The sequence below is a fragment of the Suncus etruscus genome, chromosome 5 (genome assembly GCF_024139225.1).
Source record: "Suncus etruscus isolate mSunEtr1 chromosome 5, mSunEtr1.pri.cur, whole genome shotgun sequence".
NCBI lineage: Eukaryota > Metazoa > Chordata > Mammalia > Eulipotyphla > Soricidae > Suncus > Suncus etruscus.
In genome coordinates, this window is record NC_064852.1 from 9150298 (window position 1) to 9222386 (window position 72089).

The 72089-nt window shown below is 37.6% G+C and overlaps 1 protein-coding gene across 1 annotated transcript; it reads left to right on the top strand.

Annotated features, from left to right (window-relative positions):
- Positions 1-14944: 14944 nt before the first annotated feature.
- TNFSF8 (TNF superfamily member 8) lies at positions 14945-44275 on the top strand. The gene is made up of 4 exons (XM_049774216.1): positions 14945-15139; positions 26454-26496; positions 42333-42404; positions 43823-44275. The coding sequence occupies exons 1-4, from the start codon at positions 14945-14947 to the stop codon at positions 44215-44217; spliced, it is 705 nt and encodes a 234-aa protein (XP_049630173.1). The 3' UTR covers positions 44218-44275.
- The last annotated feature ends 27814 nt before the right edge of the window (positions 44276-72089 follow it).

Below are 72089 nucleotides of genomic sequence, written 5' to 3' on the forward strand. Positions count from 1 at the left end.
CTTTTGCAACTAACAGCCTCTCATCTTGCCTATTTTGTCATTATCTGTATTTGTCTATCTTCTATTTATGAATGAGAGGGTTTTTTTTTGGGTGGGTGGGTTTTTGTTTTTGTTTTTTGTTTGTTTTTTTGTTTTGTTTTGTTTTTTGGGTCACACCAGTGCTCAGGGGTTACTCCTGGCTCTATGTTTAGAAATCGCTCCTAGCAGGCTCGGGGGACCATATGGGATGCCAGGATTTGAACCATCATCCTTCTGCATGCAAAACAAACGTCCTATCTCCATGCTATCTCTCAAGCCCCAAATGAGGGGGTCTAAATGGTGGAAGCAACACATGGATTTACATTCAAGTGCATGCTTCATTGATACATGATACATTGATACATGAACCAGTTAGGTTGAATAAGCCTATTAGTTCTTGGAATGCCTATTAAAAGTATCTAAAAATCTATACTTTAGCACCTCACTCAAATATAATATCCTCTAAGAAACCTAATCCATTCATTTCCACTGCAGTCTGTCATCGATCTTCCTTTCTTCTTACATAATTTGTATTAATTGTCTATGTACTTATAGAGTACATATAGAGTCTTTGTACCTCCATATCCAAAATCTTCCTCTAGGTTATATTACAAATTGGATATGCCATATTTGTATCATTATTGTTCTCCCTCTTCTCATACCCTATACAAGTTCTCAGCATGGAGTAACCTTAAGCAAATTAACTCATCATGACACTCTTTTGTCTAAACTCCTCAAATGGTTTTTTCTGTGCCCATATTTAATACAGTTTTAATTTTAATACCATTTCCTACCAGCATCTAGTGCTAGGTCTGATTGTTTTTCAACTGGTACCACTAGTCTTTCATATAAATACATAGACATAGATATAGGTCCCATGAACACATAAAATTATTTCTAATTTGGGGTCTTTATATTTGTTCTTATTTCTTTCTAAAGAGTATTTATTTCACTTATGTGTTGGCCCACAATTTCTGATATTTCAAATTTTAGCTCAAAGCCATATCCTTAATAAGGCCCTCTTGAATACTTATCAATTGGATATTGACAAGAACAAGGTGTTGAAAACCAAAGGGAATGGTAAAGGGATTATTAGGAAAGGTATATACACTCTTTAGAAACAACAATAAGAGAAACTCTATGTACCCCAAAGGCTAACTACAGCAGAAAGCTCTTGACCTGTTCAAACTTGAAAAATAAGAATGCTAAGAACATGTACAAGAACTTGGAGAAAACCATTATGAAGAAAAAAAAGTGTCTTATAGCACTTATGGCCTTGAGTAGACAGCTGAAACCAAGCAAGGAGATCAGGTAGGAAAAGAAACAAGAAGTAAATATCCTAGCTATATTCCCCTTCCATCACCCCAAATCCCAATCCACAACTGAAAACAATGCAGCCTTCAAAGACACATAAGATGGTAGCCTCCCAGGTATAGCAGGAAGTATGGTCAAGATGAATTAAAGCTGTTTAACATGCCATTCATTCTCAGGTAGACCTACTAGCTATAGATAGAAGATAGATACATACATACATACATACATACATACATACATACATACATACATACATACAATATCTAATACAATTTCCTTCTTTAGTATCTTTTGGAATTCCAGAAGTTATCTTAAAGTTGTTCAAGCCATGGCTTTGAAGACAATGATTGGAGAGGCTTACTGCAGCATTTCTAGAATCTACCATATAGTCTGTACTAAATCAGTAACTACGGATTAGGTTAGTGAATCAGGTTAGTGAATAACTCAGATATAAGTAGTATATCATTAAATACAAATACATCACTGTTTCAAAGGGGGTGCCCTCCTCTGCAGACTTCATAAATGCCAGGAAATTTCACATCAAAGTCAATTCAATAAAAACAAAATGCTGCCTGGTATAGAAAATCAAACTTAAACTTCAAAGGGTTTCATCATTTTCTAAGAAGAGGAAAAAAGGGCCTTTTCTTTTAACCTTTTGTGAAAGTATTCTGAGCCAAACTAGATAAACTAATTTTGTATTGTATAGTATTTTTATCTTTCTTAATCACTATTAATTTCAATAAGGTCAAGTGCAAATAATCCTCCTTGAACTCGGTTCTCTACAAAACTTTTACTGTTTCCATATATAAATTTTCATCTTCAAAATAAGAAAAATGTTTGAAAACTCTAAATTCCACCCTCCTAATCATGGGGTTTATGAATCTTCAAAAGGTCTAGATTTACCTGAACTCTTGAGTTAGCATTATGGGGAATCCAGACACAAAAATCACATTTTCCAAGATCTTATATAGCATGATGAGTGTATCTTCTAGGCAGATAATTGATGGATTTGTAAGGATTCCATATTCTATACTCTGTCCCCTGTCCTCTAACAACACTTCTAAACACATTCACATTGAAAACAAAGAGGAAATATCTTTTTCTTTACAATTTTTTGCTAAAAATGATACCCAAAAATCTCATTTTTGAGTTATACAAATGCATATGTCTCATATTATCTCTAATCACAGGTATTTTATATTTTCTGCGTTCTTTACTGTTACTGTATGATGCATCTCCTTTTATTCCAAAATAATTCTGTGAAACAGAAGTAGCTTTTGTCATCATTGTATCTATTTATAGTTTGTAGGACAAGGTTACATACTTAGTGTTCAAAGTAAATGAAAAGATAAGCACAATCTTATTCCTATCTACAACTCTAACAAATACACATCACCCCTTCTCACTATTCTCTTTTCTCTTCTTTATTTAAGAAACTTTAAAGGTAGATATGTGATGAAGTGGATGCATCTATATGCCCTATGTTCTGCTGATGGTTATACCTGTAAATGGTTGTCCAATGTCCTGTGGGCAACCATGAGAACTCACACTAAAGATTCCCAACTGGTGCTATGCACTTGGTCTGCTATGGTTCCTCTTCTGTGTTTTTCCTGAGCAAGCAAACTGCTGTGGTGGAGACTTGATCATCTACTTAGCCTTTAAAGGAGGCAGCACTAGCTGGTTAAAATTGCTTGACTATATCCAGAATGGACATTTTAACAAGTTTCACAGGCAAATCTTAGGCATCAGAAAGTTGAAATATCAGCAAAAGTGGGCCCAGGATCAGAGCTGTTGGTCACACAGAATGGGCAGAGCAGAGGCCATAAGACAGTTATTTGTTGGGGCCGGAGAGATAGCATGGAGGTAAGGCGTTTGCCTTTCATGCAGAAGGTCATTGGTTCGAATCCCGGCGTCCCATATGGTCCCCCGTGCCTGCCAGGAGCAATTTCTGAGCATGGAGCCAGGAGTAACCCCTGAGCACTGCCGGGTGTGACCCAAAAACCACAAAAAAAAAAAAAAAAAAAAGACAGTTACTTGTAAGCAGCCTCGCTTCTAAATAACTCAGATCAATGGTGGTTTTTGTTATTTCTTTTTGCTGGTTCTACTTTTCACTGTGGATTAAGGTTCATTAGTGTAGCCTATGGCTAATAAATTAATTCCCGATTCCATTGCATCATGAACAATAACTTCCACGATATCCTTCAGATATTAAATTTTTAGCTTTATTTTATCTCTACCCCAAACAAATTTCTATCAGATCAAATCAAGAGAAAGATAAAAGTCAAAGGCATATAAATATTCTCTTATTCCCATCAAATTCAGGAGAATTGTACCAATCTTCTTCAGCATTGGTACTCCACAGGACATTTAAGGATGAAATAAAGGTAAGATATCATCTGGGAGCTTTTCCTTTGCCATGTAGCAACATGTTATACTTTGCCTAGGATTAAATCCTCTGAAAGCAAGGAAATCATTTTATTGAGTTTTACCATTTCAGATTAGACCCTTGAACAGATACCCGATTCCATCTCAGTTCCAAAGTTGGTTTCTTGACCTCCCAATGTCAGTTATGCTAATATGTTTTGTATTGTAAAATAGAGTGGATACTCCTGAAAGCAACTTTTCAAGTGAATAAAGAAAAGGCAAAGGGGGCTGGCTCAAAATTCTGTGGGTTGGAGAAAAATTTAATTGTACTTCTGGTATATTCCACCTTCTCTAAAAGAGGTAGTGAAAGGTAGTACGTGGAATTCAAACAAGGAAACAGATTGTTCCAAGAGCTATAGTTTCCAAGATACTTGCACACTAAAGAAAACAAGAGGATTTTTAATTAAGCTCTCAGGAAACATAGTAATATAGTGTAACATCAGCTCAACAATATTTTTATTCTTAAAAAGAAAAAACTGAAACATAATTGGTGTGATTCCAAGATATTACTTAGTCCCCCTCCCCTAGAAATGATGAGTTGCTTCCAAAGACTTCTTTACAAAAAGCAACACATAGTTTTCGTGAATAACTTGGCATGAGTAACAATAATTAGACACAAAATACCACAAATGAATGAAATCAATGTGCTTGATAAAAACTAAAAAGTCAGCAGGGAAGACTAGTAGAAGTGAGGATGAAATGAGAACAAATAGAAAAGAAAGCAGGAAAGACTCTAGGACAATATAGAGATAAAAGAGGTCTTTGTTGATTGACAGAGAAGATGGAGGAGAAGTTGTCTATATGTAGGCTAAATACCATATTTTTCACTCTATAAGATGAACCTGATCATAAAACGCACATAGGATTTAGATGAGGAAAACAAAAAAATGTATTCTGAAGCAATTGGTGTATTGAAATATTTAATAAACTCTTTTTTTTTTTTGGTTTTTGGGTCACACCCAGTGGCACTCAGGGGTTACTCTTGGCTCTACATTCAGAAATCACTCTTGGCAGGCTCAGGGGATCATATGGGATGCCAGGATTCCAACCACTGTTCTTCTGCATGCAAGGCAAACACCTTACCTCCATGCTATCTCTTCAGCCCCCAAAAAATCAACAGGAGATGCTGTCAGGAGACAGAAGCTGGGAACAACCTGCTTGTGAGGCCAAAGTATATTTACAATATGCCAGTTCACAGCTGGTTAAACACATTTACCTAACTTTTTCTTTACATCAGAAAATTAAAAATATTTTTAAATATTTTTGTTAATATAAAAACGTAAAAATCACAGCAGCATTCAAACAGTCTTAAACAAAAGCTCTATATGTGATGATGAAAGTTCTTTAGCCTGATTGCTTGTCCTATATGGTATGTCTGCCCAATAAAGGGGCTGTAACACTATGGAAGCCCAGTGGTTTGTATTTGCTCTCCTCCCCTGCACTCAATCTTTAGCTCCAGGTGGCATTTGTTCCATAAAAAGTACAGACGTTTTCCCCATCTTTTATTGGGGGGGGGGTTTGCATCTTTTAGAGCAAAAAGTACGGTAGTTCTTGAACTAAATTCCTGCAGAATATTGAAGTCAAGAAAGGTAAGCTCATTCTTTTAACAACCAAGAGCCCAACTCACTGTGTACCAGGAAGTATTCTACAATGCTTTAAATACAATTTCAACTCCATAGCTGCTCTAAAAATAAAAATTATTATTGTCACTTACTACTTAAAATACTGAGACTTGGAACAATTTCCTTCATATGTTCTTAGCTTTTACCTGACTGCATTTGCCCAACAGACACATATTTTGTGGAATGGGAAAGAGGTAAATACTTAGTCAGGTCTCTCTCCAAACAACTATCTTCACTTGGAAACTTCCCGAGTGAATTTATTAAAGTATTAATTTTGGGTATTAATACTCCTCTTTAATATTCATATGGATCCATCCCCTTTCTCTACACATTGAAAGTTTGAGATTAAGAAGGCCAAGCACGATTGGGACTTTTTTTGGTCCTCTTTCCAGTAAGAATAACACTGACAAATATGAACATATGCATTCTTCTTTGGTTCCTCTGTTTTCTACTCTGTTTGCCTCACCCCAGCTCAAACAGGTGGCATGCTGGAATAGTTTATTCCAGGGATAAATTAATTCATACCAAGCTGCAAATTTCGTAGAAACTGAAGAAAAAAAAAAAGGTCACCTATTTTAAAGAGAAAGATAACTTCCTGATTTTTCTAACGTCAAAAAAAAAAACATTGTTGGGCTTTTTTTGGTTGTCAGCATCACCCCCCAGGAAAGTCTACAAATCTAGCTCAACCAGAGAGCAAAAGATGGACTCTAAGAGAAAAGAGTTTGAGTAACTCAGAAATGAGCTGACCAATTCTTCCCTCGAAACAAAACAAACCTTGACCTTACACTAGTTTCAACTTTCTCTTGTCCTCTCTCCTCTTATTCCCCTCTCCACATTTCTACTTACTCAGTCTCTTCTTTTCTCCAATCAACATAGTTTATCTAATATTTTGTGTACCAATTCTGTCTTGGCCACTGTCACCTCACCCCCCATCTTCCTGTGTAACCTTACCTGATGGTAAAATCTGCCCATTTCTGGGAGGGGTCTTTGGTAGGTAACAAAAGGATGATCTGAGGGGTGTAAGAGGGATTGAGAGAGATTCAACGAGAAAGGAGAAGGAGAGAAGCAGGATGGAGGGAGAAGAAACATGGTAAGATGGCAGGGCAGCTGGAATAGGCTGATTAAAAGCTTAGCCTAGGTGGCTAGGGCCTTGATAAAGTTTCACGACTCCTGAAATCTGTCTGTGGATCACTTCCTTGCGGCTACCTTGAAGCCTGCAGATGCGCTGGCTGGAGGGAGTGGCAGGCGCATGACCTGGGCTGGAGGAGAAAGGCCCCTCCATCCATCTCACCATCATCCAGCCCCATCCAGGATTGTTTTTCTACAGCCATAATTCCATAAAAGTCTGATTTCCTTAGATATCTATGAGTCACAATTTTTTTACTTCTATTTCGAAGACTGTGCTGTGGGAAGGAGATGTTTTTGCTTGAAGGCTAAGGCTGGAGGAGAGAATTTGGAAGTTGGAGAACAGAAAAAGAGAAAAGATGGGGGTGGGAGGAGGGATTGTAGAATCAGGTCTGAAACCTCTTTGGAGGAACGAGTTCATATTTAGACCTTATTTATAAAAATGTAAAAAATAAAATATCTTTAATTCTTAAAATATATGTTTTCCAGTCTTCAGTATTTTTATATAAATCTTTAAGCCAGTCTTCAGTATTTTAATGACTATATTATGTAAATAAATAAATCTAAACTTAATTACAGTTAGCAAGAGAGGACACTTGCAGTTTGTTTACTCCGAGAGCATGATGTTTTCTCAGAGTACTTACTGAGCACTAAGGAAACATAACCTTTCAGAGCTACCTAGAACAGAGATAATATTATCTGGCTGACCCATTCCAGAATGCCAGTTCCATCACTGAATAAGACCTTAGAAAAACCATTTGGGGGGCCTGCGAGGTGGTGCTAGAGGTAAGGTGTCTGCCTTGCAAGCGCTAACCAAGGAAGGACCGCGGTTTGATCCCCCAGCGTCCCATATGGTCCCCCCAAGCCAGAGGCAATTTCTGAGCACTTAGCCAGGAGTAACCCCTGAGCATCAAACGGGTGTGGCCCAAAAATAACCAAAAAAAAAGAAAAACCATTTGGCTGCCCCAAGCTTCAGTTTTCTTGCCTATCAAATAGAAGTGCTAGCACTCCTGAGATTTCTCTAAAATGTAAATGATGACATCATGAGCTTGGCACACAAAATAAGCTCATAATAATACTCAGTATAATTATGATTATATCTATTCATATTCACTGGAGGGAGACGTATGCTTGAAACCCTACAGAGAAAAGAGGACATATTTTTTACTACAAATGGAGATTTGGTGTTCAGAACAATATTTGATCAGTAACTTAAATATATTAGATTTGCAGAGTAAGCAAAGAAGGGACATTAATATTTAGTAAGGATGCGATCTACACAGAGACAGTCATGTGGGTAAAGGATTACCAGTCCAGGGACTGAGAATAAAAGTGTACCTAAGGTAGAGGGGGGCTTTAAAGGGAACTGAGGAGAAGCCCTTACAAAGAAATGAGATCAGGATTTCATAGGCAACAGCACATGTTGAACAAATTTAAAACAGGAAAAGGAAAGCAAAATGACCTGGTAGATTCAGGTAATTTTCACTCATTCCCCTCATGTAAAGGTCAAAGAGTTCATTTTGAGAAAGCCCCCCAGAAAATAGTAGATCCCTTTGAATTTTTCTATCATGTATGTGTAATGCTATGTTATTGATGTAAATTATATTTTATTGCAATTTCTCAATAAGTCACATTAGTGCTCACCCAATATGAGGTTCTGTAATCCTGTCCCCAATTCCCTGTTTTTCTAACCTCTTCTTTTGAGATGTTAATCCCACCTGGATGATCAGATCCACCCTCACCTGGGATGGGTTGGGCTGTTTTGAATAAAGAAAAAAAAGAAGCTGGCTGTTGGGGAAGCAAAAAAAAAAAAAAAAAAAGGAGCAACAAAACAGAGAGAGAAGGGGGTAGCAGAAAGTTTAACAGAGAAGGACATGTGAGGAAATTCACTGACAGAAATGGCTGATAGAACCATGGAATAAAAGCAAGCTGACTCTGATAAAACTTTCACTGGCTTCTTGTGAATTATTTCTCTGCCACTATTTATCCTTCTTCATCAGACATGTTCACCTGAGGGATCAGGAACATGGTTTCTGGGGTGGCCTCACTCAACACGTGAACTTTATGCTTTATATTTTTATTCTACTAGCTTCAGAAAGGCAAAGAGATGTGTGTGACATATGAAAATATCTGGACCATGCTTTGCACAGGGTCAGCTTTAATCAGCTGATCCAGTATGCTTATTATCCTACTACTTCTTATATCTGTTTTATTGACATAGAAAGACCTTTCCTTAGTAATTCCAAAGGGCTGGCTGGTTCTTTCATTGCACCAAAGAACTTTCTTTTATTCAACAGCACTAGCAATTTTTAAGTGCCTATCTTTTTAAAATACTGTATTTAAATGGGAAAAGTATATTTCACTTATTTAGTGAAAACATTCTAATCATTACTTAACCTAATCATTCCTGAATTCCTTTAAATTCAATGACAATCTCGTACATTCAGAACCTGCAACAAGTAAAAAAATACCCATATAGTCAGCCTGGATCCATTTCTCCTTTTGAGCCTATGTACTTACTACATATAGTGAGTTATGCAATCCAATGTATTTTCTTATTTGCCCTGGTTACCAGGAAGCAAGAAGACATACATGTGTCTAGCTGATGAAATAATCATCAGTCATGATTTTTTAGTTCATCGTCTTTATTTTCTGCCATGATAGCTTGACTTTTTTTTTCATCTTTTGTCTCATTTTAATGACTTCAGTACTTATAGATCATGTACATGCATCTTATATTAGCTAACATCCCTTTTAAAGTAGGAAGAAGTAATATTGGTGCACATTTGTCTGTTCAAAGTCATATGTTTATGTAACATATGCATATATCATATATGCATAATGTATAATATATGCATGTATATACATATTATTTATAAGTATACATGATAATACTTAAAGTGTCTCTCTTTCCCAGCTGTCTTTGGCAGGTGCCCTCCCCTTGGCTCCTGTGTTCCTCATCAGTTCTTTATTGGTCCTGCAACAATTATGACATAACTTGCCGTCTATTCAGATCTTTAAGGATATGGGATTGAAGAAATACTACAAGAGGTAAGACACTTGCCTTGCATATGGTCAATCCCCGTTTACTCCTTAGCACTGCCAATGGTTACTTCTGAGCATAGAGTCAGGAATAATGCCTGAGCACTGTTGAATGTGGACCAAAGTGCTCCTCCAAAATTTCTCCACATAAATATATGAGATATTCCTAAGTAAAGATTCCAAAGAGGAAACACAAGTCTCTTCTTTTATCATCCTGCCTTGAATTCATTTTAAGAGTCTAAACCAGAGATCATTCACTCATTCAATTCATGTATAAAATTTTTTTCTCTAAAAGGCTAAATAGAAATGTGTTTTAGACTGTGACTTGTGAAGCCTCTGTTTCAACTCTTCAACTTGGATCACCATCCCAAATAAAACTAAAGACAAAACGTAAATAAGTAGGCCTGATTGTGTTTCATAAAAATGGTATTTGTAAACAGTGAAGTAAATATTTACTTTTCAGTCAAGTCTCACTCTGACTGGTCCCAATGTGTCCAATCTGTCCACTCAAGCCCTAGCAATACCAAAGATGTAGCTTTAGGGACAATCCTCTACCTTCTCAGTGGGTAGTTGGGTGACATGTTTTATTTTGAGACTGCCTTGAGAGAGTTTTATTTGTTCTTACATTTTATATGAAAACAAATATATATTGCTTATGTAAAGTTTGTTGCAGAGATGACTGAATATAATATAAAACAATATATATAAAGAATCTTCACCAACAGAAGTAATTGTATCTCTATGGTCTAGCCCTGTTGTGGCCAGAGAAAGGATCCCCAAAAAAGGTGGTTGCATCTCAACCTGGACATGAACTTTCTATGCCTTTGTGTTTTCATCTGCATGCTATGAGTAAGAATGCACTTGCCTCAACGTCAGTGCCTATCAGATTCCTTATAAAAATTCTTTTACCCTAAAGCAGTAATTTCCAAATGATTTACTACACATTTCTGGACTTCCACTTGAGTTTCTGGTATGGTAGGTCTATGGAGGAGGCCAAGAACATGAAGCTCCAATAAGCCTTGCTGCTGCAGCTGAATCAGAGACTACATTGAGTAAAGGTGGTATCTGTAATAATGACCTCATAAATTCTTATATAGGAAAACTATAATGGGATTGTCCTCTAACTGGTTCTTCTTCATTCTTTCAAAATGTGAGGTTATTAAAGAAATGAGTAGTTGAATAGTTCTGGCCCACTGTGAGTCAGGTGCTATAGCCATACTTCAATAACTACGTATAGACTTCAAATGTTTCCCATTAAGAGTCACAGTAGGGTATCAAGGTCAAATATGTATGTGCATATACATCCCTCCTTATTATGTATATACATATATATGGGGGTCAATATATATGGGGGTCTCTCTCTCTAGAGAGAGAGAAAGAGCATAAACAAAGATTAGAATATTGGGGACTGATCGACAGTCCTCATTTAGATGTGAAAGGTATATTCCATGGACTTATACACCTGAAAGTTCTATGTAAAGAAAGAAATCAAGGGCAGAGAAGAATAGATGGGAAGCAATGGGGATCAGCGGTCAAGGGAATCCAAGTTACGTTGGTGATGTAAAGGAGTGGGATAGCTAAATATCCAAACCACAGAGTGAAAACAAACAAGTCAAATTCCAAAATCCAAGTTTAAAAATATTTTTGTCAAGGTGGTAGCTTTGAAATAGGGATTGGATGGAAGAGAATGTAGGGATGCTGGTGAAGAGAAAAAGACACTGGTAGTGGGATCAGTACCAAAATATAGAAAGTCTAAAACCTAATTATGAAGAACTATTTTAATCGTGATGCTCTAATAAAATAAAAATTTAAACAAATAAATTTTTAAAAGTAAAATAATTAGATGCAACTACACAGTATTAAAATAGTCAGTGGTTTTCACCTGGAGACCAATATAAGTAAAGAAATATTTCTCAAAATGTAAAGCAAAAATAAAAAAAATACTGCTTATAATGAGAATATTATATATCAACATGACCTAGGTATATGTTGAGTTAATAACTTATTATAATTTATTTACAGACCCACAGTATGCACCAGTCCATATACCACCATATTTGAAATATGAATATTTGAAAATCATCAAGACCAGGTTCTAGAGAAAATAGGTTGTGCACTTGGGAGATCTTTTGACTTTCCTGAAGGAGATAAGGAAAGTTAGGAAGACTTGGAATTCCAAGTGATTTCATTTCTTTCTTTTTTTTTAAAGGAGGTTAAGGCAAAACCTAGTAAAGGAGATTCCCTTCTGTGTCCAAGGGTTGTTCCTGATTATATTCAGGGACCATAAATTGTGAGGAATTAGCCCCAATTCACCCATGTGCAAGGCTAGCACCTTAACTCCCAAATAATCTCCAGTCCCCAGTCCTGTTCCTTTGTTTCCATTTTCTCATTTGAAGGATCAGAGTTTTTGTCTAAATCACCAACATCCAAATGGAATCCAGTATTGGAGAAATCTTAGATCATTCATAAGCAAAGGAGCAGTTGGTGCCTGACCTGCTCACCATACCTCTGACACTCAGAGAGACCTATCTACCTACACTCCTACCCTGGATGGTTTTGCTTCCAGAAAGGCTATGAAAGCCACTCAATCAGAAATGCTGTGAAAGCTCTTTCCATTTCTTGGTGGCTATGTGAAAGAGAAAGCAGCCAGTAATTCCCAAAGGCTGGCTCCTCAAGATTGGAGGAACCAGCCTCTGTAAGGCTTGACATTGGGGAGAAATGTAGAGCCATGGAGGTGGGAATTAGGGACCCATTAAAAGTTTGGTAGACAGGTATCTCCCCAATGACAAGACAGGCATTGGGCCAACTAGAAAAAAAACCAAACAAACTTGAAAATCTCAATTGCTCAAAGGTTTAATTAAAAACAAATGGTGATTTTCCCTCTTGTCAGCCTTCCCTCTCAGGACATTGTACTATATGCAAAACAGGTATATGCAAGACAAACATTTTTTTCCATTTGCCCTTCTCAGTCCCACAGGCCTTCAGGAAGACCTGCACTTCAAGCAAAGCCTTTTTATTTTTGAACACCCACAGCTTCCATTCAACAATCACATGTTTTCCACTTTCATCAAAGAGACCAGAGAGAGAGGCTCAGTTCTCAGCAGTCAGTTCTCAGCAGCTCTGGGCAGATGGCAGAGCCCCCTGCTACCCACTCATTGCCCAGGCCCACCACAAATAGGTTTTATCCCCACATCAGCCAGGTACACATCCCTCAAAAATATTGACATTCTTCTTTTCTACCTCTATTACTAGAACAAATGAATGAGCAATTCCACTTCTTCCAATACCAAGCCTAATTTTATTCTTCCCTTTTTTTGGACCACACCCAATGGTACTCAGGATTTACTCATAGCTATGAACTGAGGAATCAAACTTGTGGGCTCAGGGGCTCATATGGGATTCCAGGGATGAAACTCAGATCAGGTGGTTGGAAGGCAAATATCCCCTCTCTTCTATACTATCTCCTTGGACTCCCAAGCCTAATATGGGAACAGGGGTCTTCAGTTTCTTGGTTGGTTAGAAAGGTGTACTGCCTTCCACTCTCTAAAATCAGGAAGACAATTCTTGGTGGGCCCTCCATCTGCATATTCTATAGATTCATTGGGAAGAAATATCCAGATCTAGTATTCTAGTTTCTGACCCAAGTTGGACAATGCTCAGCATCTTTGAAACTCTGGATAGGGGTGGTAGTAATAATCTATTATTAAAAACAAGTTTGATTTGAATCATTAAACACTTCCTAAAGCACATCTCAGAGTTCTGTTCCCTCTCCAACATAGATTGCAGCTATCTACTTGAAATGTAAACCTATGAACAGAAAGTAAGGGTTTCTACACAGAGTTAGTTACTTCCAAATAAAGTTTTTAGAATGCTTCATCTGGAGGCACCAAACACGTAATGATTCACATAGTCTAAATGATGTTTCGGAAATGAGATCATTAGTAAACATAGCTATGTTTCCCCAGAGAGTATATTTTTTTGTCTCAATCTAAATACTAGATTCTGTCCACGAGAGTGTTTAGAACAAATATTCCCTGAGACCATGATCAAGTCTAGTTCTATTCATGAAGAACTCTTACATCAACAGGTCATTGGATGCTCTTGGTGGCAATGGATTCAAATGGGGAGAGAGCAAAAGAGGTATTTGTACAAGGATCCAAGGTCTACAAGCAAGAGGGCTTAAATATAACTCTAGCTTCCATTCTGTAGTACAAAGATAGTTGAATGATTGAGCTTGCTCTCAGTAAGCTATAGGTAGGCACCCCAAATCATGTAACTGATTCATGTTTCCAACTTCAATAGAGATCATTTCCAAGCCTCCTGAGTCTCTGCTTTCCCATCCTTGGAACAGACATGGGCCCAGAACCGACTCAGAAGGTGGAGAGCAAGGCAAAGTATAGAGCTCTGATCACAGCATCTGATACTGCAGAAGTCAACAGTAAAAGACACACACACAATCACCTACATGCCACACCACACAGAGCACGCACCACTAATGCATACTACACTCCCACCATCCACACTCGGCCTGTGCACATAAAACACGCCCTCTACACACACATTCTGCACCATAACACTCCCCACCCCCACCCTCACCACTAATTCCTTCCTCTTTTTTTGAGTTCATAGCAGACCCAAGTTTGTCAGCGAAGTTGAACAGATCCCAATAAATCCTGCAAGACATTTATGGTGGGTGTTCGAAATATCATCATTTCCAGATCCCTACTTTCAAGCAATATCTCTGAATCTCCCCCCAACTACCACCACCATCAATTCATACTGCTATGAGCTTCTCTTGTGCCTCCCTTTGGATAAATCTCTACATTAGGTGAGGGTTTTTTCTCTTCAGAAAGGAGCCAAACTTTCAAATTTTAACAGGAGGCAAGGTTGTTCAAATGGTGATAAATGGATTCCTTGTGGGTCAAGGAGCCCAGCTTCCCAGAGGCCTGTCCAAAAGACATTCCCAGGAGGTCCAATGCCTCTGATCTTGCTAAACAGAAGGTGCAACTTCTGGAGCAGGAAGGAGTTTCACTGCTGAGTCTATATGAAACAGACGTCTTTGTGGGCAAACGCACACACACATGAGCACCACACACACACACTCACGGGAAACTGTCATTTTCCTACTCGCCCTCTGACATCAGCCACCTTCTGTGTAGCTACAGCTTCTCTGCACTCAAACGAATCCCTGGCAATGAAAATGAGCCTCTCCCCCACCCTCGCTGTCGCCTTTTGCCTCACGCCCCCGGAGAAGAGTATCTCTGCAAGGCAGCCCATGAAGGTTTTTTTCCAAGTCACATGATCCAGGATGCAGGGGGAGAATCCTTGGAACAGACATGGGCCCAGAACCGACTCAGATGAGAAGAGATAAGGTGTGATGTGGAGGGGACTATATAAGAATGGACCCAGGTCTGCAGCAGGCACTCCATCGAGTAGCCCCTTCTCAGGACACAACCATGCATGTACCAGCAGCCTCCGACACCGGCCACTTGGGATCCACTAGTCGCAGTTGTGTCTTTTTCACCACAGCCACACTGGCTCTGTGTCTCATCTTCGCCATGGCCACCATTATGGTGTTGGTAGTTCAGAGGACGGTAAGTGGATTCCTCTCTTCCTTCCCTTTCCTTTCTGCCCTGTGTATGTTTCTTCCCTAGAAAAAATCTTGGGATTAAATTAATACAACTAATACATTGGTTGAGAGAGAGAGAAACAGGGGAGAGAGACAGAGACAGAGACAGAGAAGAGAGAGAGAGAAAGAAGGTAATGAAAATGGAAGGATATATATCACATAGGGGAAAGTAGAGGGTAAGTAAGATAAGGGAAGTTCAAGCTCAAATCAATCTGAATTTTAAAAATAGGTTTGAGCCGTTGTCTCAAAACTTTCCAGACTGAGATGAACCAACAAGCAGGGTCCAGATCCTGGAGAAATTAAGATTTAAATCTAGCTGAGTACAACACACTAATTCAGGAAGAAAGCAATAAGGAAATCTGATAACAAGTTTTTACGACTTATTATATATCCAAAAGCCTTTAGGCTGACTTCTGAATTTCCATATTTTCAGTCCCTAAGTTCTTGAAATTCCTAAGACTTCATCTTTTGCCAAGATCATTCAGAAGCCAAGGTCTTACGAGGCAAAAGATAGGACCTAAACATGTATGCATATTTCAGCATTCAAGTTCACAGGGCAAATTGAAAGCTTCCTCCTCAGACACTGCTTTTAACCTGGATGTCACAAGAAACATAGGCAACAGAGGCAGCAAGGAGATACGTTTTTAACACCTTTTCCCTGCAAACAAACTCGGAAATTGAAAACTATACAGAATTGTGGGTACACAGTGTATAATCAATCTGTCTCCTGAGATTTATTTTGTTTGAAGCAAATAGAGCCATTTGTTATGAAAACAGAAGAGATAAAGGAGGAAGCTTCATCCTGTGTAAGGAAATTCGTGTTTACAGAAAATCTACTAGTGTGAATTTTACAGAAAATGTTGCACTCAAAATATGTATTCCTTATGTCCCTTTTTCTGGCGTTTGGGTCACACCCAACATCACTCAGGGGTAAGTCCTGGCTTTACGCTCAGAAATCGCTCCTGGCAGGCTTGGGGAACCATATGAGATGCCAGAATTCAAACCAAAGTCCTTCTACATACAAGGCAAACACTTTACCTCCATGCTACCTCTCCGGCTCATGTCCCTTTTAAGAGAGCAGACTTTTTGTTTATTTTTATCATGTAAGACTGTCTCCCCCACACATACATACACTCTGCTAAAGTGAAACATTTATTTCCGTTACTTTAGAGCTTCCTTTTCTCAAATTCTGCCCATTTTGTTCCAGTCCTTTGGTTGCCTAAGGTACAATACTCTCTCAAATTGCTAAAATAGAACCAGGCTTTAAATTGCTTTGGCTTTGGGGCCTATTTCTCAAGTGTCATCAAGTTTTGAAATCTAAATAAAGCTTTGAGTTTCAGGTCTTCAGAAAAGTGAAAGAAAGTAAAACCAATAATTTTATTTGGGTAGTAGATTATCTGAAACTTATACTGTACTGGTTTGTTCTACATCTATGAGATTAGCATTCTAAAAAAATTTAGGGTGCCTTTTATTTATGTGTAGACCCTATAATTGTTTATAATTTGAAGGAACTAGAAATATATTCTTATATATAGCAATATTTAAATAAAACTAGTCTTTAGAAAGTTTTTTAGCTAAAAAATTATAACTAGGCAAGAGAGAAATGGAAATGTATAAAAGATACATAAGGAAAGAAAGAGAAAGAAGAAAAAGAAAGAAGAAAGAAAGAAAGAAAGAAAGAAAGAAAGAAAGAAAGAAAGAAAGAAAGAAAGATAGAATGAAAGAAAGAAAGAAAGAGAAAGAAAGAAAGAAAGAAAGAAAGAAAGAAAGAAAGAAAGAAAGAAAAAAGGAAGGAAGGAAGGAAGGAAGGAAGGAAGGAAGGAAGGAAGGAAGGAAGAAAGGAGGGAGGGAGGGAGGGAGGGAGGGAGGGAAGGAAGGAAGGAAGGAAGGAAGGAAGGAAGGAAGGAAGGAAGGAAGGAAGGAAGGAAGGAAGGAAGGAAGGAAGGAGGGAAGGAAGGAAATCATAGGGGTAAGTGATGGTAATATAATTCTAGAGAGCACTCTAGAATATAATGTGTTCAAACTTCACTTTTAGTTATATTATTTCTTTGAAAGAATAGGATTGAATCTTTTATCCTTGCTTTTGTATATAAGGAAAAATGAGGAACAGACAGGGAATAAGGCTTATGCTAGTATTCAGAGAAAGTGGTAGACTGAACATGTTCCTGGGAAGCATCATAAGAATACTATCTTCTTTTAGTATGAACAGCATCAAAGCATTCAAAAATGTTTCCCAGGCTTCACTGGGGAGTTACATCTTTTGGGGCATCTATTTTTTGGGTTCAACTCTTCATGTTTGGATGTGAAGATTTACTATACAATCTGATAGTATGGTTTGGTGTGCCATGATTGCTTAGCCTAAATGACATCATTAACTTGCTTAAAAAATTGTCACATTAAGAGTTTATTGTGTCATGCATATCATGTCTAATTCTGGTTCAGATATTAACTGTTCTAAGAGCTCAAAAGAAAGAGAGCCATTTGACTCAGTTATCAGGGAAGGCTTCTTGCAGGAAGAGCTGCAAGTTTAGGATATTTAGACCTTAGACAAGTGAGAGGTCTCTAACAGGACATCTGGTAAAGAAATTAATGGGAGAGACTTAAGGAACTTAATACTCATAACCAACTATTACAAATGAAATGAGTTGCACTCTGTGTAAGACGAATAAAGGCAGGAATAAAGATTTATTAAAATGGGTTCATTGGCCTCAGAAGATTCAGTTTTAAGCAAGGGTAGCATGTGTAGACAACATTTAGAATAATGTGTCAGGGCCAGAGTGATAGCACCATGGGTAAGGCTTTTGCTGTGCACATGGTAGGCTCGGGATCTACCGGGTTTGATTCCTTGCCATCCCATATGGTCTCCTAACCTGCCAGGAAAAACTTCTGAGCACAGAGCCAGGAGTAACCCCTGAGTACCACAGGGTGTGACCCCCAAAAGTAAAAATAATAAGTCATAAATATAACAAATAATAGAATGTTGTCACGTGACATCACAAAACAATGAGACAGACTTATTTCTATCACAATCTGTTAAAAAAAAAAACCACCAAAAATTAGATTTTCAGGTTGACTGGCTAAATGTTTACAATTTCTGATGGACAGAGAAGAAAGATCAGAGATCATTCTGTCTAAGATATAGCAAGAGCTCAGAATAGAAAAGAGAAACTAAGGGCTCGTAGGAAATTAAAAAAAAGAAAAAGAAAATGATTGCTTTAAATTTGGTCTAAAGAAAAAATAAATCTATGCTCAAACACTTTGAGAGAGATGGAAAAAGCATATATAAATTTAATCTCAAATATTTGTTCAGTACCTACTATAGGTAGGACATTGTTCTGATCACTGCCAATTTGTTGTTGTTTTTTTTTTTCTAATGCCAAAAAATATCTGGTTTTCTCTTGCTTATTGAATGTGCTATGAAGCAATGTCTTTAAAGACTCAGTGGTGGTTTTATTTTATTTTATTTATTTACATTTGTACCTTGATACTTAATGAGAAATAAGGACTTATTTATTACTTGTTATCACAATACTGGGCACTGACTCCACGGAAAGACTCACAGACACAATAGACATCTTCTACTAGAGCCACATTCTCTATCAGTTCATCTATTTATTACAGAATATTACATTCCCATTACCTAAGAAAAGCAAAAATTAAATAAGAGAAAAACAAAGAAAAGTAAAAATTTTTTATATTGTCCCCAGTCAATCCCTCTTCCCTAAGATAGCCACTATGACCATATTGCTTCCATGTATTTTAAAGAATTTGTATATCATCTGTACAAATAGGCCACATGTATTATCCTAGCAAATTTGTAAATGTATTTCTTGACATGCAAACATTAACTTGCATTAAATTGACAGTAAATTTGGGGGGGATCTTTCATGTCAATATGTTGACATATACTTCATTCTTTTTAAAAGTCACATAGTATTCTATCATCCAAATGCTTCAAAATTTAATTAACTGCATTCAGTGAAAGAAACATTTTTTTCTCTAGAGTTTGTGCCCTCGGTGTACGCTTGTGAATATATATATTGGAATATATATATATATATATATATTGTGAATATATATGTTGGACAAATTCCCACTAATTTAAATTGAACAAGTATATTTTCACACCAGTCAATATTGTTAATTAATCTTCTGAGAGTCAATTTGTGCCAACACTCTTGAAGAAGTAAAGGCCTACCAATAAATACTTATGTCAATATAGAACAAATAATTGACTTTATTGAGTAGGTACAACAGAGTATACTTCCATGTTAGGATTAAATCTCCCTTCATTTATATAACAAAGAAAAAAAATATTGTCTCCTACAGGGACAATAATTATTGGTAAGAAGATATATAGAAGCACTTGCATTTTAAAAGATTCTGTGGTCTTCAATTTTAGAGATATTTCTGCTAATAATCCCAGAAGTTGGATTTATCTTGTACTTGATGAGATTCACTTACCGTATTTTTTTGAACCATAAGACTTTCCATTTCCTCCGAAAAGTGCATCCTATGGCGTGAATGCCACCTGGAGCTGAAGCCTGAGTGCAGGGGAGGAGAGCATCTAAATACTATGTGTGTGTTATGGCTAGGTGCATCTTATAGAATGAAACATACAGTACATTCCCAAAAATCAGAACGAAGGCTTAAGATCACTAATTCTTCAAAGACAACCTTTCTGGAAAAAAGAAAAAGTATCTGCATTTGTATATTATAGAGGCAAAAAAATGTTCCTTTTTAAAAAATTTAATTTATTCTTATAGAAGGACTTTACAAGTGCAAGAATCCATTTTGGCACAGCGACTACTTTTGGTAGGTTTTGTTTGTTTTTAAGCTCAAATAAAAATAGGAATGTTGGGCAGGAGCAGTAGCGCAGCAGGTAGGGTGTTTGCCTTGCATGCAGCCTGGGTTCTACCCCAAACATCCCATATGATTCTCTGAGTCTGTCAGGAGTAATTACCAAATGCAGAGCCAGGGGTAACCCCTGAGAGACACTAGGTGTGGCAAAAAAAAATAGGGGTGAGTTTTAAAAAGAAAGTCAAAGTCAAAAAATTAAAATAAGGATAATTTGAAAGGAAACCAAAGAAAAAATTAAAAAAGAAAATTAAGGGTGAGTTGAAATATCTTATGGTTCTTTCACTATTCAATTATGTGCTACGGTGCATCCAAAATATTAATAAAAATATATTAAAAGTCTTTACAGTGGCAAACTTTGAGCTGGACTTAAAAAAAATAGTACTCTGGATAGGGTAAGATCTCTGTATTTTTGAAGTTTTCTAAATTGAGAAATAAGATCAAAATATCCAAGAACTTGATTTGGGAAAGAATGAAACAGAATGACAGTAGGTCAAGGAACAGAAGACAATATCTTCTTAGAAGAAACAAAGGAATTTGAAGAGCTAGAATGTAGAGTTATCCCTTCCAAGAATTAGGAGTATCCTATCTTAAGCCCAGAGTGTCATTTTAAAAATGTTCAAATCTATGAAAAAATAAGGTAGTAAACACTTATACCATTTGTCCTAAATTACTGTATTAATTTTTGCCATATTTGTACAACACTTTGTACAACAAATATATGTACAAAGTTACAGATAGCATGACCTTTTATCATAAGATAAGCTTATGATAATAAGCTCTTATGTTAATTCAATAATATTACTTAACAATAATATATAGATTGTATTTTAATTTCTCCACCTGTTCAAAAAATATCTCTGACAGTTGAACTATTCTTTGAAACACAGAATTTAAGGTCAAAAACCACATCTATGTGCTTAAACTAAATGTTACTATTTAAAAAGGACATTCTTGGAAATTTCTTTTTCTTTTCTTTTCTTTTCTTTTCTTTTCTTTTCTTTTATGTTTTTTTTTTGTTTTTTGGTCACACCTGGCAGTGCTCAGGGGTTACTCCTGGCTCTCAGAAGTCACTCCTGGTAGGTTCACAGGACCATATGGAATGCCAGGATTTGAACCACAGACCTTCTGCATCCAAGGCAAACACCTTACCTCCATGCTATCTCTCAGGCCCCTTGGAAAGTTCTTATATGTAAAAATGTTTAGCCTTCAAACCAAACTTGCTTCATCAAAATGTGTATTTTCTCTTGCTTACCAGGTGATCCAGGTGTGTTTGTAGAAGGGCTTCCTTTAGGCTATATTCAGATAAAACATTTTTTGAGAAATATAGCAAATATTTGCACCATGACTGAAAGGAGGTGTCAGAATATATCAGTCTTGGTATTGATTGTTACTGACTTGTTTAAAATGGTGGCAATTGTATATCTATTTTGGAAAAGAGTACTTTTTAAAACTTATTATTTATTATTGGAAAACACATAGATTCATATTTTAAAGGTATAAGTGATCTCCCCTCAGCAGTTTTGATTTTCTTTGATGAGTCTTGTGTGCATGTGTCATCTTATACAGTAAAAGCTAGAGAATAAATGCTGCTTAATTCTATCATTTCTTAATTTTTTTATTAAATGGAATTCTGTAGAGAATGGTTCTCTATTGGAAACTTGATGTCAGGGAGATGAGGCAAGCAAGACATTTAAGGTTAGGCCAAGAATCACTAGAACATAGTCAAAGCACGGAAAGTCCAAGACATAAGGAGAATAGTAGTGAAGTCATAGGAGAGGTCAATTAATGCTGAAGACACAATAGAAGAATAAAGGGAGATTATGCCAACAAGTATTGGTAGTAAAACAAAATACAAGCCTGTCTTCAAAATTTCCTTAACCCAGTCTGAGCCACGTTCTGCATTTAACATCTCATCTCTTGGGGAAGAAAGACCTCAGACTATCTGACTGTCTTTAGAATAATGGTTTTGAACCCTAGTCATTCAAAATGTAACCTGGTCCATCAAGGGTACCATATACAATTTCAATGGAGATGTGAAACCTTGGCCAGAGATAAAATACAGTTGGTAAGGTGCTTGCCTTTTATGCTGCAGACCTGGGTTCAATCATAAGCACTATATAGAGTCTCACAAACCACTCCAGGAGTGATGCCTGAGCACAGATCCAGAAGTATGTCCTGAACACAGTCAGATATGAGCCCAAGATCAGAACAAAAAGTAAACATAAAACTCAAGCGTTTCATATTTACCAGACCTACAAAATCAGAATCAGCATTTTAACAGTATGCCTCAAACTTCTCTGGTTTGATTTCCACTTTTACTAAATAAATCAAAGCAAAGGCATTGATTGATTGACAATATAATCACTCTCTGGGGCTTTCCAATGATTGTCATTTCCTTTCCCATCAAGTTATAGGAAAAAATTTCACTCCAGGTTCATCTTGCTCTTTATAGAGTGGTAGTATATAATGGCATTAAGAGTGTTGTATTCATGGGGCCAGAGAGATAGCATGGAGGTAAGGCATCCCTTGCATGCAGAAGGTTGGTGGTTTGAATCCCGGCATCCCATATGTCTCCTGAGCCTGCCAGAAGCGATTTCTGAGCATAAAGCCAGGAGTAACCCCTGAGTGCTGTAGGGTGTGACCCAAAAACCAAAAAAAAAAAAAAAGAGTGTTGTATTCCAAGTGAACACACCTGAGTTTGAATCCTTTTCCCGCACTCCGTAATACCTTCTATAATCATCAAATGACTCTTCAAAGTTCTTTATCTCAGGTACCAAACTGATCAAAAAATCCTATTCAGAGAAGTAAGCTCCTTCATTAGATGCTGGATCATGTTACCTTAAAAATAAGAGACATTTTCTTCAGAGCTCCACAGCCCACATTACAGGACAATGTGAAGAGCACAAGGAGGAGGCTATGAATCCCCACTGGCAGATAATGGTTATTAGGTGCCCTTCATCACTCATTCAGAGGGCATCTTTTGTCAGTGGTAAATTTGGGAGATATATATCCCTGTATCTAATTGTTCTATTAAAATAAATGACCCTTCCAAGATATTGGTACAAATTCATCACATAATTAGGATCAAGAAAGAGAAACCAAACTAATGACTATGGTACAGCATTGTTAATAATTTATGTGCAATGTCTTTTTATATTCAGCACAATCCAGAGAAGGAAAGGATTACTATCCTTATACTAGTCAAAGGAAAAGAGAAACTGGAGTCCAGAGTAAATGATTTGACTTAAGTTTTCCTAATTTATTGAGGATGAGCCTTTTAACATGACAGTTCCTTCAAACTTTCCCCACCCCCACATACACATAAAAATGCTTTAGGTACACCCATCAAACACCTAGAATCTGAAACAAAAGAAATGCACTTATGGACTTATATTTGGCTGAAATCTATGGAGATTTTATTGAGCTATGCTGTGGAATTGAGAAAGTCTTAAGTCTCTGTTTACCTTATGTACTATCTCCTCAGAGTCAAATGACTGAACAAAACAGTTCACAATTTTCTAGAAAGGACAGAGATCTTAGAAGAGACATAGGGGAGAATTTCAGGATCAGAACACATTTTGAGAAAGAAGAGTAAATGAACGGCTGTTAACCTGGTTCTTAGAGCATCTAGTTCCCAACACATTTTGCAAGTCAACACCTCTTTATATGTTGTTTCTCTGCCTCCAACTGCAATACCAGCTAGAGGAAAGAGGGAAGAAGAATGGGCTGTGGGATCAGAAAGAGAGTACAGGGGATAAATTGTCTTGAATGTGGCATACCTTGGTTTGATCTCCTTGGTTTGATCTCTGGTACTACATATGAATCTGCAAACCCTGCCAGAAAAAATTTCTGAGAAAAGAATCAGGAGTAACACCCAAATATCACTGAGTGTATCACCCAAAGCAAAGTATAGAGAGAAGAATGAGTTGTCTATTATTGACTGCAAAAGACAGCATCTCTCCAGGAGCAGTGGAGAGTCATTAAAGAATCTCAGTACAGAATCTACCTCTGAATTAGAAATGTCTTTATTTCCTTTTCTGTAAAATTATATTTTACATGAAAGACATGTGGGTCCACCTCTGGTTCTGACATTAGGGTCTTTTCTACTGTTGTGGGGTAACAAGGGGAAGCTATAGAGACCTCATCCCAGGAACTAGTAGAAGTAGATAGAGTCACACTTTCGTTTTGGGTGCCCAAAGTCTTTTCATATTAAGAAACTATTTGTAAGCATCCTCCAGCCTGAAGTTAGGATGCCAGGAAATCTACAACTTACAGTCAGAAGTCTTCCTGACTCCATCCCACATAGATTTAGATCTTTCTCCCAGATATTATCTTTTGCAATTTTTTTTACTCCTCAAAGTATATTTTGGGGACTCAGAGCATCAGTGAAAGCTGATACTCTAGCATTGGCATCCTCCAATACAAAGGAATGAATCAGTCTGTAACATAACAAATTCTCCAGGTGGTTGCGAGACAGGTTAATAGGCCCGAACACTGTTTTAGAATGTTCTCTTTTTAAGCTCTTGCCACAACTTGCCATTCTAATTAGATATTGATTTGTATTTCTGTAATACAAATGCTTTCATGACTAAGTCATCAGCTTCATGCGGTATCATCCAATGACTAATGCAGAGCCTGGCGCACACCAAGTGTTCCTTCAATATGTGCAAAGTGTAAGATTCTCTGGTATTTCCCCTCCTGCTCTGGCCACTAGAGTGACTCCATCAGTTATTTTGTTCTAGCCGCCCCTCATCGGCCCTGGATACTTTCCTGGGAAGCATGTAAGTTTAACCATCCTAGCACCACCTTCAATCGTAGGTGTTTCACTTTGTGCAAATGCACGTCACAGGAATACGTGACAGTAAATCAGGTGTTTATTAAATTTTGAAATGCCGTTTGTTGTCATTCACGGGTGGGGAATTTTATGAAGTCAAGTTTCCTATGAATGCCTGCGTAATAGAGATACCACAGCATTGTTAGTTAGGCTAAGAACTTTCAACTCAAGAAATAATGTCTTCAATTATTAGATCAGAAAGCTAAGGCTCTTTTGGGTCAACTTCTCCTTTTGTCTGAAAAGTCAAAGCTCAAACATCTTAATCCCTCGTTTACAGATCAATGTTCTAGCCTTTCGAGACTTTCTCACTTCCTTACCATCACTTGGGTTGGAGAAGAATAATGCTGTATCATAAAAATAACTGACTTGTTGATGGGATGCAAAGGAAGAGTCCTTGAGAAAGGATGAAATGTAAAGGAACTTTGGACAATTGTTGGTGTCCCTTTAGAACTCCAGGAAAAGGAGAAATAGGCAACAGCTCAGTTTTTGCTCTTAAGAGGCTTTAAAGATGTTTTCATCCAACTGTTCACAGCATCATTTTGAAAAGTATTCATCTTTCAGTACAACTTACTGCAAGATATCCCAGGCTGGTCAAGAGATAAATAGATGTTTTGTTCCTTACTGGAAGGATATATGAAGAATCCCCATAAGTCAAGGGAAAAAGGGAGATTTGGGTGGGGAAGCTAGTCTCTGAGAAAGTTATTAGGTGTTAAAAACCATGTCCAAACTTTTTTGCTGCTTATATTCTCAGAATATATATTAAGATTTTCTTTGTATCCCCTCCAATTCCCCTATCTGGGAGGATCCTCTCTCAAAAGACAATCTGCTTCTATCACTTCTTACTTTCTTGTGTAAAAAGATATGTGGATGCTTACACTTATTTTATTATGCCATGTATTGTTCACATTGATTACAGAATAAATAATATAAAATATTAGGTGAATACAAATATAGAATAACTCTTTGAAGTATATATTTATGAATCTGTATATATTAATACAAATATAAGCTGGAAATAAATATTATCTTGCCAGAAACACAATTTGATTCTATATTGTATTTTATAATGCCTGGAAATCAATTAGTCCATAATTCCCAAGCAGAAAAGAAATATAAATGTACCTAACCAAGGTATGTTTAGGACATATCATCCCTGGTTGAAAAATCAAATGTGAAAAGGAACCATGTACTTATATGCCTACCACACATGATGTTTCCCATGTTGAGAAGACCAATAAAAATCACACATGTGGAGATGAAAGAAAACTGCTGCAATGGGAGCTCAGAGCTCCAAATTTCTGTCCCTAAGCTTCCTTTAACTAGTTTCCTCTCAACACCCTTTGCCTTCCAATAAAGTTTCTTGCCTTTAGAAAAAGTGGGTAATAATCTTCAGTTTTGTTTCTGGTCAGCAGTTTGTCAAGCAAATGGATGAGAAATTCTGTTGCAAACAAAGTCAGTGAAATTTATTTATTAAAATTTAAGTAGTAGATGGAATGCAAATTCTAAGTTAATTTGCTCATTGTTTTGGATGCTCTTTCATTGAATACCCTCCTTATGCACTTGTTTGTTTTTTATTCTTTTTCAGGACTTTGTTCACAACTCACCAGACAAATTCTCCTTGCAAGGAGGTAAGACCTGAGAATTATGATCAAAAGTGCAACAAAATGGCCCTATCACATCACAGTCAATTACCAATTAAAAACACCATGGCATAGCTTAATAGAAAAATGGATAGAAGCAGAGAAAGGGACTGTTTGAGGCTAACTTAATGTATCTTGTTTGATTCTTCTGAGAAGTCTTTATAGGCCTCTAGACATCTGCAAGCACTGGGCATACCACTAATGTACTAATTAGTGGAGAGGTCTCCCAAATATAGACTGTGTTGGGTTCAGAGCTTAAAATATGAAGACAATCTTGAATATGAATTTTTTCTACATCCAACCTGGAACCCTCAGATCCTGCTTTATGAAATGAGAATAATGACCTCACTTTATGAAAGTATTAGAAAAGTCATATCTTTTTACATATTTCATATGTGCTCTTGGCACAGCAACTAGTACAGAAGAATAAATTTTAAAAATTGGTAGTAGCCAAATTACATAGTAAAATTGGGTAATTGTGAAAACAGATCTCCTCACCTATCATCATTCCAAACATTGAAATTACTAATTAATTCATGGATCACTACTATGATAGAAATCTCTAAGTGATATCAAGAATGATGATATGCAGAGTTAGGTTAATATTGAAGATGAAAATTTTAGGCTATTTAATGAATATCTCGTTGTAATAGGAGATTAAGTCGAGACTCATTAAAGAGTCTAGACCAAGGTCTGGAACCTATCCTAGAACTCAGATGGTCTTATGTTGACGTCCGATGCCCTCACTTCTAATCCAGTATTCTTCTGCACAAGAATGTTAACTTAATCCATCTCAGGAGAACCTTTTAGATTATAGCTAGCTATTAAGCAGAACTGGATAACCAGAGAACTCAAAGTAAAACAGCAAATAAAAGGTAGCAGATAATAAGCACTTGCACAAACACAATAGGAAATCCTTGGGTACTGAAGGCACAAATTGATCTAGACACAGATCCTCATATGAAAGCATGACACTTGACTTTCTTCTAGAAAATTCTATTGCCCTTTTCCTGCTGTCTGTGCCTCAAGTAATTCGAACACAAGAGCCAAAGGCCCACATATGAGTTCAAAAGATAGTGTAGTTCCTATGGAGAAGACCCAGATTTGATGTCCATTATTATTACAGGGACCCTGAGCACCACTAGGAATGATCCCAAGCCATGCATTTGGATTGGCCCTTATGCACTGTTGGATGTGGCCCCAAAATAAAACCCAAAAACTATCCAAACAGACAAGCATTCTGAATCTTTCAAGCAAGAATTATAATCATTTCTTTGTCAACATATGATCTCAATTTCTATAGTATTATATACTATCCTATGATATTCTTATAATATAACTGTAGTTCATTCAGTAAAAATGGAGCAAGGTTAGGGCTGGAGCGGTGGCTCAAGCAGTAGGGTGTTTGCCTTGCAAGCGCTAACCTAAGACAAACTGCAGTTCAATTCCCTCGGCGTCCCATATGGGCCCCCAAGCAGAGAGTAATTTCTGAGGGCATAGCCAGGAGTAAACCTTGAGTGCCACCGGGTGTGGCCCCCCCAAAAAAACAAAAAACAACAACAGCAAAAAGTAGAACAAGGTATAGTGCCGAGTCAGCTATTTTTTCTGCTAAGAGTCAGACAATAATGACTTTTAAGGCAAATAGTTCTCTATTGCAATAAATATTGCCTAAGAGACCAGAAGTTGACATAGATTGAGAAAATAAGAAGACATGACTATGAGTTCTGAAAACTATACTCACCAAAGAAGGGTGGAGCAGGGAATGTGTCTGACCCACAGACCAATGCAAGCTTTGTATCAAACAAGGGACCGATAATCTCATGGAGCCATGCAGAAAGACAAATGCACTGAGTACATGTTATCTGCCCTCCTTACTCCTACCATTCAACCACACCTCCACTTAGAGTTCTAAGGCCAGCTGACACTTCATTTTTTTTTATTTTTTATTTTTTTTGGTTTTTGGGCCACACCCTGTGACGCTCAGGGGTTACTCCTGGCTATGCGCTCAGAAGTTGCTCCTGGCTTCTTGGGGGACCATATGGGACGCCGGGGGATCGAACCGCGGTCCGTCCTAGGCTAGCGCAGGCAAGGCAGGCACCTTACCTCCAGCGCCACCGCCCGGCCCGACACTTCATTTTTTGAGATGGTAGCAATCTTTACCAGGCACATGTTTTCAGTGACAAGTTACCCTTGACTAGGCAATGTGACTGTAGCCTTTTAGAAGGTTAGTTTCTCACCAAAGGAACTCTAAAGTAGATTTTTGTCCTAAAATTGTTTTCACTAGTGCAGTGACGAACAGGGAAAAGGCTTTATTACATTTTTCTGAGGTTAAGATGTTTTATGAGTGGAGTACAGGCAATCTTCCAAACAGGAGTTCTAAAACTTTTTACTGCTGGGGACTATCCAAGTCACTCCTGTGGTATTCAGGGGTTTTCAGTAGTGAGCCAGTTATGCTCAGGCAGCATACAAGGCCAATAATCCAGCTAGGGTCAACTACATGCAAGCCCCAAGATTCTCTCTCCAACATCCTCTGATATCCTTTATTTTATCATAAAAAATAGATATTAGTGAACTTAGTTTAGTTTTTGGTCATTTTATTTTATTTAAAGATCAAAATAGACAAAGTACAAACTATCCAATTCATAAACATCACTGAATTGTCCTTTGGAGGCTAATTTCATTTAGCCAGTAAATTTAACATTTACTGGAAGGAATAAGCAACTTGATCACATATAAAATTTCTGTTAATTGGGGTCATCATGATGGCTATCAGAACACAGACTGACTCCAAAACAACTTTCAACTACAATTTCATGTTTTGGCAACGAGAGGAAAAGATAATAATAACCATCCTCATTCAGTCTAGGAAACTTTATTAAAGATCATGGGGTGTACTTCAGCCTCTGTCCTTTGAGAAAGTCATGGGAAGCTGAGGGGTCCTGATTTGAAATGAGAGACTGAAACTTAAGTAATTTAGGCAATTTTCATGAAGTCACCCATGGAGCTTCTGAAGGCAGAGCAGGCTTCTAAAAGAGGATTCTTTTTTTATGCCATGTGTCACCTCCCTCAGGGCATCCTAGCTGAGTCATGCTAGAGAGTGTACATTAATTAATGATTTGAATGAAGGAAAGGTTGGAATGAGGAGGAGGTCTGTTGTCATAAGTCTTCAACTGTGCATTACCACTATATCATACTGGTAATTTCATGTGTGGCTTACCATCAAGTCAATGACGTACTATGAAGGTAAGTGAGGGAGACATTTTCTTGCCTTACTTATTTAATATTTTTTGAAATTAAGGCATAGTTGTGTTAGTTTTCTAGAGGGGTCACACCCAGCAGCGCTCAGGGGTTTCTCTTGGCTCTATGCTCAGAAATCGCTCCGGGCAGGCTCAGGGGACCATATGGGATGCCAGGATTAGAACCACCATCCTTCTGCATTCAAGGCAAAGGCCCTACCTCCATGCTGTCTTTCCGGACCCCAAGTTGTGTTAAATTTTATGCTTTAGGGGTAAATGATTAGTGCACCTCCTCAAATATTTTAAATGCGAATCTGCACTTTCTTTAACTCAAAAAATTGTTAAGGCAATAGAAAGGCAAAATGGAGAAGTTTTCAAGATTCCTGGTCTCCAGAAATTATTCTTGCATATGCAAATGCTGTTTGTTTGTTTGTTTTGAGAAAGCTTTTCTTCTTTAGACCTCATCTATAACTCAGGGGCAAAAGACTAAAATAAAAAGCCAGAGAGATAGGACAGCATGTAAAGCACTTTACTTGCATGATGTCAGCCCTGGCTCAATCCCTAACGATGAATATAATCCTTTGTGCACCACCAGGGGTCATTCCTAAACACAGATCCAAAGAAGTTTCTGAGAAACATTGGGTATAACATAAATACCCAGTGGTGTAGTCACAAAATGATACCACCCAAAACGAACACCACAAAATGATGCTACACAAACCTGTAAGGTCCTGTCAGCTTTGCTATTTTCCAATACTACCATGATTTCACTTAGTGGATAAGTACAGAAAAGTTCGCTACAATCTTGAGTAAATCTAAAGCCACAGCAAATTCTTCTTAAAATGGCACAAGGAGCAAATGGTCCTTGAAAAATATAATGAGACCTTCCAGGCGGGGTTGGGGGTGGTTAACTGTCTTCCAGAAACTTCTAGAAGAAAGCCAGAGGCAGACTATAGTTTGTCACTGAGGTAGAAGAGGACTGAAGCAAGATCTTCTCTGGAAGGCTCTTGCTATCGGTGGATAAAATTGACTGACCACAGCCAATAGCTAGTAATAGCAGTCCCAGGTCAGGGAAGCTGGCATTTTTGGATACAGGATAATTACTTGCCACAGGATGGCACAGAGCTGCAGGAAACCCACATATATGAAATTTATAACATAAAAAATATCTGATTCATGACACCGCTGCCATTCTGAGGCAGGGGATAGCTGACTGGCTTCTTACACCTTGAGCAAGGAGACCCAGGGTTGTGTGTTCACCAGTATTGTGAACCAGAAAACCTGAAAACATCTTTACATGCATATTCCTGCATGAGGATGAGAAGAATTTCCACACAGAAACCCACATAGAGAAATGGGATAACTAACAAGAAACTTAGCAGCAAACTGGCTGAGCCTACAATCCTCAACAACAGGACCCATTCTGTTATATCTCATCCAATTGGGATGACTTCATTCCATCCCCCATGTCACATCATGGAGAAATCTAGGAGGTTTTAAGGAAGGAGAGAGGCACATTTTGGTCCCTCTTTGCTCCAATCTTCTGCTTTGTGCTGAATCTCACATGTGCATTTCATATGTGGCTCACTGCATAAACCTTATAATATAGCTTATTACCCAGAGTTCTAACAACAGTATCCAATGTGGGACTCAGGTTTACAATGAGTCCAGGTTATGCAGATACTGGTACAACAAATTATTCCACTGGGGTCATCACAGTGGGCTCTCCCACTCACTCCCTTTTCATCTAGGAGAGATAGCTCATGGAGCAGTCCTCTGTTCTGGGGCTCAGCTCTCAGTCATGGGTAATGGATAAAGGGATCTCCTTTTTATCTGATTTTATGTCCTTCTCCCCACCATCACCTCATATTTCACAAACTGAACACGCTCAAATTCTACTAACTTTCATTTGAGGAACACGATTGACTGTCTTGGTCCCATCCATGGGTCTTACTAATAACCCATAAATCATAGGACAGTTCTTCCCTAGAGGGTTACTGGAGATAATTTTTACTTTTTTAAATAATATATTTATTTAAACACCATGATTACAAACATGATTGTAGTTGGGTTTCAGTCATACAACGAACAGCTCTTTCACCAGTGCAATCTTCCCACCACCAATGCCCCCATCTCCCTCCTTCCCAACCCACTGCCTGTATTCGAGACAGGCTTTCTACTCTCTCACTCACTACCATTGTTGTGATAGTTGTTAGTGTAGTAATTTCTCTAACTGCACTCACCACCCTTTGTGGTGAGCTTCATATCGTGAGCCTGTCCTTCCGGTCCTCATCTCTATTATCTCTGGGCATTATTACAACAATGTCTTTTATTTTTCTTAAAACCCATAGATGAATGAAACTATTCTGTGTGTATCTTTCTGTGGAAAGAATTTTTAAATAAACTTTCTTTGATTACCTTTGAGAGTCCAGTAGATAAAATTTAATGAACTTGATGAGACATCATACTACAGATCCAAACTGAGAGCTTCCTGACTTGTTTCTACTGCCTCATTTTATAGGAATGGAAACTGGAGTACAGAGTTATAGACTCACCTGAGGCCACACAGTTAACAAGGTGTGGAGCAAGACCTCATATCCAGGCACGCCTTCCCTGGAGCCTTTTTCTAGGAAGGCTTAGGTTTAGTGAAACTAGAAGGTGTCTTTCCTGCCCTTCCCCACCTGTTCTTCAGACAACAAATCCTTCCAGCAACTAGATTTCTTCCTTACACCTGCTCTCACAGATTGTTTTCTTGTCTTTTGGCATGGAGTTCTGGGACATTGAATATCACCAGGACACCCATGTGGGTTTGCAGACTAGGTGAATGGTAGGATTATAACCAGTTTTGGGAAGGGGCAGTAGAGGCCATGAGTTGAGTCCTAGCTTTGTAGCTGGAGGGCCACAGGGTCTGAGATAGTTCCTTCCTCCCTACAATTTTTTTTTTTTTTTTATTTATTTATTATTTTTTTTTTTAATTTAAACACCTTGATTACATACATGATTGTGTTTTGGGTTTTCAGTCATGTAAAGAACACCCCCCATCACCAGTGCAACATTCCCATCACCAATGTCCCAAGTCTCCCTCCTCCCCACCCGACCCACCTCCCTGTAATCTAAACAGGCGCTGCCATTTTCCCTCATACATTCTCATTATTAGGACAGTTCAAAATGTAGTTATTTCTCTAACTAAAACCCATCACTCTTTGTGGTGAGCTTCTGAGGTGAGCTGGAACTTCCAGCTCTTTTCTCTTTTGTGCCTGAAATTTATTATTGCAAGAATGTCTTTCATTTTTTCTTAACAACCCATAGATGAGTGAGACCATTCTGCGTTTCTCTCTCTCTCTCTCTCAGACTTATTACACTCAGCATAATAGATTCTGTGTACATCCATGTACTAGGAAAATTTCATGACTTCATCTCTCCTGACAGCTGCATAATATTCCCATTGTGTATATGTACCACCAGTTTTCTTTAGCCATTCATTCTGTTTGAAGGGCATCTGGGTTGTTTCCAGAGTCTTGCTATGGTAAATAGTGCTGCAATGAATATAGGTGTAAGGAAGGGATTTTTGTATTGTATTTTTGTGTTCTTAGGGTATATTCCTAGGAGTGGTATAGCTGGATCGTATGGGAGCTCGATTTCCAGTTTTTGGAGGAATCTCCATATTGCTTTCCATAAAGGTTGAACTAGACGGCATTCCCACCAGCAGTGGATAAGGGTTCCTTTCTCTCCACATCCCCGCCAGCACTGTTTGTTCTCATTCTTTGTGATGTGTGCCATTCTCTGTGGTGTGAGGTGGTATCTCATTGTTGTTTTGATTTGCATCTCCCTGATGATTAGTGATGTGGAGCATTTCTTCATGTGTCTTTTGGCCATTTGTATTTCTTCTTTGTCAAAGTGTCTGTTCATTTCTTCTCCCCATTTTTTGATGGGATTAGAAGAGGTCTTTGTTTCCTAAAATTGACACATGTTGCCTGATGTTCCCAGAAGTTCTAGGAGGCCCCTAAATGTCTCTTGGGGGCATCATACACTCTCTCCACCCTCACTTCAATTCAGTCTCTGGCTGATGTCAAGGTACCAAAGGCAGAGAATGATGCAGCCTCTTCGAACATCTTGCCAAACATTGTGCAAATTTTTTTGCAAGACTAAGGGATCAAATAAGGTTAGTTCTCTACTTCTACCTGAAGAAGTCAACCCTAAATGATAATCACTCAAAAGATAACCTAAAAGTGAGGCTGAAGCAATAGCACAGCAGTAGGACATTTGCCTTGCATGTGGTCGACCTAGGAGGGACCCGGTTTGATTCTCGGCATCCTATATGGTACCCCAGCCTGCCAGGAGTGATTTCTGAGTACAGAGCCAGGAGTAATTCCTGAGCACCAAGGGGTGTGACCCAAAAATAATCAATCAATCAATAAATAAAGTTTACCAAAAAATAAAAAAGTTGACCTAAAAGAGCTACCCAGAGGAAGCTCATGGAACTAAATCCTGCTATTTAGCCCTACTTAAAGCCAAGCTATCCTCGACATCCATGACTGTGAATATGATGGTATCATCCCCAAAAACCTCATAGACAACAGGAGAGCCAGTTCAAGAGGTATACCCTGCTGTCCTAGAAAGAAAATAACAGATAACCTGTTTGTGTCAGGTGACTGATAAGAATTTAGATGCTCCCCTCTCTAATGTTTTTATATTTTAAGAAAAATCATGGTAGGGGGGTACTTTGAGTAAATGGGCTAAATTGTGCTTTGGTTAATCTCAAAGACTTATTTACCTTCCCACTTATTTTAAACATCTTACTCAAACTCCACTTTTATACTTTTATTACTTAAAGCAAAGCTAGGTGGAATTATGATTCTCTCTAATAAATAAAATAGAAAAGGATTGTTCAAAATAAAGTGAATTAAGGTCCTGGGGAGATAATCTAAAATTCTAAAGAGACCTTGACCTGATCCTTAACCTTTGCCCCAAAAGAAGAGAAGAGGGGATGATGTGAAGAAGAGGGTCTAAGTTGAGAGCAAAGAAGGAACAGATATAGGAAAGGAGAGGATATGGAGTAGGAAAAGGAGAGAAGAAAAAGGAGAAGAAATATATAAAAGGAGATAAAATAAGATGAATTGAAAAGTAAAGAAAGCAATAATGCCAGGGCTTTGGATGTGGTCCAAGGAGCAATGCAGCTGTGTTGCATGTATGAAGCTTTGAGTTCTATCTTAGTTATCACGTATCTCACCTCTCCCAGCATCATCAGGTGTGGCCTGTGCAACAACAATTATTTTTAAAACATGAGTTCAGTGAGAAACAAAAAGAATTTTATGCTTGAATTTAGCGTACACAAACTACAATTATGTCTCTGAATCTCTAGATTTTCCATTTCTCACATTCATTTTTGTAAAATTAGTGAAAGAAGGAAAAAAGGGAAAGAGGAAAGAGAAGGGAGCAAAATAAAGAAGAAATGGGAGAAATAAAGGGACAGCTGGTAAAGCCTCAAATTGGCTTTATTCTGTCTTTTCTCTGTGTTATCTGGACACCACGTGTGTTAAAATTGATTTTCCCCACCAGCAAAGTGAGCCCTGATTGGGACTCAGTGCTCACCAGTGCTTACTCTACTTAGGATGATGGATACTAGATTCCCAAGTCTCTTTAATATTGGCGACTAGAATCTGTTTCGGGAGAATTAAAAAAAGGCCGTGTAACTCAGTCAAAGTCATACAATTTGGCTAGTAGCAAAGGTAGAATTTGAATCACCCTTTGACCCCAACTTTTAGAACTTATTAGAAGCCTAACTTTCAAAAACTGCTTCCATATTTCCGGATCTAAACTAACTTGAAGGTATCCTTTTAAAGCCATTCAACATATTAGCAAATTGAACCATACAACTTTAGAATGGCTTTAAAGGTATGCCTCTTCAACATGCCCGATATTTAATATGAATGAATTCCAAAGAAATAGCCAAAGAGGCAGAGAGACTTAATTTATATGAGCACTAGGCTAGGGTTGAGAAAACCTGCAAATCCCAAGGAGCGTCCAAGAAATCCCAATGAATTTTAGCTTGAACTCCATTTGTTTTTACTAACTGCTGTTCAACATGGAGCTCATAAAAGTACATTTTCAAAATATTGTTTATAAATCCAGATTTATCTATTCCTCCCTACCGCCTCATCCTTCTTTATTAAACCACCCCTCCTAGAGTTCATTTCTCCATCACTAGTTGAAAAAGCAGCATCAAGGAAAAGACCAGGTAGAACTGGGTTTAAATGACCTTCAGTTTAAAAGATTTACTTGATCCAAATTATACTGACAGTGGAGTGGCTCTCCCCTAAAATGTTCTTTTCGGGACTCTTTCCTCTAAAGCCCCTCAGAGTTTGGAACTTGGAAGCCAGCACTCAGAATATGCAGTGCATCGGGATCTTTCCTCTCCTTTATACGATTACAATAACTTCAAAAGAATAAAACAGGATTCTTTTACTTTCCCAGAAGTGTTAAGTGACCTAAAACCTTTGTGTAAACAAGGGAGAAACTTGAATCCATTCAACAATACCTTAAGCTTACTTTTAATAGAACATTTATTTTACTAAACAAATTCCTTGAGGTGGTACTTAGGCTGCTCAGAATATAACAACCAGTAAAAAAGACGAGAGAAGAAGAAAGAGACTCTAACTTCCTGGTTGTCTCCTCCAAGTCATGTGCTATACGGATATTCTTTATGATATTGGGGTTTTCCTTTACTAGGAAAATGCATCTTCACCACATCCAATCAGTGGGCATGATGCGGCCATATTGTTGATGTGGTAGCTAATGGTGGGTATTGATAGGTGACAGGTGAAAAGTGGAAAGTCTTAAGTGAAACCCAGGTGCCATTTATGAGATATACTGTTTCTATTCTATCCTGATGTCCATGTTGATCTAAGCAGGCAGATACTCATTACTCAGGTCACATACCAGCAGACTGGAACAAATGGCATGATTAAATTTGCCACCATGAAGCCATGTTGGGAACTCTTGTTCTTTCTGTAAACCCAATTGACCATGACTTATGACTGAGCATCTCTCCACACACTGTTGGAAATTGCATCTTGGCATTTTTCCACAATAGGGAGTCCAGAAAACACGTTGCAGGCTTTCCAGCACTACCCAATGTTTTATTTGTTTTCAAACCAAATACTATGATGCTACAAACCTAACTCTTTCTGAATTTAAACCACCCCACTCTGTAGAATAGCTGAAAGACAGATGATGATTAAGTGGACCCTGGTCTAGCTAAGAGACCCTGTGTGTGCTCCTAAACTAGTTTCACGGCTAAGGTAACTTCACTGAAGAGTCCTGGGACACACACATTCAGCATCTCTGGGTCAGGTCTTACCACCCATATATCACATCATTAAAGTAGGGTCTCAGTTGAATTGGCATCTGATGGCCTGTTTAGATATAAACTTTTGGAACTTTAAGGTGTCCTGTGCTCAGGGTTCATGCTATCCTTATTCTGATTTCTAAAACACTAAAAATCCTCTCAGATAATTTAAGCTATCTCTGGCTCGCTCTCTCTCAAGCAACAAATCCTTCATCCTTCTAGAAGAGGTCTTTGTTTGTAAGAACAGGTCTTGCCCATATTAAGGTCTTGGTGCTCAGAAGAAACACAAAATACTTGTCTGAAAGATGCATTGGCCCTCAAAAGAGGAGGGTTCTTTAGGCCCCTTTCTATATATGTTACATAACACATATATGTTAAGGAGTAGAGTGGAAATGGGGTTGACCTAAGACAAATTTTATCATGGGTAAAATAATGGGCATCTTGTGTGTTGTATAGTTAACTAGTATGTGTCAGGTGATCTCTTGATTCACTTTTATTTCCACAAAGCAAGTAAAATCTTATAGATCCATGTTGTTCAGAATTTAGATCATCACTGGAATTATAAAAGTCCTCTCCTACCACATACAGGGGCTAGAAAACTTACTGAGTGAATACTTGTTACTGCGGTATGGTCACATATTCATAATGACAGTCTCTGAAGCTGAGTCTCACTGAGGTTTTTTCTCCCCATCTACAGCAGACCTGGTAATTGTAAAATGCTCTACACAGACTGCTAGAACAAGCTGGAAGATTCCTTCTAGATCACTTTTTATACTGTTCTTCATTTAGACATAATCAAGAGTCCAGAGAGGATTCTAACTCTCTTTAGACCACTTAAATGTTCAGTCCTTCACACAAAACCCTTCCAGACCTCACATTTAGCTGGACAATAAATGCAGCAGGACAATGTTTAGCTTTCTACATGTCCAGCTTTCAAATTTTGAGCAACACAGGGTTCCAACTGCATATAGGAGTGCAAGTCACTTTGAAACTGCCTTTGTAACTGCAAAAAATTCTTTCCTGAATTTTTTGGGTGACACACAAGACTATATATATAAAATATATAAGATAATGTTGCACATCACATTAATGTTCATCTACTCTTGAAGTATATCAACACATCTCCAAACAGCAGTAGGGCCCCATTTTTGAGCTTTCAGATCTGTAATTGACAATGCAATTTATCTGTCACTGGCAAAGTTTTCCCATCTCTCAACTAAAATGTGGAGACAGGAGAGTGTTGTGCAAGTGTGCCTCATCTTCCAAGCAGAGACTTTGTACCTGACTTAGTATTTGGACCCAGAAGGCTGCCCTGTCTTCTGCTAACCTCCTTTTATAGTGCTAAAAACAAATGATTGTCAAATCCCACCCTGAACCCTAGCTCAACCGTCCCATGATATGCCATCAACAGTTCTCCAGTACCCTTGGTTTCACCCCCAGATTGAGCAATATTATTCTTAAAGGGGGTTGCCCATGTATTACTTTTCACTTGAAACTATATAAAAGATTCTTTTAAAAAAAAAAAAAACTAAAAGTCAACATGTCCTTTGACTTCAGGAAATGCAAATGCTTCAAGATAGAGTTGTTTTTTTTCCATCCTTGAGTTTCTCAGAATTACACCTGAGGTCAACCCACCGAATCGTCAAAGACCAAAGGGGAAAGAAAAAAATCTACATGTAAGAGGGGCAAGCCCGGACTTGCCCTTGTGACGCCACCTGCATATAGATGCTTATTTGATAGATATCACTGTAAGCAAAATTATGGGTGGGAATCTCCAGTCAAAGAAAGAGGCTGTTCTTGACTGGCTTTCCCCTGGGTTTGAGCATTACATTCCCATGTTATCTAAGTTAAACTGTAGAACTGATGAGAAGTAAAGCCAGGAGTTATTCCATCCCCAAGTGGAAAAGAAAATTTTATCAGCCCCATTCACCTCACTCTTAAAAACTTAATTGATATGTGTAAAATAAGACCTGGATAAGAAGATTCAAATAAATGAGCATTGGAAGAGTAGAGTTAGATACATATAATAGTTGAGTATAATGGGTGACAAAAGGAAGAGACTGAGAAAGTTTCTTTAGGAAATGACTGACAAAATGCACTTTTCAAAATAAATAAATTGCCCTTGGTAAAAAGGGGACTGCTGCAAACAGAGATAAAGGTGCCAAGATAGCATGGGTAAATAAGCATGGTGAATTTTCAACCCCCTAAGACTCCAAATTATGGTGATGAGTTTAGAAATTCATTAAGGCCTATAAATCAGACAGTTCCCACTCCACTACTAAACAGACATGTTACTTTTATAATCCTGATTCATCATAAATAAACTAAAATTTTTGTTCATAATTTTTTATGGTGGGATTGTGAGAATTAAGTAGAACACTTAATAGGCTACCTAGACAATTATCAATGTGCATCTGCCATTATTGTTTCCCTGCGCTATTGTTAGAAAAAATAGAGGAAGGGTAAAACCAGAGAGTTTATTGGTGGTCTTAACACAGATGCATATGAATGTTCTATGGAGGAGCTTATCTTGCATCTACAAGAATAGTAGAGTCCAAAAGAAAATTCATGCAGGAAAGAAGCACATTGAGATGCCCATGTTTTAAGTTTTTGTCTGTGATGTTTCATAACCCAAAATGGAGACGGGCCAGTAGATAGATAGTTAAATAGTGCATTAGAGAATAAACAGACCTAGGTTTTGTGAGTAAGGTTCTAAACACTAAACACTCAGGGTGTGTATTGTGGCTTAGATCTGTAGGACAAGGTCTCTAGTTGGAGACTAAATGAGAGACAAGATCACTGGCATTCATCATTGAAGAACTATTCTGAGTGGAGAGCAGGTAGAGTACATACTATACCACTTCTGCTAAGAGCAGCTCCAGTAGTGAGCTGGTTCACATAGCAAAGAGAACTCTTCTTTTTATTTTCGAACTACTCCAGAGCCCATTGAGCAGTGAGGAAGATCTGCAGGGAGTCCATGGTGCAAACACATCAAAAGTATCACCTCTTTAAATAGGGCTTCTGCTGCCTCATAGCTGATGGCTGGAATAAATGGCCATTTCTGGTGAAAACATTAAAACGATGAAAATTTCAGATCACAGATAACCTAGTTTCATAGATAGGAAATTCAAGCCGGAAATAAGGAATTTGTCTGGACATTTTTAGAATTCATGATTTTTGCAGTAAATATGTGCATTGGTTCTTTGCCTATAAAAATAGTATAGAAAGAAAAAGCTAAACCAACAGTACCAGTAAAATATATTACAATTATTTTTATGCTCAAATAACATAAGGACATAAACAGTGTATTTTACTTCTACCATAAACACTCTGTTTACAATGTTCCCTTTAACTCACATGGTTTTAACTTACAAGGAGCCTTTAATTCAGTTTCTTACCACTGAACACAGATTTTTTCCCCTTTGATGAGAGAAATGGTGCAAGGCAAAAACTAACCTCTGGAATCTGATTAACTTCTTTGTTTCCATGGACTTGACCTTTTATCATTGACCATATAGGCATCAGTAACCGGGAGAGTTACTCTGAGGACAAGAATAACCAAAATATGTCAGGAGCCATAGAGATAGTGCAGCAGTAGGGAGTTTGCCTTGCATGTGGATGACCCAGGACAAAACTTGGTTCAATCCCTGGTCTCCCAAGCCAGGAGCAATTTCTGAGCGCATATTCAGGAGTAACCTCTGACCATCATTGGGTGTGGCCCCAAAACAAAAACAAAACAAGAAGAATAACTAAAATATGTCAAAGCACCCATACTATGAAGTATGCAACATTATTTCCAGAATTATCTTTCTTAACACTACTGCCTAGCTACAAGACTTGGGACAAATGTACTTAATCTGTCTAGTCCCTAGGCTTTTTTTGTACCTAAGAAAGTCATTAATAATACTGTCTGCATAAATTGCTGCAAAGATTAAGTGAGGGGAAAAATCTATAAAGTTCCAAGAATAGATCTTGACATATACAGGAACTGAAGTCATTTTTCTTCTATTCTCCAACTATCAGTCTTCCATACAATTCCTACAGAAGCCACTGTTTTAGGGGGAATATTCAAGAAATGCACTAGAGCTGTGGCCGGCAACCTGCAGTTCGAGAGCCACATGCGGCTCTTTACACTTTTAATTTGGCTCTTCTGTGTGCCGGGCGGCCGCTCCAGGAGTCAGGACTCTACTCCTAGTCTCTGTCAGTGCACGCCCTATGTAGATCTCAAAATAAATTTCAATCTTGGTTTTGGGGAAATTTGGTTCAGTTGAAAAAAAAAGGTTGCCGACCACTGCTAGAGCAACCAAAGCTACTTCTGACAGTGCTGAAGTTTAAGAGCCAGAGATCAAACTCAGCTATGTGCTTTACCATTCAAGCCATTGACCTGATCTTGAAGCAATCAGCTTTGAGGGTTTTTTTTTTGGTTGGTTTGTTTTGTTTTTTTGCTTTGTTTTTCTGGGTTTTGGTTTTTGAGCCACACCCAGCTGTACTTAAGACTTCCTTCTAACACTACATTCAGGGATCACTTCTATGTTTTTTATTTAAACATCTTGGTTGCAAGATTGTCCATAATATTTTTGTCACCAGATAAAAAGTTGAAATGAAAATGAAAATTTGTTCATAATTGAATTACAGTCACACAATATACAGCTTTCACCAGTGAACATTTGCCAACCCCAATGCCTTCACTTTCCCTCTCACCCTCAGGGATCACTTCTAGTAGGGTTTTTGGAATCATATAGGATGTTGAGAACTCAACACAAGTTGGCCAGGTCCAAGGCAAAGACCTTGTCCACTGTACTATCTCACCAGCTCTCAAAGCACTCAATATTTAAAGTGCTAGAAATAACTTCTGAGCACTTCTAGTATGGCTCCAAAACAAATACAAACAAATATGAATCCTAAAGAACTTGATGGAAAATTGATAATTGAAAAAATTCTCTCCTTTTCAGCTCAAAAGAAAAAGATTAGTAGTTGTCCCCATTGAAAGGTCCAGATGTAGTTGTCCCACATTGAAAGGTCTCACATTGAAAGGTCCAGATGTCATCCAGTGGTAGAGGTATGCTTTTCATGATTGAGGCCATGAGATAAATCATGGTTAACACATACCATACATGTACTCTTTTATCTTCACTCTTGCCTAAAGTTATACACAAACAAGGAGTCTCAGAAGAAGAGCTGATAGTCCCAGTCTCCAAAGTAGAGAAAGATATTCAATGTATGACTTCTCTTATTTTTAGGAAATTGCTCAGAAGACATTTTGTGTATCCTGAGAAGGGCTCCATTCAAGAAGTCATGTGCTTACCTTCAAGGTAAGTAAATAAATTCAAAAAGTCCTTACCACAGAAAAACCACCTGCTACGGCCTTTCTGAATCTCCTAAGCCAGAGGTCACATACAGGCCCAAGTTCTATGGGACCCATGGATGTGTTCTACTTAACCCACATACTGTTTTTGATCATTTGACTTCAAATGCCCTAAGAGAGAAAAGGGGAGCATGGTACTCCCTAAAATCTCTGATCTTCTCCCTTATATTACCAGCATCAGGTGTTTGTGTCCCTCTTCTAGTGGTACAGTATCTATTCTATCACATACAAATGATAGCCAAATACACAGAGTTTCTCCTAATACAAGTCAGAGGCCTTTCATGTCTGCCTTTAATGTGGCAATCATCTGGGGATCACAAAAGTGCCCTGCCCTAGACAGTTTAATAAACATGTTGTCACAATCTGTCTACATATTGCATCATGATTCTGAAAAGATTTCCCTTATAAATGAAATAATGAAAAGCATTTACATACACTAGAAAAGACTGAAATGCAGAGGAAATGGCCAAGATTCTGTGAATAGCCATTCTGCCCATTTCAGAAATTCTATTTTGCACTTAGATTAGTTCTCCCTCATCAATTGAATTGCAAAGAGCTCTAAAAGGGAAAACACAGAGGCAATTAAAATGAACAAACCAGCTTTCCTCTTTGCAAAGACACCCTGACCAATCAATGACTATTTCAGTATTAGAACTCAAACAGATGGCTTCCAGGATGAACAGAGTTGCTAAAAGATTCTGATGATTCTCTGCTTCTACAAAAATTCCAGATGGGAAGAGTCTCTTAGTGTGGATGTGAGGAAATTACACAATCATGTGCAGGCATCTTTTTAAATGGAGAAAGATGTTTAAAAATTTAGGTAATGAATGATTAGAGGGTGCATTTTTGTGAAGCAATCTTGATGTATGCATTAGTTATCAGTTGAACAAAATTGAATGTCATAGCTCTGATATTTTGTGCAATGTCTATTAAGTAGTACTGCCTTGTGTATTAAATTTTTATTGATTGATTAAATTAATATGGTAGTTCATAATTTGTGGAGAATATTAACTAGGAGCTTAAACCAGAAAAGAAAAAAATAGCAAGTATGAGAATAACAGGTCAATAAAGAAAACAAATCTATCGAAGGTGAAAGCACAATAGCATGTGTTTCCTGGTTTGGGGAATTAGGGGAAAAAAGAAAGTACTTATTGGAGCCTTTGATAGCTAAGTTGGTGAAGTGAAGGGCTTAGTGCTAAAGAGCAGCATCTAGGAAGATTAAAACAAATATTACTCCAGATTGCCAGAACAGCAAGCAATATTATGAAAAATATAGGTCTTGAAAAGGGAACTACTGACAAAAAGTTTTTGAACTTTTCAATATGCCCCAGAAACTCTTCTAATAATTACATTTTTTACTCCCAGTGTCAAAGCACATAAACACAAGCAAGTTGTCTTGGAACAAACATGGCATTATTCATGGAGTCAAGTATCAGAATGGGAGTCTGGTGATTGAGTCTCCAGGTTTGTACTTCATCATCTGCCAACTACAATTTCTAGTGAAATTCCCAGGACAACCCGTTGACCTAAAGATGGAACTTCTCATCAACAATGAAGTCAAAAGGCAGGCACTGGTAACAGTGTATGAGTCTGGAACACAAACCAAAAACATATACCAAAACCTCTCTCTGTTCTTGCTGGAGAACCTTCAGATCAATAATACCATATCAATCCAGGTGAATAATTTCCAGTACGTGGATACAGACACCTTTCCTCTTGATAGCGTGTTGTCCATCTTCTCCTACAGTAGTTCAGACTGAGTCATTGCTCTGGCCTCCAGGAAAAAGAAAATCTACTTAGTAGTGCATTTCTTTTCACACCCTTGGGCAAAAAAAAAAAAAAATAGTGAACCAAGACTGAAATCACAAAGAGTATTGAATTAGTACATGTCTTTTTCTTTCTTTGGGGAAGATACAGCTCTCGAATAAAATGAGAATTTTGAGTAAAGTATCTTTCAAACAGAAAGCAGACAAGAATTCTAGCATGCTGGATTAAGCGCCATATTGGAATCACAAAAGACTGGATTCAAGCCATAGTCTAACCACTTACTCAGAGTTTGACCTTTACCCTTACTGGAACTAAAAAGCCATGTAGATCAAAAAAGGGACTGATTTTGAGTCTATCCAAAGACTTACATCTCATCATACTTGTTTCTCTGTTCACAGATTGTGAACTGAAATTCCAAGCCTCCAGCAAAAAGAAAGACCCCACATGAGTAAAAAATTGTTGGTATAAAAGCATCTGCCTGCATGTTTCTTCAATAGAGTCTGAATTTGGAGTTAAGATCTAGGGCACCTTATGGAAGGATGTGATTAGATATGAAGTATCTAAAAGGTATAAAAGAAAGGACTTTTAATACCTCACTGAGAGACTTCTGGGTGCTTAAAAACCCATCTGAGAGGCCTACTCTAGTCTATTAAAATTATGTTTTCATAATGGACAGACTTTTTGTCAGAAAATTAATACCATTCAATAAATACTTAACCAAGATGCCATGGTCAAAGGAGTGATAAAAAAGTAGTCATAAAATCATCACATTATGAATCCTTCATAATTTCTTTCAGTTGCCTGCTGCAAACATTTCACAGGAAAGTACTTATGTAAAGGATATTTTAAGGCCCCCAAAGGTGTTGGAAGACAGCGATGATCCTAAAAGTACTTTGGAGTACTGGTATCCATCTCTCCTGATTTGTACATGGGAGATTTCTCTGACTACATTATCTCTTATATTTGTTTTTCACCTTCAAAGGAATATCTTATTTGTTTGCAAGAAGGATTTGAAATATATGCCCTTCAGGAGAAAAGTGACTTATCATTGCTATATAAAAATTTTATTTACAATAATTACATTATTTTGTAATCCACCTGTGTCACATAATTTGACTTAGAAAGGAATCAGAACTCCCAAGAGGGTTGCTAGAACCAACTCTTAGATATAATCGAAGTAAAAATGCTGAGGAAACCTGGGAAGCATTTTCCAAGCAAGAGAACTTTCTAGAGTTTACCATGCCACTGACTATTCTGGCACACAAATTGAATAAGCTCTTAATAGGGTACATTAGTTCGTGAGCAGTATCTCTGGGTAGATTTTAAGAGATATGTTAAGCTGTTAGAATGAAAGGCCAGTATAGTACATGGATTTCTAAAGTCACATGTGATAACAGTTCAATTTCCTGACTTTCTCCCTACAGCTACCCATCAGGCATTAATGGTCTCCCCTTAAAGCCTTTCTGTTTATCCTAGACCCAATATCTTTCCAACCTTGCACCAAAACAATTCCCAACATCCAGAGGTTTCCTCTACTCTTACTTGCCATCTCCCCCACTGCTTCAGTCTCTTCATTCTAATGTAAGATACAAGTAAAACCTATATTATGTGCCTATTACTTTTAGTACCTATATGACTATATAATACCTGAATATATCTGTATATTCAAAAAAAGGATAAATCACACAGTCAAAAGAATTATTAGGGCCTCATGAAATCAAAGTTCTGCCTCTCAGAAATGGAAGGAATTTATCTGAAGGTCACATTTTCTTGAATAAAAATTTTTATTTTAATTTGAATTTATTCATGTATAGGTGTATCTATACATGCATTTAAGTATGTGTAGATCTGTACATATGTGTCTTTAATTATGTGTGCATGTATGATTATAATATGTACATATATGTATGTGAATATAGCAACTGTTTCATAGATCATGTGTTTAGCCTAAGGTCAAGTGGGAAAGCCTAATTATTGTTCTAAGCTTTGCAAAATTACTATGTACTTATATTTATTTTTAAGTATGAAAACTACAGAAAATAATGTTTCTTCTATGTCTTAGCAGCTTATTTAATAATTATTAATATTTTTCTATATTACCTTCATCCTCTATTTTTAAAAATTAAAGAATACAAATAGAGCTAACATCTTCTCTATACATGGCCTCACACTCTTCCCAGAGATAAACATTGCATGGAAGTTTGTGTCCCTTTCCCTTGCTCCATTTTATTTGTGTTTTCTTGAAAGAATATATAGTGTAATATTGTGTGATTTTAATTTTTTTCAATAAAAAATTCATACTTTATATAAATTTGTTACTTGAGTATTTTATGGGTCATTACATTTTTAATATTTATCTTAAATAGATATGTAGATCTTGTTCCTTCATTTAACTACAGAAATTTCTTTTACAGTGGTGAAAACTAGGTTTTATTAATTTTTTAAATTTTACTTTTTTTAAATAATATTGTATTTAAAAACCTTGGTTACAAACATGATTGTGATTGGGTTTCAGTCATATAAGAGGACACCCCCCATCACCAGTGCAACATTCCCACCAAATATCCCTCCTCCCCACCCCCCCCACCTGTACTCTAGACAGGCTTTCTATTTCCTTCACACATTCTCATTGTTAGGATAGTTTGCAATGTAGTTATTTCTTTAACTAAACTCATCACTCTTTGTGGTGAGGTTCATGAAGTGGGCTGTAACTTCCAGACCTCCTCTTTTTGTCTCTGAAAATTATTGCAAGAATGTCTTTCATTTTTCTTAAAACCCATAGATGAGTGAGACCATTCTACATCTTTCTCTATGTCTTTCTCTCTGACTTATTTCACTCAGCATAATAGATTCCATGTACATCTATGTATAGGAAAATTTCATGACTTCATCTCTCCTGATGGCTGCATAATATTTCTTTGTGTATATGTACCACTGTTTCTTTAGCCATTCATCGGTTGAAGGGCATCTTGGTTGTTTCCAGCATCTTGCTATGATAAATAGTGCTGCAATGAATATAGGTGTAAGGAAGGAATTTTTGTGTTGTATTTTTGTGTTCCTAAGGTATATCCCTAGGAGTGGTATAGCTGAATTATATGGGAGCCCAATTTCCAGTTTTTGGAGGAATCTCCATATCGCTTTTCATAAAGGTTGGACTAGACGGCATTCCCACCAGCAGTGGATAAGAGTTCCTTTCTCTCCACATCCCCGCCAACACTGCTTGTTCTCATTCTTTGTGATGCATGCCAATCTCTGTGGTGTGAGGTGGTACCTCATAGTTGTTTAGATTTGCATCTCCCTGATGATTAGTGATGTGGAGCATTTTTTCATGTGCCTTTTGGCCATTTGTATTTCTTCTTTATCAAAGTGTCTGTCCATTTCTTCTCCTCATTTTTGTTGGGATTAGATGTTTTTTTCTTGTAAAGTTCTGTCAGTGCCTTGTATATTTTGGAGATTAGCCCCTTATCTGATGGGTATTGGGTGAATAGTTTCTCCCACTCAGTGCGGGGCTCATGTATCCTGGGCACTATTTCCTTCGAGGTGCAGAAGCTTCTCAGCTTCTGTATTCCCATCTGTTTATCTCTGCTTTCACTTGTTTGGAGAGTGCAGTTTCCTCCCTGAAGATGCCTTTAGACTCAATGTCATGGAGTGTTTTGCCTACGTGTTGTTCTATATACCATATGGTATTATGTCTGATATCGAGGTCATTAATCCATTTGGATTTTACCTTTGTACATGATGTTAGCGGGGGGTCTAAGTTCGCTTTTTTGCAAGTGGCTAGCCAGTTAATTACAGAAAATTTTCTTGTGGGTCTATTTCACCTCTTATTGTCATTTCTTACTACCACAAAAATACTCTTTGAGAAGCATAGAGTGTTGTATAACTACTGAGTAAATCTTATTTGGAGATGTGATATCTTGCTGGGATCTTTACGGAGCTGAAGTTTTAGAATTTGAAGAAGTATTTCCACATTTCCTTAGAATTATCCACTCCACACATCCCTTCCACACACTCATCCTGAATGTTACATGGAATCAGTCCCATACCAATAGTCACCATGACTCAGCATGGTGTGTGCCCCAGGTTAGGCCTACTCCAGTGTTCTATTTAGTGCTTGACCACAAATTTTCTGCTTAGGGGGCATCCCTGTCTCCAGCACTCATTCTATGGAGAGTAAATTAAAATATTAGATTGCAAGCACAACCTAGTAGAAAATTTTTACCACAAGAACAAATATTTGTGTTCCTTGATGTATAATATCTCTTCACATTCTGTACTCTCTCCCTGGATGACTTCACCCCTGACTTCAAGTAGCATCTTCTTGTAAATGGCTATAAAACTCTGTTTTCAGGGGCCAGAGAGATAGCATGGAGGTAGGGTGTTTGCCTTGCATGCAGAAGGATGGTGGTTCAAATCCCGGCATCCCATATGGTCCCCTGAGTCTGCCAGAAACAATTTCTGAGCGTAGAGCCAGGAGTAGCCCTGAGTGCTGCCGGGTGAGACCCAAATGCCCCTATCCACTGAAATATCCCCTCAGCTCCAGACGATTATATTTTACTTTACAAATATGTATTTTCACTCATGCATGCACACACACACACACACAGACACAAGCACACAGACACACACTTCACACAAGACAAAATTTTCTTTTCTTGGGAAAAAACATATTTTATTTTGACCATCATGACTCACAATACTGTTTATAGTAGGGTTTCATGCATAAAACATTCCACACCCTCCATAAAGCAACCACACCTTCCACTAGAAAAACTGCCTCTATCACTGTCCCATCTTCTTCCCCCACCCCATTCTATTCTCCTCTCACCCTTCTCTCATGGTACACATCATACAAAATTCCAGTTTTCGGCTACTGTTGCCTTTGAGCAAATGTTTTCATGCTATCTCTTTATATCCTAGTAGGAGGTATATCTTTAATTAATTAATTAATTAATTACAAATTAATATTTGTGACTCAGAAAAACTTAATCTGGTGACCCCCTTAATTATTTAGAGTGTTGTCAGAAATTACAAACACAGTTTAAAATACTGCGCCAGTGTGCCTTTCCAAATGTTCTATAAATTGTAAATCACAGTTCCACACTCCCTTTTAGCAGGGATTTAGATTAGTTTGATTCACAGTGAGCAGAATTCTACCAGTTCTTATCTATCTAGTTAGTAGGCAGAGCTGGGAGCAACTGATTTTCTGCAGCCCATATGTGCAAGGTTCAGGATTTTGATGCTAGCTTAGCTCATGTAGCAAGACAGATGGAAGTGAGAGAACCAACCATTCTGCTGACCTGATGGGTAGATGTGCTTGGCTCTTAGAATTGGAAGAAGCAGTAGCTTCCTGATTGTGGTGGTTTCTTGTTCAAAATATTGTATTGTGGTACAGGAGTAGGCAACTTCAAAATTATTATTTCCAATTGGTAAAGAAACTACCATTCAACCTACTTATCTGGAGTAGCAGTAAAGGCTATTCCTGAATGTTCTGCCAGGAAACTGTCTTCTCAGCCCTATTGACACTTTGATAAGCCACTTAATTTCCCATAATAAAAAAATCCTTTTCTGGTAAAACAATCAAAAGTTATGTCTGTTCTCTGAAAATGGGGCTCTCTCCACAAGTACGAAATCCACCTGACAATAACCCCAACTCTATTATAAAAGTCAAGGTCTCAGCCTCTTGTGAGTTCACTTTTCTATTCCCCAGGCAATCACTAGTCTCATCATCTAACTCAAATCCTTGGCACCATGTAACTCCCATCTCCACAAAAAACAGGTCCTTGCTGTTCTTGGGACTCATAAATAATAATTAACAGATTTTTAAACTTCATTGATTGATAGATTGATTGATTGGCTTTGGAGCCAAACCCAGTGGAGCTCAGGGGTTACTACTAGCTCTGCACTCAGAAATCGCCCCCTGGCAGGCTGGGGGACCAGATGGGATGTTGAGAACAGAACCAAACCAGTCCCTCCCGGGTCTGTGACATGCAAGGCAAATGCCCCACTACAATGCTATCTCTCCAGTCCCTGATTAACCATTAAAGCCCTACCATTATGCACTTTTATGCATCCATTTAATATTCCCAATATCCCTTAAAAGATAGTCAGTACCATCCCCAATTGCAGAAGACATTGAGACTCAGAGACACTGAGTAGCATAACCAACATCCCCAAACCAGCTGGTAAAATTGTTATTGAAGCTCTGATTTGTTGACATTCACTAGACCACACTCTATGTTTAAGAACTATGAACACAGCCTTTGCCACTAAAATCTGAGCTCTCTAAATCAGCTCCATTTCTCACTTGTCTTGATCTATCTAGCTTTATGCTCCTTGTTCTGCCCCCCTCTACTGCATTTGCTGTATGCTCAAATCTCATTGAACTTCTATTTCCTCAGACCTTCTGGGATCACTCTTGCCATCAAGTGTATGCAGATTCCTTTGCTTCTACCTCAAATGCTTGTTTCATGCTCTTTTGCCCAATTAACTTCCATCATCATTCTAATCTCAGAGTTCTTCAACTCTCTGACATCACTTAATAGCCTGCTGTGTTCTACATTTCCCCTTTTCTTAAATGCAGGATACCTCCCTGCTCACTTCTAGTCTCTCTTTAGTTCCTCTCCAATACCCAAACTCTTGGAAAGCAGAAATTCTATCCTTGTTATTTGCCATTGGTTCCTTACAGTTCATCCCAGTTCTAGGGGTCTGAGGATAGTATAGCAGGTAGAGCATTTGCCTTATGGATGGGTATCATACTTGGCAACCCAAACTATTTCTCCAGCACCACCAGAATTAATCCTGGGTACAGAGATGAAAGTAATTCCCGAGCATTTCTGGGTATGCCCCCAAAAGAAGAAAATCTCTTAATACGCAGGCTCCATCTTTATAAAAGATATCAAATAAGCCATCATTAAGAGTCCCAACTAAATAAAGCAAGTGACTTAAAAATTACTTTTTCTGGGCCAGAGCAATAGTAGAGCAAGAGGACACTTGTCTTGCATGCAGTCAACCAGGTTTGATTTTTGGAATCCCATATGGTCCCCCCAAGTACTGTTAGGCATGATTCCTGGTGAAGAGTTAAGAGTGCAGAGCCACCCCTATGCATTACTAGATATGGCCCCAAACAAAAATAAATAAATTAATATAAGTCACTCACCTTAAAAAATGTTTTCAGAATCAGGAGAATAAGAATGATGGTTAAAAACAGGAAATTTTTATACATAGAAATCAACATAAAAAGGGAGGTGAATTTGTGTAGGGTTTAGTTACAGCTTATTTCTGTTCCACATAGCATTAGCTGTGTGGTTAACTAAAATTAAAATTATCTCTTTCTAAAATGCTTCACTCACATGGTCTGAAAAGCTCTCTGCTAGGTTGTGAGCTAGGGCTGTTGGATAGAAACCTCCTTTAGATCTCAATAGAATAGCTGGTATTCAATAAAACAAGTGAAGTTGATTCCAGGTAGAAATGTTCCAGATACAAGTGTTCCAGGTACAATAGAGATCTGAACTGAAAACTATTGGTCATCTACAACTAAACCCTACACAAATTGCAGATTAACATAAAATTATTGTGTTGCTTTAACTAGTTTTGAGAATAATTTTGTTATATAGCAGAAAAGGGGTCAAAATCTGAACAAAATCTGATCTGCCTTCCTATGTTCATCACAGCACTATTTACAACAGTCAGAATCTAGAAACATGCCAAGTGCCCAAGAATAGGTGGCTACAGTGGCTAAAGAAACTGTGGTACATCTGCACAATGGAATACTATTACATCTATTAGGAAAAAATGTTATGAAAATTTCTTAGATGAATGGATATGGTGATTATTATGCTGACGGAAATGAGTCATAAGGAGAGGAATAGGCATAGAATAACCTTACTCATTCGTGAGAGATAAGACAAATAAAAGATAGTATAGCAATAATATCCAGAAACAATAGAGATGAGGGCCAGGGGGACCAGTCCATGCTAGGAATCTTGCCTAGTAGTGGAACAGTGCAATTATGTAGAGAAGAATTTGTTATGATAATGGTAGCTGGAACTTAGCCCTGGGACATGAACTGAGTTCTGAAAGGGGATAAAGTGATTTGCCTAGTACTCCTTCATTAGCAACAGTGCAAACCAAAGTACGAAAAAGGAAAAACAAAGTGGGAGAGAGAGTGTGTATGAAAGAAGTAAAATATCTGCAACTGAGTTAGAGCGAGGGTAGAGTGGGATAGAAACTGGGGCATTGGTAGTGGGAAATGTGTACTGGTGAAAAATTGTATACACTGTATTATTGAAACTCAATCAAAAACAATTTTGTAGCCGTGATGCTTAACTAAATTCATTAATTAAAGAGTTTTACTGGAAAATATAAATGTCTAAGATTTCTTAAAGTACAAAGCAATTAAAGAAATCAAAGAGAAGGTCAATATTTTCAATAAAGAGCAAATAAAATCCCCCCCAAAAAAGGAGGTGAATTACTATATTGTAAAAACTATAAAGCACTGCTAAGAGAAATAGAAGAGGATGCCAGAAAATGGAAAAATAAATATTGTCAAAATGACCAGCTTCCCAAAGTCTTTTTTTTTTATTTAAGCACTGTGGTAATAAAATTGTTCATGACCGAGTTTTAGTCATATGTGGGTATCCCCTCATTCAACTTCCTGTTTATTCCACCTGGATGGTCAGACCCACTCACACCTGGGAGGAGTCTGTGACTTGGAATAAAAAAATATAAAAAGGTGTGGCTGGGAAGAAAGGGAACAAGGAAGCAAGGAGAGCAGCTGAAAGGGAGTCAGAGACAGAGAGAGGCAGAGAAGGAGCAGAGAAGGGGCTGCTTAGAAAAGACTTCACATAGAAGCCATGTGAGGAAATGCACATGGCGGATAGAGCAGTGAATAAAGCTGTCTGAGTCCTTTGATACTTAAATTGAGTGCCTGTGAAATTATTTCACCATTACACCCTTCTCCAGACCGGCCGGCAAAAGCGGTAAAGGTGCCGTGCCAAGAAAGGCCTTACCCCAACACTAAGACATTAGAATTTATATTTTATAATTAAAACACCAACCATAGAATGTACACCACCCTTCACCAGCCACCAATGTCTCCAGTGTACTTCCCACTCCATTCTGCCTGCCTCTGGGACAGGTATTTTACTTTCTTCTTTCTCTTTCTCTGTATCTCTCTCTCTCTCTTTTCCTTTTTGACACTGTGGTTTGCATTATAGTTAATAAAGGAGTACCAGACATATCATTTTACCCACTTTCAGCACCCAGTTGTTGTCTAGGATCATTCGTTCCAACTACTATTGTCATAGTGGATCCTTCTCTACCCCGATTGCACCCAAACTCCCCCCCCACACACACACTCTTTGTTGCAAGCTTCCTACCATGGATTGGCCCTTGTGGCCCTCTTCTTTATTATCTCTGGATATTATTGCCATATTATCTTTCATTTTTCTAATATCCTACAAATAAATGAGATTATTCTCTGTTTATTTCTATGACTCAGTTCACTCAGCATAATACTCTCCATTTTCATCCACGTATAAACAAATTTCATGACTTCATTTTTTCTAACAGCTGCATTGTATTACATTGTGTAGATGCACCACCGAATCTTAACTCACTCATCTGTTCTCAGGCAACTGGGTTGTTTCCAGATTCTGGCTATTGTAAATAGTGCTGCAATGAACGTAGGAATGCAGAGATTTTCTGCATGCTGTTTTTGGATTTCTAGAGTATATTCCTAGGAGTGATATTGCTGGATCATATGGAAACCCGATTTCTAGTTTTCAAGGACTATCCATATCATTTTCCAAAAAGGCTGGCTCAGTCTACGTTCCCACCAGCAATGAATGAGAGTTTCTTTCTCTTCACATTCATACCAGCACTGGTTGTTCTTGTTCTTTAGAGTGCCAGTCTCTATGGTGTGAGATGATCTCTCATTATTTTGATTTGCATCTCCCTGATGATTTGTGATGTGGAGCATTTTTTTCCATATGTCATTTGGCCATCTGTATTTCTTCTTTGAGGAAACGTCTGTTAATTTCTTCTCTCCATTTTTAAATGAGGTTGGATTTTTTTCTTGCAAGTTCTATCAGTGCCTTGTATATCTACCAAAGTCTTATACAGAGTCAGTGCAATAACCATTTCTATTGATGTTTGTCAAAGATATAAAAAAAAACTACAAAAATTTGTGTAGAACTATAAAGCTTTACAAATATCCAAAGAGATGCTTAAAAGAAAATTCACTGCATTTCCCAACTTGAACAATACTAGAAAGCTATACTAATCGAAACCATATGGCATGTTCTGATAAATGAAGAGCAATGGAATAGAATAGAGTTCTGAGTTAAATCCCAAGATTTCTGAACAGTTAATCTACTACAAAAGAGCTAAGTATGTCAAGTGAAGTATGTAAAAATCTCTCCAACAAATGGTGTGGAAAAACTGAACAGTCACACATTAAAAAAAAAAGAAGAAGAAATTATAACCGTACTTCATATATTAACAAAAATAAATTCAAAGTGGGTCAATGATTCTGATATTAGACCAGAATCTATTAAATACATTGAAAAAAATCATCAGCAGAATTTTTCAGGAAATCGGTTACAGATTTGTCTTCACAAGAGAACCACAGAAGGTAAAAGTGATCAAATGCCTGCCTTGCATGTGGCAGACCCAGGTTCAAACCTTGGCACCACATAACCACACTCTACCAGGAGTGGTCACTGAGCACAGAGCCAGGAGTTAGCCTTTACCAGATGTGGCCCCCGAAGCACAAAAAAAAAAAAAAAAAAAAAAACTAAATAAATTAAAGCAAATGAAGAAAAATGTAATATCAAATAAAAAGGCAAAACTCTAAATATTACTCCCAAATTATTATTATTATTATTATTATTACTTTAGGTACTCGAAAGTATGGCAAAGGTATTTTTGTAAACCTGCAAAATGGGGTCAGAGAGGTGGTACATTGGTTAGGTTGATTGCTTCGCACACAGGTGTGGTAGGTTCTATACCTGGCATATCATGTGATATTCCAACTCCTCTAGGACTTGAAATTTCTGAGACCAGAGCCATGAGTAAGCCCTGAGCACACTGCCAAGAATGGTTCCCTTAAAGCAGTGCTTCTCAATTATTTTCTGTCATGCCCCCTAGGAAGAAAACATTTTTGTGCTGACCCTCCACCCCGGAGTGACTGTAAATAGTAGCATCATTAAAAATAAAACTTTAACCTGCAAAACAAAAATATATAAAATATTTTGAGCTGATTTTTTAATCAGAGGTGATGTCTGCATGAATGGCTACGATGAGCATGTTTTGCAATGCATAGCTTTTCGAAGAGGGGTTTGAAGTAGGACACAGCAACTCTCAGCTCCCGAGACATACAGAGACATAAATATGGGGCTTAGCTTGTTATGACAGTTTGCCGAGGTCAAACGCTCTCCCCTTTAAGGAGCCTCGCATCCCCCTGGGGGGGGCAGCCCCCCACTATTTGAGAAGCACTGCCTTAAAGAGAGAGAAGCATTTTGTATGAATGAATGGAGTTATACAGACAAACATGTTTTCAAGGATCAACTATATTTACTTTCCCAAATATACTGATCCTAAAGTTCAAATGCCCATTTTCTTAGTGATGTTCCTTCTCTACAAATATATCGTTTGTTAAGATACTGTATTGGTCCAAATTCTACAAATTGTTCCACATGTATGTGTGATGAACATGTTAATGTTGTTGTTAAATAAATAATTTGGAACAACCAAATTATACCTATACTATCTGACAATTTGGAAAAGAAAAAAGCAAAGTTTCACTTGGTTTATGGAGCTATTTCTATGAGTGAAGTGGAATTTACTCACTGGCTCATTCATATCTCTTCTAATCTCTTGTAAGAGCTACCTGCCTTTCTAATCATATTGTTTGTAGTGATACACTTGAGAGTTTAAATAAACCTTTTGTGTGTGTTAAAATCAGCTGCAGAAATTTTTAATGTGTGTAAATTATATCCCAAAAGAATTCAATCAGACTCTCTGGAGTAAGAACACAGACATTACAATTATTTTAAGCCCCAAGATTTATGCTAAGTTAGAGAAACATTTTTTTTTCTTTCTGTTTACTGGGAAGCTGCTTCAGCCTCACACTGACATGACACAGAATTGAGAGGTATTAAGCCTTAGACCTTGTGAGGTCAGATTCTATTTGTCTCTGGGATAAAACAACTGTGGGCCCCAGAAAGGTGTCTGTGAAGCAAAGGCCAAATATGAAAGATCTTGATTAAAAAAATATAGAACCTTACAGACATCCAGTGTTACTGAAGTAGAATCTGCATTTTATTATAAAATTTAAGATTCAGTATTTGTAATACTGTTTATTTATAATAGTGTAAATGAGGGTTTTAGGCAAGTGATGTTCCAATACCACACCCTCAAGTATCTCTTCATCAGTATTCAATGTCTCCTCCCACATACCCTTTCTGGGCAATTACTTTAGGCCAGTAGCCAGTGTCTGCTTCTATTGGCCATTTTCTATTCTTACTGTTTTTCTATATGCCTCATATTAAAGAGAAACTCTGCTTATGTCCCTTTCCTGACTTCACTCAGAAAATACTTTTAGATCCATCTATGTGGTGACAATTTAGATCCTAGTATTCCACTGGGTATACGCAACATGGATTTTTAGCCACTCATCTGTTCTTGAGCACAAATCTTGGCTACTGTGAGTATTACTGCCTAGGAGTACAAATATATTTCCAAAATATTGTTTTCATGCTCTAGGGAAAGATCCCAAGTAGAATAGTTGAATCAGTTCTCAGTTGTTGAGATGTGTCAATATTTTTAATAAAGAATAACCCAGATAAAATTCTCTTTTCCCCACATTTCCACCAGCACTGGTTGTTTCTATTTTTTTTTTTTTTTTGGTGTGTGTCATCTTTGCTAGTGTGAGGTAATGCCTCATTGTTTCCATTTGCAATTTAACTGGATTTAAGAGAGAATGGGGGTTCCCAGTCCTCTGAAGACTCTGGTTTTCATGATATTCCATCGTGACTATATTTTGGTCCCCTGATTATCCCAAGATAACTTCCAGAAGTAGATTCTCATTTACATCAGTTGCTGATGTAAACATGAGTGTTCATAACACTGAAAATTATTAAGAAAATATTTAATTTTAATTATTAGAAAATTATTAAGTTGGCCACTGTGATAGTGTTTGGTTGATTGTAATTACGTTTTCAAAAACTACTTCTCATTCAGTTTCCACTTGGACTCTTGGACAAGAGCCAGGAAAAGTTCTGGCCAATGTAATTAAGGCCTGGGCATTAATCCAGAGACTAGGGTGAAGGGTAAGGTGTTTTCCCTATGGCCTAACAAAGAAATCAAGTCTGGGCTGGCAGAGATGAATGACAATTTGAAAATCAAATTCAGCTACTAAAAGCATTAGGATCTGAGAGAACTACCTTCCTAAAATGAAATGTCTTCATTTAATGAGAAGTGGTATAAGAAGTATAAACCTTCCTAAATCTATGGACAGAACAAATATGCATTAATCTTAAAAAGGATTCTATTGAGAATTCATTATGACTACATTCAATATGCACAAAGGAGTCTGTGTATTGAGGAGCAGGAAGGGGAAAAATTGTCAACTTGGAGATAAATTATTCCACAGAATCATAGAAGCCAGCTTCCATTAGCATCTAGGAGAACTAGTCATTTTCCCCTTAAAGGTTGCTGTCCTAGCCTCACTCAGACACGACACAGAATTGAGAGGTCTGGAAATGCCAACTAAACAAGAGGGTTATGGAATTTCAGGGCGCTCATCCTTCATCTCCCTCATGGAAGCACCACTTACAATGGAGTATTGTTTCCATATCTTAAAATAAAACAGCTCAAAGATAAGAGTTTGCTTCTGAATCTCACTCACAGAAACACCTCTTTGAGGTTGGAGCCAGGACAATAGCACAGCGGCCAGTCCGGGACCTACCTAGGTTTGATTCCTGCCATTTCATATGGTCCTGAGCCTATCAGGAGCAATTTCTGAGTGCAGAGCCAAGAAAGGGAAGAAAAGAAAGAAGAAAAGAAAGAAAGAAAGAAAGAAAGAAAGAAAGAAAGAAAGAAAGAAAGAAAGAAAGAAAGAAAGAAAGAAAGAAAGAAAGAAAGAAAGAAAGAAAGAAAGAAAGAAAGAAAGAAAGAAAGAGAAAGAAGAAAGAAAGAAAGAAAGAAAGAAAGAAAGAAAGAAAGAAAGAAAGAAAGAGACAGAAAGAAAGAAAGAAAGAAAGAAAGAAAGAAAGAAAGAAAGAAAGAAAGAAAGAAAGAAAGAAAGAAAGAAAGAAAGAAAGAAAGAAAGAAAGAAAAAAGAAAAAGAAAGAAAGAAAGACCAGATTTAGGGTTTAATAACCGATCTGAAAAGAGTCAAATTGTAGTTTTTGTTCCTCATGTACTTAATACTTTTCTTAAGGAATATTTTGTCCAGATGTATTGTTGATCTAAATCACCTCCACATAAGTGAACCGTAAAAGTTAGGATTATAGACATGTTGCTAACCAGGTAATTAAGAGCCAGGACTTCTGAGTGACCACTATGGCAACTGAGTAAAGACGAGTGGGCCATAAATAATAAGTTATGCTTTGGACAAAACAGAAGGACCCAATCTGGTTACCTAGGCAGGACAGTGACAGGGCCACTGAAACTCTTAGCAAATTAATTGATCTCCTTAGGAAACCTTTAAAAAAGCAATACTAAACACAATGATTTCAGCCCACAAGGGCTCCCTCTAGGTACACTTCCAGCAAGGTAAATTGTGGTGAAACATCCAACCAAAAACTTGCATTCTTGGGGCCAGCGTGATAGCACAGCAGAAGGAAGTTCACCTTTCATACCGACACAGGACGAACTCAGGACTGGGTTCGATCCCGGACATCCCATATGGTCCCGGTCCCCTGAGCCTGCCAGGACCAATTTCTGAGCATAGAGCCAGGAGTAACTCTTGAATGCTGCCAGGTGTGGCCCCAAAACCAAAAACAAACAAACAAACATTGCAATCTAATGCCCTTCTTTTCTTTGTCTCAATATTTGATGTGATTGCCAGAAAAACTCCTAGCAAAAGTCCTCTTTTGCCTAGCTGTGGTTCACTTAGAAGTTAAATAAATCTCCTTGCTTTTTCAATTAATAATATCATAGTGGTGGCCCAAGCAGTAGGGGGTCTGCCTTGTACACGCTAACCTAGGACAGACAGTGGTTCGATCCCCTGGTGCCCCATATGGTCCCCCGAGCCAGGAGTGATTTCTGAGTGCATAATCAGGTAACCCCTGAGCATCACCGGGTGTGGCCCAAAAATTCACACACCCCCCAAAAGATAGTATCAATGTGACTTAGTAAGTGTGGTAACAGCAGAACCATTAGCACTCTGATCTACTTTTAACACCCAAAGGCTCCCAATGAAAACAACTAAAGGATTTCATCATTGCACTCCAAATGCCATGGGCACAGATGACATAACCACTATAACCTTCCTAATTGACCTTCTGCACTCATACCACGCTCATTTTACTGACTCATTTGAGGCATTTGGCATCTTGCAAAGTGGTTAAGAGGAAAAGACTCATGGATCGATATTTCAAGATGAAGTAGGTCGTGAGTCTAGAAAACACTTCAAAAGGCCAAATCCCTACAGCCACTGTTATGGATGATCCCTGTTCTCAAGTACACAGCTCCCTGTCGAATCAGATCTTTTCACATTACTTTGCTAATGATAGTGTGTTGGTAGAGGCCTTTGGATTGGTCTTCATATTGCCTTCTAAATCGATGTATCTCAATTGGTTCCTTTGGTTTACATGTTAAAAAGATGTTTCCCCATCCCCAGATGCCTCCTCATTTGGCTTTTTTCCTATCCCTGATGAGGAAAAATTTCTTAAATGTTTTTAGGTCATATATATTTTAACCTTTTCTTTTCCAAAAGACTGCCCCATTTCAGAACTCTAGCCTGCAAACAGAAACCCTTGCCAGAAGAGCGGGGAGCCACAGAGACAAGAGGCCTCAGACCATTAGAAAGAGGCCTCAGACAGTTAGCCCGAGTTAAGCAAGTTCTGCTCTCACGGCTTCCAAGGACAGCAAGCCTGGGAGATAAAGACTTGGGCATGTGGGATCAAGGTCCGTTTATACTTACTATTATGTTATAGCTGCCACTTTAAGTAAGTTTTAAGTTTTATAGGATATATCAATAAGTTAAGTTAGTTGTTAAGTACTCTTACATTATTGCTAATTATCATGAACCTAGAGTGATTTCATCAGTACCAACCAGAGGGGGCACTCGCGCCAGAAAGCCCAACTCCCATGCTTCTGAGGCTGACGTATGTGCCACTCTGTGCCAAGGAATCTAACCATTAGCTACATCTGAACCTTGAGTTTCAGTGATCCCCTTTCTTCTCTGTGGCTAACAAGGCCAGGTTGTTCCCATCCTGGCCCACTGTGATAAGCTGACACCTGGGGTTGATAAGTTTTAATGACCATCTCTTTGTTCACTGAATATGTTTCTTTCTTCTGGCTAAGTTATGATGTAAAAATGCACAAACTGTGCCTGCGCCGTTTGATGACACTGTTCCTTTCAGAAATGATCTATATAAACCTTGCTCAAACAAAGCTTGAGGTCTTTGCTTTGGGATCTGTCCCAGGACACTGATCCTGGATCCAGAATAAAATCTTACCTGTGCTCTTGCATGGTCTCTAAGTCATTCCTTGGAACACTCGGGGCGCCCTGAGGATGGGGATTTTTCCCAGACCCAAACACCCCCTGGGGGGGTGGGATTTGTTTTTCCCAATAAAAGCTGCCTTGGAGGCTTGGAGGAAAAGCAGCCATCTTGACTCATGGTTCCTCGTGGTGAAGCAACGGGTTTGTGGGAGACAAGCTTGAAGTGGGAGCTTCTGGCCTTCTATTCCTTCCCAACTGTGTGTGAATTATTTCCTACATCAGAGTAGCTGCTGGACCTGCGTCTCTTATTCTACCTGGACTTGGGGCATGGGGATCCCTCTCCCTCTCTAGGGATTGTGGAGCACACAACCCACCATTTCACAAAAGTGTGCTTATTTAAGCACTCTGTATGCACTCTGTATGCACAGGGCTAGAGTTGGAATTGATAGAGATGAAATATAAAGAGCTAATTAACACCTATTGAATCCTTTAGGTATCACAATAAGGCCAAGTACAATAGTCTATTTTATTCTAAAGTACCTTAGGAAATAGAGATGGCCATTTCCATGTTACAGTTGAAGAAGCAGAGAAAGAAAGAAATAATAATACATCCACATGTCTCAATTCAAACAGATCATTAGGTAGATTCTCAAAATATGAGACCTAGGCTCTACAGACATTGTAGCGCTCTCCTAGGAAGTCTCCAACAGTACACATGTCCATTTCTTTGTTTATAAAATCCTTGTCTCCATAGCCCTCCCCTTGCCTCTACTCTTCTTGGCTTTCTTTTCTGATGTCAATCATTACTTTGAAGTTGGACATATATCATGATAACCATTCTCAGGTTACATGAGACCTGGGAATTGTGTTGTGTTGTGTTGCATTGCTTTGTTATGTTGTGATGTTGTGTTATATTCTATTGTATTTTTATTTTTATCTTATGTATTATAGTTTCTAATACAGTTAATAAGACTTTCAGGAATACAATGTTTTATACCACACCCACCAAAAACACATCAGTGCTCTTCCACCTATGTCTCACTGTTTCCTCTGGTCTCCCACCACCCATCCTACTTCCTACATACTCATGGGAGTATGATTCAGAATGGAGTATTTTGTCTTCTTCACTTGCTGTGCACATGGCCCACTAAGGTTCAATTCCCAGCTTCCCATATCGTTCCCCTAGCCCACAATGAGTGATTCCTGTGCACAGGACCAGGAGTAACTCCTAACCACTGAGTATAAGCCAAAACACAAATAAAGAGCAAAAGGGAAAAAGAAATAACTCAAAAGTAAGAATATGCATCTAAATCCCAAGTCCTTGATTCTTGTATGGGGACAATTTGTCTATAACAGACATTAGCTATATGTTTCCCCTTACTTTGTTTCTTTCTTTCTTTATTTTTTTTTCGGTTTTGGGGACACACCCGAGGTGTTCAGGGGTTACTCCTGGCTATCTGCTCAGAAATAGCTCCTGGCTGGCAGGCTCGGGAGACCATATGGGACGCCGGGATTTGAACCAACCACCTTAAGTCCTGAGTCGGCTGCTTGCAAGGCAAACACAGCTTTGCTATATCTCCGGCCCCACATTATTCCTATCTGACTGATTTACAACAGCATGATGCCCTTCCCAGTTATATACACAAAGTGATGAATTGCATAATTTCATTTCCTGAAAGATAAGTATAATTTTATTGTGTATTTATACCACACACAATGTGTGGTATGGTATAAATCTGTTCTTGGACACAGGTATTATTTTTAGATCTTGGCTATCATAAATAGTGCTATAATAACTACAGGCAAATATATTTTTGAAATGTCATTTTGAACTCTTGGGGTAGATGCCAAGGAATTAAGTTGTTGGTTATATATAAGTGTTGAAGAAGATAAACTTCTTGTTTATCCCACCTGAATGATCAGAACCCCACACACATGAAATGGGTGGGGAGAGGAGTCTTCTTAGGGGGAGAAAAGGGATAAGAAAAGGAGTTAGAGAGAGAAGAGAAAGGCAGCAAGAAAACATAGAAAGCAGCTGAAAGGGAGGCAGAGGCAGAGAAAGTCAGAGAAGAGGCAAAGAATTGGCTGCTTGGAAAAGGCTTAGCATGGAAGCCATGTGAGAAAATGTACATGGCAGATAGGGCCAGAGTAAACTGAGCTGACTCCTATGAAACTTAAAGTGACTGCTTGTGAGTTACTCTCTCTGCTGTTATCCTGCAAAGTCAGACCTGCCGGCCAAGGGACTATAGGCACATACCAATCTCCCAACACTAGGACTTTAAACTTTATATTTTATACTAAAACAGTGAAGAGCATTTTTTCATATACCTACTGGCCATCTATCTACTTTGAGAAACATACATTCATCTCTTTATTTCTGACTGACCTACATCTGCCTAACCACTTGTCACCCTTTAAGTGTATGAATTTGGTATGAACATATTTAAATGCCATACCATTTCTTCTCCAAAGTCTATAAAATATGATTTCTTTTTCCAAATTATTTCTGATGATTTACACACTATCTTTAACTCTGAACAGGATATTGCTACCTGGAGATAAGTTTCATTAAGTTTTCAAGCTAACTGCTTGGTTATCATCTCTATTTAGTAAAAAAAAAAAATAATCAGAAAATTAATGTTGTTAGTCTCTAGGTCTAATTCCAAATTACCACGAATTATCTCATTCCCTGCAACCAAAATTCCCTGTGTCTTCCCATGACTTTGAATCTAATCCCGACTCTCACCAGCCCCAGAGAGAGAAAGAAATGTGATCATCCCTCAAAGCCAACTCATTTCCTGCCTACTTTCCAAACCACTTTCCAAAATTAGTAACTGTGTAATATATAGACTCCCTTCAGGGGAAAACCCCAACCCCCTGCCCAGGCTTCTTATCCTATGACCCCAACCTGACCATCACCCCACACTCTGATATCATGGCCTTCCTAAAGTTCACATGACTCATCCTTATCTTCCACAAACACTACCACCACTACCGCCAGAACCACTGTTTCACTGTTCCAAGACAATTATTGACACACAAAGTGTATATCATAAATATTTATAGAATATGTAGTTTAGTGAAAGATTGACTTACATATCTTCATAGTACCTTAGCTTACCAAACATTCTTTTAAGTGGCAGATAAGACAAACTTCCCTCAACTGAGTTAGAACTAGAAATCTTTGCTATTTTTAAGTTCTGGTCAAGAGTTTTCTGTATCCTTGTGGCATTAAACCATGACCACAATCTTGTAAACAGACTTTATTGGAACACATCGCTTGCCTCTCATTTATGACTAGATGACTAAATGATTAAATGACTAAAAATTGAGTATCACAGTGTAGAACCTGATTCCCAAAGACTACAATTTCTAAAATGTCTTCTATTTGCTTTTTTAAAGAAAATCTTTGTTTGCACTGTCAATATTTAATGCTAGTTATTCCATATATATTCAGAGACACGTGTTTTTATACTACACACACATACACACATCTTCTAAACTCACACTCATTGGTCATTACCTCAAGCTGAACTACTCAATATTGTTAGTTGTGAAAGGGAACTGTTAAATCTGCTGTAATCATGTTAAGAATACATCTCTGAGGGGTATAGTGGGCAAGGTGCTTTTCTTGCACATGGAAGACCAGGGTTATATTCCTGTTACCACATATAATCACTACAATCTCAAAAGAGTTATTCCTGAGCATAGAGTCAGGAGTAAACCCTGAACACTACTGGGTGTGTCCCAATGAAAAACAAACAAAACAGAATAAATTTGAGTGCTAAGTAAGCGGTTCTACAGGAGCATGACTATAGAAAGAAGAAAGGGTCTTAGAAGCAAGTGAGTTAGAAAGGATAAAATTCCAAGGAGATAGAAGAACAGTGAAAAACAGTTAATTGAAAAATCACAACTTGGGGCCCGGAGAGATAGCACAGCAGCATTTGCCTTGCAAGCAGCCGATCCAGGACCAAAGGTGGTTGGTTCGAATCCCTGTGTCCCATATGGTCCCCTGTGCCTGCCAGGAGCTATTTCTGAGCAGACATCCAGGAGTAACCCCTGAGCACCACCAGGTGTGACCCAAAAACCAAAAAAAAAAAAAAAAAATCACAACTTGGATCCATTAAGTAGAGGGAAAAATTCTGTATAATCCCTTTTAAATGACACAATTCGATGCAGTCATGAAATAGTGGTTTATATGGAAATACTTTCTTTGTAATAGCAATTAATTGATTATTCTTTATGATGAGAACAGTTATCAGGAGGTCTCTAACATCAGAAACTTTTTTTTTTTTTTTGATTTTTGGGCCACACCCGTTTGACGCTCAGGGGTTACTCCTGGCTATGCGCTCAGAAATCGCTCCTGGCTTGGGGGGACCATATGGGACACCGGGGGATCGAACCGCGGTCCGTCCTACGCTAGCGCTTGCAAGGCAGACACCTTATCTCTAGCGCCACCTTCCCGGCCCCTAACATCAGAAACTTAAATTAGCTTCTGATTATTTTTTGTTTGGAGGAAAGCATATTACTCTAATTCTTCATAATGCAAAGCCAAAAAAATAGTTCCAAATGAAAGGAGTTTGAGATGTATAAGTATTAACACTTCTTTGTAATATGAAAAGTGGAAATACCTTTTCTTGTAAAATATGGGTTCAAATATACTGTTCCAATACAATCATTTTATTCATATATATGTATTTTTCTTAACAATGAAGATAATTTGGAAGACAAGATCAGATGACAATGGGTAAAATATAAAAATATGGTTTCCTCTGATAGGAAAGGGAGTTTCTATGACTTCTTCATAAATTATGAACCCCCTTAAATATATATTTTCTAGAAAAAATTATCCAGAGCTCTAGAAATAGACAATCATATATGGAGCCTACTCAGAGAGTAAAAAATCAAGACTGTGGGTTGTGAAAAATTATAGGTCCTTAATAAATATAATTATTAATTACTATTTTTCCTTGAATAGTGGAAGATACTGAAAAAATATTGATTTAAACAGAACCTAAGTATAAGAGTATTAATACAGTAGTTAGGGTATTTGCCTTGAATACATCCAGTTAAAATTTGATCCCTGGAACTCCATATAATTTAGGAGTAATCCCTACACACCATTGTGTGTGGCTCCAAAACACACAAAAGTAAATAAAATTTATTAAAAAAAAGAAAAAAGAAACAAAATCTGAAAACATATTTTTAAAACTTCCTATTGCATATTTTCTCTTCTTTAATGTCTTCTTTAACAAAAAAATCATGAAAAAATCATTGAAGATTCCAAATTGTGTATATTCTTGTAATAATGAACTCAGTCACTTATATAAAAATTAGCAAAAATACCATTCTATTTGCAAAGTCACGCAGTAAAAATGACAGAAGACTGAGATTCACTGAGGACCTTGACTACCTCATGAATCAGATTATTTTAAATTTTATTTAACTCATGGACTAGTACAGCATTAAAAGTTACAGAAAATTGATAGTAATGCAAATAATTTATGTCCATAAAAATTCAAATTGTGCCTCATGCACTACAACTGATTATCGTCATGCGGCTATTCATCAGATTTCCTTAGTTTAGTTTAGTTTAGTTTAGTTTAGTTTTTCTATCCATTTCCATCTCCAATTCTTCCCAGGAGCACTTATTAGCATCTGTAGAAAAATTTCATAGTAAACATTGATGTATAGTCTCTTCTCTAGGTTTTAGCCCAAAAGTTCACATAATATGAGAAGGTATATACTGTTATATATGTGGATAAATACATTTACATATGTCATACACACATATACACTACCTATTAGAATGCATAGTTGTAGTAATCAAATGTTCCAGCTACTTTTATGTAGTAATTTATAATTACTTTAACATTTCTTTCTTTTTTATTTATTTATTTATTTATTTATTTATTTATTTATTTATTTATTTATTTATTTATTTGGTTTGTGGATCACACCTGGCAGTGCTCAGGGGTTACTCTTGGCTCTACGCTCAGAAATCGCTCCTGGCAGGCTCTGGGGACCATATGGGATGCCGGGATTCCAACCACCATCCTTTTGCCTGCAAGGCAAATGCTTTGCCTCCATGCTATCTCCCCAGCCCTACTTTAACATTTCTAATATGAATATTTACATATTGAAAAGGCAAAATAATGCATTACAAAAGAGAGTTAGGAGGTACAGACTGTGATTGGAAGCCATGGACTCCCACTACAGTGCTCACTGTACATAGTTTAGTGTCTTAATTTTAACATATCTATAATAACTTTTTAATATTTTTGTACACAATTTCTTGGAGATATAGGATGGTCAATCTAGTTTCGCATTGCAGCGCTATATTATATTTAACTCAAAATACAGTGCTCCTTAAAATGCCTTAACAATATTCTAATATATTTATTTTCCATTTGATTATGCCTGCTAATATGATCTAATATTTATGTACACAAATCGCATTGGAATAGGCAACTACATGCTATAGACACTTACTGCATTGAGTATGGTATTGCAATTTATTTTCAATTCATGCTAGTTTCCTATTATGCCCTTGACTACAGTTTGCTTTCGGGAAAGGAACCTGGATACTCAAGACCCATTATACAATACCTCATAGTGTAGACTCCTTTTCCAGTGCTCAATACCATATTGCTTAATATTCTAGACTTGAAAAATACGATTGTTTTAAGAATGGCCTATGCAAAGATATATAGAGGTTTTCTTAGAACTCAAAGAAAGCATGGAGTGAACTGAACATGCCACAAATAAGAATCAAGAAGATCAGAGGGTAGAAATAAGAAAAAACTTCAAACTGAAATACAGGGCTGTAAAATTTGGTAGGCAAAACAAAAACCTCACTGGAGCATCTCTTCTACAGAGTAACAGCAGCAGAGGAGTAAATCAGTTAGCTGGAAGATGAGATGCGTAGCAACTTCATTCAACAAAAGAGGTTGAAAAAGAGTCTCAAAACCATGAACAGACCATGGAAAAAGTCCTCCAAGAATGTGGCTAGATGAAAATAGAAGTCTTTGATAAACTCAACAGAAACAACATAAGAATCATTGTAGTCCCAGAGACACAGGAAACAACCACCAAGGACATCATTGCAGAGAAACTCTCAGAGCTCAGTGCATACAGCCAAATACTACATGCCCAAAGAGTACCAGCCAAAAGAGATCCAAAGTAAAGCACCCCAAGACTTATCTTAGTCACAATGATGTACCCTCCCATAGGTGGGAATGGAATACTGAAAGCAGCAAGATCCCAAAGGAGCATGCAGAGGAGCATGCCTACGATTTACCACAGACTTTTCACAAGAAACCCTCCAGGCCCAAAGGCAGTGGTGGGCTATAGTAACAAAACTCAGGAAATTAATGTATCACCAAGAGTACTTCACCCAGCCAGACTTACATTCAGATTTGGAGGAAGAATACACAGCTTAACAGATAAACATCAGCTTAGAAATTTTATAGACAAAAATTAGCCTTAAAGGATGAAGGAATATCTACTATGAGACAGTTGACAAGACACACCAAGCTCCTATTATAGGTGACACTGAATCCCATCGCAATCGGCAATCATCTCTCTCAATGTCAATGGACTAAATGCACCAGGTAAGAAGCACAGAGTGGCAAAATAGATTAAAAAAAATTAATCCAATGTTTTGCTGCCTACAAGAAACAAATCTGAATTGTCATAACAAACACAGACTCATATTCAAAGGTTGGAGGACAATCATTGAAGCAAGCAACTCCCTTAAAAAGGTCAAAGTGGCCATACTAATTTCAGATAGCACAGACTTTAGTCCTTTTCTTTTTTTTCTTTTTTTTCTTTTTTTTTTTTTTTTTTTTTGGTTTTGGGGTCACACCGGGCAGTGCTCAGGGGTTACTCCTGGCTCCACTCTCAGAAATCGCTCCTGGCAGGCTCAGGGGACCATATGGGATGCCAGGATTCGAACCACCAACGTTCTGCATGCAAGGCAAATGTCTTACCTCCATGTTATCTCTCTGGTCCCACAGTCTTTAGTCTTAAAAATATCATAAGGGACACAGAGGACATTTTATAATAATCAAGAAATATGTACAACAGGAAGAAGTCACACACTTAAAGCAATTGCTGACAAACTTGAAGGAAGATATCAATAATAATGCAATAATAATGAGAGACTTCTTCAATGCTTTGTCACCACTTTATAGGTCAACCAGGATAAAACCTAACAAGACTATATTAAAACTCAGAGGAGCAATGAAAGAAATTGGCCTAGTAGATATATATATATATAGGCTCTCATCCCCAGAAAACTGGATACACATTCTTCTCCAATGCACATGGGTCATTCTTCAAAATAGACCACATACCATAAAACATATCTGCAGAAAATAAAGATGATAAAAAATTTACATACTACCTTCTCAGATCATAATGCAGTAAAATTAGAAGTGAATAACAATCAGACACAGAGGAAATTTTTTAATATCTTCAAATTAAACAGCTCACTACTGAACAACCAATGGGTCACAGAAAAATCAAAAAGAAAATTAAAAGATTCCTAGAAACAAATGAGAATGAAGAAACAAATTATCAGAATCTCTGGGACATAGTTATAGCAATACTAAGATAAAAATTTCTAGCTTTTCAAGCATTCATCAGAAAGGAAGAAGGGGCCTACATAAATGACTTAATGATTAATAACACAGCTCATAAAATTAGAAAGCGATCAACAAAAGGAACAAAAATAGGTAGACAAAAGCAAATAAAAAGGCTTATATCAGAAAGTCATGCAGTGGAAATCATAAAAAATACAAAAGATCAATGAAAGCAAATGTTGGTTATTTGAAAAATAAACAAGATCTATAAATCACTTGCAAATCTCAAAAAAGAAAAAGAAACTTAATAAACTGGATTAGAAATGAAAAGAGGGAGATCACTACAGATATTACAGAGATTCAAAGGGTAATCAGAGATTAATTTTATGCCAAAAATATGAGAACCTGAAAGAAATGTATAAATTCTTGGACTCATAATCTTCCACTGCTGAATCAAGATGATCCAGCATATCTAAACAGACCCATCACCAAAGATGAAATTAAGATGGTAATCAAAAGTCTTCTCAAAAATAAAAGCCCACTTCCAGAAGGATTCTTTAATGAATTCTTGTAAATCTTACAAGAGGAACTACTACCAATCCTTTTCAGGCTCTTTCAGAAAATTGAAAACAAAAACACACTCAGATAGTTTTTATAAAGCTAACATCACCCTGATAACAAAAGCAGATAGAGATGCAGCATAAAAAGAGAACTACAGATCTATATCTCTGATGAACACAGATGCAAAGATCCTCAACAGAAGATCCTCAACAAAATCCTATCAAACGCCTAGCAACGCCTCAGCAAGAAAATCATACACCATGACCAACATACGCAGATAAACCAACGTAATGCACTATATCACCAAAAAAAAAAAATAAATATAATAAAAAACACAAAATCATATCAATAGATGCAGAGAAAACATTTGATAATGTCCAACACCCATTCATGATAAAAACTCTCAACAAGATAGGAATAGAAGAAACTTTTCTCAATATAGTTAAAACCATTTACCACAAGCCCCAGGCAAATATTATACTGAATGGAGAAAAACCTGGAAGCCTTTCCCATAAGATCTGGCACAAGGATACAAAAGGCACCCACAGAACGGGAGAAACTATTCACTTGATACCATTCAGACAAGGGGCTAATATCAAAAATATACAACGTACTGATAGAACTCAAGAAGAAAACATATAGTTCCATAAAAAAATGAGGAGAAAAAATAAACAGACACTTCCTCAAAGAAGAAATACTAATGACCAAAAGACACATGAAAATAAAATGTTCCACATCACTAATCATCAGGGAGATGCAAATCAAAACAACAATGAGGTACCATCTCAAGCCACAGAGACTGGCACACATCACAAAGAACAAAAACCATTAGTGCTGGTGGGGATGTGGAGAGAAAGGAATTCTTATTTACTGCTAATGGGAATGCTGTCTACTCCAGCCTTTATGGAAAAAATCGGGAGATTCTTCAAAAAACTGGAAATTAAGCTCCCATACGATCCAACTATACCACTCCTAAGGATATACCCTATAAACACAAAAATACAATTTAAAAATCCCTTCCTCACACCTATAGTTATTGCAAAGCTATTTACAATAGGCAGACCCTGGAAACAACCAAGATGCCCTTCAATAGATGAATGGCTAAAGAAACTGTGGTACATATACACAATGGAATATTATGCAGCCATCAGGAGAGATGAAGTCATGAAATTTTCCTATACATGGATGTACATGGAATCTATAATGCTGAGTGAAATTAGTCAGAAGGAGAGAGACATAAAATATGTCTAAGTTCCATATATATTCTATATTATATATCTATAATCCACTCATCAATGGATTTTAAGAAAAATTAAAAATATTATTGCAATAAGGCCCAGAGATAATAGAGTTAAGACCTGGAAGGACCAGAAGGACCTACTCACAATTTGAAGCTCATTACCAAGAGTGGTGAATGCTGTTAGGGAAATAAGTACACTAACAACTAACATTACAATGTTAAAAAATGAGAGAAGTAATATGCCTGTCTCAAATACGGGCAGAGATAAGGGAGGGGAACATTGATGGTGGGAATGTTGCACTGGTGAAGGGAGGTATTCTGTTTATGTCTGAAACCTAACTACAATCATGCTTGTAATCATGCTGCTTAAATAAAGATTTTATATATTTAAAAAAAGATCTGGCACAATGTAAGGCTTTTCCCTCTCACCATTCCTGTTCAACATAGTACTGGAAATACTTGCCATAGCAATTAAGCAAGAAATAGATATCAATGTCATCCGGATAGGAAAGGAAGAAGTCAAGCTCTCACTTGTTTGCTGATGTTTGCTGATGACATGATACTATACTTAGAAAATCTTAAAGAATCTATCAAAAAGCTCCTATAAACAATAGCTTCATATAACAAAGTGGCAGCTACAAAACTATCACATAAAAAATATCAATGGTCTTCTCATCACAAATAATGATAGAAAAGAAATAAAAAGTAAAAGACAATCTCATTCACAATAGTACCACATAAATTCAAATACCTTGGAATCAACTAAAACAGCAAAGGTCCTATGCAAAAACTATAAAATAAATA

Bases quoted from the DNA above. Each gene is read 5' to 3' on its own strand.
- TNFSF8 (XM_049774216.1), top strand. From the start codon at position 14,945: ATGGACCCAGGTCTGCAGCAGGCACTCCATCGAGTAGCCCCTTCTCAG. The intron at 15,140-26,453 runs GTAAGTGGATTC...ATTCTTTTTCAG, and splicing joins TGTTGGTAGTTCAGAGGACG to GACTTTGTTCACAACTCACC. The intron at 26,497-42,332 runs GTAAGACCTGAG...TCTTATTTTTAG, and splicing joins CAAATTCTCCTTGCAAGGAG to GAAATTGCTCAGAAGACATT.